At 32.0% G+C, this 72,089-nt stretch overlaps 5 protein-coding genes, 2 long non-coding RNA genes and 2 other non-coding genes across 9 annotated transcripts; 4 read left to right on the top strand and 5 right to left on the bottom strand.

Moving 5' to 3' along the window:
* Nucleotides 1-13,145: 13,145 nt before the first annotated feature.
* On the top strand, nucleotides 13,146-15,854 carry LOC107954522 (protein ABIL1). The gene is made up of 9 exons (XM_016890106.2): nucleotides 13,146-13,288; nucleotides 14,022-14,104; nucleotides 14,263-14,413; nucleotides 14,502-14,601; nucleotides 14,689-14,778; nucleotides 14,899-14,983; nucleotides 15,097-15,149; nucleotides 15,241-15,335; nucleotides 15,454-15,854. The coding sequence occupies exons 1-9, from the start codon at nucleotides 13,241-13,243 to the stop codon at nucleotides 15,601-15,603; spliced, it is 855 nt and encodes a 284-aa protein (XP_016745595.1). The 5' UTR covers nucleotides 13,146-13,240; the 3' UTR covers nucleotides 15,604-15,854.
* A 412-nt stretch (nucleotides 15,855-16,266) lies between these two features.
* On the bottom strand, nucleotides 16,267-16,338 carry TRNAG-UCC (transfer RNA glycine (anticodon UCC)). The gene has a single exon. It is a non-coding gene; the product is annotated as a tRNA-Gly (tRNA).
* Nucleotides 16,339-16,679: 341 nt separating this feature from the next.
* On the bottom strand, nucleotides 16,680-16,751 carry TRNAG-UCC (transfer RNA glycine (anticodon UCC)). The gene has a single exon. It is a non-coding gene; the product is annotated as a tRNA-Gly (tRNA).
* An 882-nt stretch (nucleotides 16,752-17,633) lies between these two features.
* Nucleotides 17,634-19,412, bottom strand: LOC107954521 (delta(8)-fatty-acid desaturase 2). Its single transcript, XM_016890105.2, has one exon. The coding sequence runs from the start codon at nucleotides 19,107-19,109 to the stop codon at nucleotides 17,766-17,768; it is 1,344 nt and encodes a 447-aa protein (XP_016745594.1). The 5' UTR covers nucleotides 19,110-19,412; the 3' UTR covers nucleotides 17,634-17,765.
* Nucleotides 19,413-50,444: 31,032 nt separating this feature from the next.
* On the top strand, nucleotides 50,445-53,761 carry LOC107954520 (U11/U12 small nuclear ribonucleoprotein 59 kDa protein). The gene is made up of 9 exons (XM_041096752.1): nucleotides 50,445-50,672; nucleotides 50,813-50,966; nucleotides 51,071-51,383; nucleotides 51,492-51,575; nucleotides 51,725-51,790; nucleotides 52,082-52,154; nucleotides 52,571-52,959; nucleotides 53,160-53,200; nucleotides 53,497-53,761. The coding sequence occupies exons 2-9, from the start codon at nucleotides 50,815-50,817 to the stop codon at nucleotides 53,573-53,575; spliced, it is 1,197 nt and encodes a 398-aa protein (XP_040952686.1). The 5' UTR covers nucleotides 50,445-50,672; nucleotides 50,813-50,814; the 3' UTR covers nucleotides 53,576-53,761.
* A 3,382-nt stretch (nucleotides 53,762-57,143) lies between these two features.
* Nucleotides 57,144-59,091, bottom strand: LOC121219107 (reticulon-like protein B5). Its single transcript, XM_041096751.1, has 5 exons — nucleotides 58,642-59,091; nucleotides 57,911-58,091; nucleotides 57,683-57,821; nucleotides 57,537-57,606; nucleotides 57,144-57,443 (listed from the first exon to the last, which is right to left on the bottom strand). Exons 1-5 carry the CDS (start codon nucleotides 58,847-58,849, stop codon nucleotides 57,277-57,279), a joined length of 765 nt encoding a protein of 254 aa, XP_040952685.1. The 5' UTR covers nucleotides 58,850-59,091; the 3' UTR covers nucleotides 57,144-57,276.
* A 981-nt stretch (nucleotides 59,092-60,072) lies between these two features.
* LOC121219106 (uncharacterized) lies at nucleotides 60,073-64,155 on the top strand. The gene is made up of 2 exons (XR_005915818.1): nucleotides 60,073-62,568; nucleotides 62,658-64,155. It is a non-coding gene; the product is annotated as an uncharacterized lncRNA (long non-coding RNA).
* LOC107954517 (uncharacterized) lies at nucleotides 63,648-65,018 on the bottom strand. Its single transcript, XR_001699580.2, has 2 exons — nucleotides 64,279-65,018; nucleotides 63,648-63,983 (listed from the first exon to the last, which is right to left on the bottom strand). It is a non-coding gene; the product is annotated as an uncharacterized lncRNA (long non-coding RNA).
* Nucleotides 65,019-66,315: 1,297 nt separating this feature from the next.
* On the top strand, nucleotides 66,316-67,772 carry LOC121219105 (putative nuclease HARBI1). Its single transcript, XM_041096750.1, has 3 exons — nucleotides 66,316-66,848; nucleotides 66,934-67,165; nucleotides 67,275-67,772. Exons 1-3 carry the CDS (start codon nucleotides 66,756-66,758, stop codon nucleotides 67,631-67,633), a joined length of 684 nt encoding a protein of 227 aa, XP_040952684.1. The 5' UTR covers nucleotides 66,316-66,755; the 3' UTR covers nucleotides 67,634-67,772.
* The last annotated feature ends 4,317 nt before the right edge of the window (nucleotides 67,773-72,089 follow it).

The raw sequence follows: 72,089 nt of genomic DNA, 5'->3' as shown, positions 1-72,089 counted from the left end.
AACAAATTTAACATGACCAGCATGCTCGTATACAGATATCATACATGCTTAAACAATACAATCAGACATACATATTAGTTTTTCTAAACTCATATTAGTCTATCAGAATAACAAATCTGATGCATTAGGGTTTGTTTTTCATTTACCGACCCTACGGAAGGCCTACGGTCGATCGGAACGACACGTGCGACCCAAACTTACCGAACCGCATGAAAAACTAGAAATTCGAAACACCGTAATTGAAAAGGAAAAATTATAGTAGAACTTCAGAGGAGCAGGAAGAGAGATTTTTGACAGAGAGGAAACAAAGAAATCGTCGGGAAGTGGAGAAGAACAAAACTAACATCAGAAAGAGTTTTGGGAAGAGATAGAAAAATTTTAAAAAAATCAAAAAATAAAAATTGATTAATATCCTAACTCCCCACTAACAACCACATCCCACTAACCCATACTTTGATCCTTATCTAACAACCTCAGAGTTTCACTTCCACTGAACCTCTATCACACAACCGAAGCAAAAATTAGCATCTACGCTTACACATGAATTCAAACACAATACCTCAGGGCAAGCTAACACTTTACCACTCGAACCAGTAGGCTCATTCTAATATGAGTTCACAGAAAAATATAACGTAAGCTTACCCCAAAAGAATAAGGTTAGGATAAAAAATAGTTTGTTTTCCAATAGTGAGACTTGAACCCAAGACCTCAAACACACACATCAATCACTAAACCACTGAAGCAGATACTCACTTATTATTTATTGTATCGGCTCAAAACCTCGCTAATTGATCTTTACGGCGCTTCCTCTATCAATTAGATCTTTATCCATAGAATAAAGTATCTAGGCATATATATTTCTTCATATTTTGACTTCTATGAAGTTTCTTTTTTTGTTACAGCTGATAAAAATCGTTTTTTGGACGATGCAATATGTAGAAAGCCTATTTTTTTCTAGTATTTTATTTACTCACGTGTTTATTTACTAGCGTATTTGCTCTTTCTTTCCTTTTTTTGTATTTCTATAGTGGAGATAGTCGGGGCTTTACATTATGTCAGTAGATAATCTAAATGATTCTGTAATCCCGTAAAAGAATCAAAGTGAGCATTTGGTTCAAATACTGAGAAGGATTATTATGTCGTATACAATTCCAATTAGGAAGATGGCTAGTCTTAGCTATTGGAGCAGCTGACTCTACGAGTAGAGACACAGATGTCTTCATTGGTAGAATGATACATTGGACTGGACCCAAGATGAATTAATTATGAATCCATTTGTGAATTAATTCACTTGCGACGTTCATGATGTAATTTACCTAAATTCTGAGCTAGTCACTGACCATGCATATGCAACTCATGTGCTTTGATATAAGTGAAGACTTATGCTCTAAAGATGATCGAGCCCATAACCGGTATGTTGGGTACATGACTTGTGTATGGCATGGCTTTACTTGAAATAATGGAATTCATGGCTCAATTAAAGAGTTAATGATATCCTTTTATTGGTATTGTGTGGATTAATAAATATGGAACGTGGCCACCAGTTGCTTGTTCTCAAACGAGCAATTTATCACAGTCATTTGTTGACAGTAATCATATTAATCATTAAGAAGACACAATGGTAACAATGAGATAAAATAGAATTGTACTTAGTGAACGGATTTAACTCAAAAGAATCAAGGATATCATATGAGGGTAACACACACATGACGAGGTCATTGGACAAAGTGTTGGATGAATTGCTTTCGTAAAGAGTATACAATAAGGAGTTTTCAACCATGGTACTTCTTGTGGACTGACTCCATGATTAAGTAATTACAAATTATTGAAACGGTGATTCTTGACATAATTGCAATCACTAGAGCCTAATTGTATATATTCGATTATTCCCTCCGCTAGCTCAACAAAAGCTCGATCGAACTGCATTTGAATCAGAAGAAAATTCTACAACTTTGGAAATAATTTAATTGAGTTGATTTATTCGATGTGGAATTAAATCAGGTGGCCATAAGAATTGTTTAACTAGAGAATTTGATTAAAGAATTTTCTTGAAAAATTAATTTGGAAAATATAAGTGATTTTTGGAAATTTTAATTTTAATCAAGTAAGATTAAATTAATCAAATTAATTAAATTTAATATAATATTTTTGGAAATTAATTTTCAAGTTAGACAATTGGCCCAATGGGTTTTCGAACTTGAAAATTGGATCTGAGATCGTAAATTGAACCCGAGAGTCCAAAATCGAGACTAATACCCCAAAACTAGTCGAATCAGGCCTGATATGTGAAATCGGACCGACAGTCCAGCCGGTGGCTAGACAAGATTGGTCGGGTCGTCATTGACTCGGACCGAACCGACAGCAGCCGAACCAACTCGGGGTACTGTAAAGGTGTCGCACTTGCATCACCGTACACGGCGGTGCTGATGACTGCGACGGCGGTGTCCCAATTACCAGCGGCGGTTAGTCGTCAATGGTTGAGGAGTGAAAGAATTACACTTTTACTGAGACTCTATCAGAGAATTTGATTTCAGATTAATTAAATTGAGTTTAATTGGGTTTTCATAAAGGATGTCAATAGAAATTAAATTGTGCAATATCACTAAATTTCCCAGCTCAAGAAGAAAGAGATTCGAGTGTAGGAAAATTGTAGCAAAAGAAATTTAGGAAAAAACTGGATATAAATTAATTATTAGGTCATGCATTTGTAATTTGGGAGTTTGGAAATGTTGTTTTATTCCCTTAAAAAGGACAAACTTATTAGTAAAGGGAGTTTGGGCAAGCTCTAGATTTGTTATATGACCTTTTTCTCTAAGGGTAGATTTGTTATGACTTAATGATTTTTTTGGTGAGTTGATGATTTATGAAATAGTGTTTTCAATCATGAATTAAAAAATTACATCTATTTAATCCCTGGCTTCAATCTATATATAAATTAAATTGATTTGTAGTTATATAAAAATGGGACTTTTATTTTAAATTTGAATTTGAAACAATTTTTTATTCATTAATTCAATTAATGGTTATAATGTTCTTTGTTTATTTTTTAAAGCTATAATTAACTATACCATTTGTAGAAACAAGCATATAATAATTTAAATAGTTTATAACTTAATAAGTAGTTTATTTAAATTAATTAATTCAACTCAACTAATTAACAATATCATAAATGATTATTTTTAGGCTTAAAGGTGTAAAAAGTCCTCAATCTTTTTTAAAAAAAGTAATTAAGCCCCTCCTCCTTTTTTTGCACTCGCTTAAGCTTTCAAAATGCATCAAAAAGGCCCTCAAACTTCTTCAAAAAAAGTAATTAAGCCCTTGTTTTTTTTACTCAATTGAGCACTTGAACTTTTAAAATGCATAAAAAAGACCCTAAAAAATTTTCAAAAACGCAATTAAGCCCCTACTCTTATTAAAAATTAGAAAAATAAATAAAAAATAAATTTTAGAAAATTTATTAAATTTTAATAAAAATATTAAATATTAAATTTATTAAAAATTAAAATTTTTTATAAAAATTGTAAAAAAAATAAAAAAGTGTAATATTTTATAAAAATCATAAAAAATTTAACGACCCCTAGCTTTTTTCAATTAAAGTCATACATGTCACAACAGATCATGACATGTGATGAAAAATAATAAAGAAATCAATAAAAGTTACATAAAAATTATAAAATGCTTTTTTTGATACGATAATTTTTATAAAAAAAATTTACGAAATTTAGATTTCTTTACATTTTGTATAATTTTCTTACGACTTTATAAAATTTTATATTTTTTATATTTCTATATATTTTATAATTTTTTTACAATTTTTTATATTTTTTACGGTTTTTATATTTTTCTATTTTTTAATAAATTTTTAATATTTGAATTTTTTTATTAAAATTTAATAATATTTATAGATTTTATAGATTTTTATTTTTTTATAATTTTTAGTAAAAGCAGAGGCTTAATTGTTTTTTTTTGAAAAAGTTTGAGTGTATTTTTGATGCATTTTGAAAGTTCAAGTACCCAAATAAGTTTTTAAAAAAAAACAGAGTCTTAATTGCTTTTTTTAAAAAGAAATTGAGGGTTTTTTACACCCTTAAGTCTTATTTTTATATGTGAGATTCAAATATGGATTATTTCTTTTGCGTTTCCTTTCTTCAGTCCAAAGCTTAAATGAATATCTAATAGCAGAGCCGGCAAGTTGTTTGGTTGCCGAGAAAAGAAAAAAGCATCATTAAAGAAAACAAAGACAACATCCTCATTAAAGGAGGAAAAAAAATACAAGAGATTTTTTCTCTGTATTCAAGTAACACATAAGAAGAACATTTTACCGCTTCCTCGGATCCGAGGATCAAAATTCAAACTTATTAAAAGTTTTATACGAGGACTACTTACTGAAATTCGATTAAAGAAAAAAAGAAGTTGTCCATCGACGTTTATCTCACCGAAAGGAACTTTTATCTCACCGGAATCCCCAACTTTCTTGTAGCCATCCGGCTCGGGAGGTGTAAAACAATCGACAAAGGCACCAACAATGGACCGGGCGACAAATGTGACTGGATTTCGGCCTGAACCGGATTTCCGAGAGGAAGATGGTAGAAAGTAAGAAGAGATTAGAGAGTAAGGAAATTGATCCAGCGTTGACCTTACGCCAAAGCTAGGGTTCCGACTTGTAAAGCTGCAGCTGGAGCTGGTCATCACGAGAGAGAAACTGATCAAATTAATTAAAATTAATATAATATATTTAAAAATTAATTTTTAAGTCAGACAATTGGCCCAATGGATAATTGAACTTGAAAATTAGATTTGAGATTGTAAATTGGGCTCGGGAGCCCAAAATCGAGACTAATACCCTAAAACTAGTTGAATCAGGCCCGATATGTGAAATCGGGCCGACAGTCCAACCGGTGGCTAGGCTGGATTGGTCAGGTCGTCATTGACTTCAACCGAACCGACAGCAACCGAACCAACTCGGGGTGCCGTAAAGGTGTCGCACTTGCATCACCGTATACGGCGGTGTCAACGACTACGACGATAGTATCCCAGTTGTCGGAGACAGTTGGTCATCGGTGGTTGAGGAGTGAAAGAGTTACACTCCTATTGAGACTCTATTAGAGAATTTGATTTCAGATTAATTATTCTAAAAATAATATTATTTTAATATTAAATTAAATTAAATATTTATCTTAATAGTATTTTATTAATTTAATATTTATCTTGTAGATAAATGTTCAATTATTTTAATAAGATTTCATATTAAATTTAATATAATATTGTCTTGATAAATATTATATTTATTATGAATATCTTATTAATTGGATGTCTACTTCTTTTATACTTCTCACGCCTATAAACAGAGACTCTAATAAAGCATCGTAATCATCCATTTGATTAATAAAGTACATTCTCTATTACTTTCATATTTTTTTTGTTCTTTATTCTCCCCATCTCTCTTTATTTTATAACACGTTATCAACACGATGATTCTCTATTTTTTTCAAAATCTTTCAAAGTCGTCCCCACAAATCAAATTCCTTTTCACCTTAAACTTTCTCCCTTACAACTTCATCTTCAGGATGTTGAAAGATTCAATCTCAGAATGGATTGTGGTTCTTATTCCCGATCTTTGATTTATAATTGTACAAGCATGGGTAAAGAATAAATTTGTCAAGGTGATGACGATGACGTTTAAGATATTCAGGTACATTTTACTATATTTTATTTATTATATCATGTTTATTATAATTGGAGACTAATCATGACAACATGAATAGATAGATTCTAATTTAAAATCCACGCATGTTTCCGATGGTGATTATAAAATAAAGAATCAATGGAGGTGTTTAGGAGTCTATCCTACTAGATTTATTATATTCCTTGAAGTGAATGCACACATAAATAAACTAAAAGATATAATCATGGACCATTAAAAGTGAGAATATAATAATAAATAAGAGAACAATGAGAGTTCTCAAGATAACTCTTCAAAGGGTAAAGATAACTTATGTTATCAATGTGGTATGAAATATTATTGGTCACATGTAGCATATGTCTAAATATTTTGTTTCTGTTAATATTCTGTGAGGAATGATATGAGAATGTAGTAATAAATTCTATCATTATAGATAGAAAGTATTTATCTTATTTGGTACTAAAACAAACAAATATTATTTCAATATTTGATAGTAAAAAATTAGTCGAAAGTTCTAGAAGAGATAATATATTAATATCTTGTAATGATTAATCCATTGGTTTTAAAAGATATATATAATGGATCTCATATTGTGATTGTGAATGAAGAAAATATTATATTTCATATGAATAAAAAAGGGGATTGGGTTATTAATTTAAATTTATTTTATAATCTTTATGATATTCTTTTGTCATCATCCCTATTAAAGGGTTGGAAGCAAAATATTTAACTGTGAAAGATCTACTTATGAGAAATAGAATATGATAATTCTATCTAAAGCTTAATATGGTTGGATGCACCTAAAGTTGCAAGTTTTTTAAAAAAACTGTGAGTATAACTATACAGTATTCAGAATAAGTTCTCAATTAAAATTACGTGGTAAAATATTACTGATGAGAACTTGCAAGAGAGAAAACTTATGTATGAAAAGTCATTGGTTATGTACCTGTTGTACACATGGAAAATAAGATCCGCTCTCAAAGTTTGCTATTAATAGATTTTTAGGCATTTGAAGATTTTGGCATATTCCCTTAAGCGAATACTGCATGTAATTATTTGGAAATTATATTTATTGACTTGGTGGCATTATAGAGTTCACATTGATTTAGACATTTCTAGTAGTAAATGTCACAATAGTACTTATATGTGGATACAAATTAAAAGGAATGATAATAAAATTATCAATTTGTTACAATTTAGTACAATTGAAACAAATGTTAAAGTAAACCAGAAGTTTACTAATACAAATGCGTTTACTACTTGGTGTGACCAGTTAGATCATCCTGGATCGTATATGATGCGAAAATTAATTAAGAATTCATATGGACATTCATTAAAGAACCAGAAGATTCTTTAATTTAAAAGAATTCTCACATGTTACTTGTTCTCAATGAAAATTGATTATTAGAAACTCACTAGTTAAAGTTGAGATTTAATGTCTTATATTTCTGAAACGAATATGGGTCCATTCATCCACATGTGGATGGTTTTTGATATTATATGATTTTGGTAGATGTATCTACAAAATAATCACATATGTGTTATCAGTTTGCAACTTGTCATTTGCAAGATTGCTTGTTTAAATAATTAATTTCATATCATGCAATTAAGACAATTCATCTTGCTAATACTAATAAGTTTATATCTCAGTCTTTTATTGATTAAGTTTGAAAAACTTTTGTAAAAGTTTGCGCATAATGGTTTAGAGAAATTATTGATTAAACACCTCTGATTAATGACTAAACCATTACTTATGAGAACTAAACTTTCTATTTCAACATGAGATTATGTTGATTTATGTGTTGTACGCATCAAGCCAATAAGTTATAATACTCCCTATTACAATTGGTTTTTGATCAAGAGCTAAATATTTCTCATCTTTGATTTTTTGTATGTGTGTATATGTTCCAATTGGTCCACCACAACGCACAAAGATAAGTGAATCCTCAAAGAAAGTTGGGAATATATATTAATTACAAATTTCTTTATATTATTAGATGTTTTGAATATATTCGAATTCAATTATGACATGAATTGTGATTACAATTTTGATTCGATAGTTTTCCCGACATTAGGGGGAAAGAAATAATAACTTGTAATGAGTTAGGGGGAGAGTAATTTGAACTAGAAGTTCAATAAGGATAACTCATTACAAGTTAACTGTTAGATGTATTTACAAACTTAATGAGAATAACCAATTGTTATATACCATCTAATATTTTAATTTGAATCAAAGTCTCATTAGGACAATCAATTAGAATAAATAATAGATTGATCTGTTCCAAAGATAAAAATTCTTCTAAATGGTTATATAGTCGAGGCAGGTGCTCCAGAAGAGACCCAAGACATAACTAATAAGTAAAAATTCAGAAGAGATACAGGTACCTGAAACTGAATTTTAAAATAATGAAAATAAGAGATCTCAATAAGTTATGTCAATTCGAGAAAATGTGGAACCGAATAATAAAAATGGTCGACAATGATTTTGCATGCAATATTATTATTGAAATAATGAAATAAAAGGAAGATCTTGAATAAATCTATTGAGAAATATAGATATGGAATAAATTGATCAAAATAGAAAGACACAACTCAAGTACAATTAAATTCGTGAAGTTTTTTTACTAGTAGTCAAAATATCTAAAGATATAAAGCCAGTGAGGGTGCAATTGAAGTAGTTTTGCAAAAGCAGAATACAAATATGAAGTTTTTCGCTAAGTCCTGGCATTAATTATGAAAAGATATAATATTCTTTCATGGTGGATGCAATAACCTTTAGATATATTATTAAATTGACAATTCATAAAGATTTAACATGCGTTTAATGGTTATTGTTACAACCTTTTATGAATCACTATATAGTAAAGTTTATATTAAAATACTTGAAGGATTTAGGATGCTAGAAGCATATTGAAATTCTTGAAAAATTGTTCATTTATATGAATTAAAATAATTTGACTTAGTGAATAGTAGTTGAAGGAGAATAATAAAATGATACAAAATATCTATTTGTGTTTTTATAAAAGAATCATGATTAATTATGATTATTGTTGAATCTCCTGAAGAGATCAAAATATATTTCCCCAAATTTCCCTCACTCATGACTTTTAAACGAATGATAATATAAATGCTTAGCAATACATTCAAATAGTCATTTCAAAAACTAGTACTCAAGATTGAATACATAGAATATGAGAAAGTATGTGACGTTTTCATGAGGAGGAGTAAATACGCGTTGTACTCTTTTTCCCTTAACTGAGGTTTTGTCCCATTGGGTTTTCCTGGTAAGGGTTTTAATGAGGCAGCATATTATGTGTATTATAGATTGTGTACTCTTTTTCCTTCATTAGGTTTTTATCCAACAGGGTTTTCCTAATAAGGTTTTAAAGAGGCATATTATCTACCAATGGAGATTTAAGGGGGAGTGTTATGAATATCTTATTAAGTGGATGTCCATCATGATGAAGATAAAGTTTTAATGTACTTTAAATTCTAGTAGTTATTAGAATTAGATCTTTACTTCTTTTATACTTATCATGCCTATAAATAGTGATGAAGATAAAGTTTTAATGTACTTTAAATTCTAGTAGTTATTAGAATTAGATCTTTACTTCTTTTATACTTCTCATGCCTATAAATAAAGACTCCGATGAAGCATTATAATCATCCCTTTGATTAATACAGTACATTCTCTATTACTTTCATATTTTCTTTGTTCTTTATTCTCCTCATCTCTCTTTATTTTATAACAATATTAATTCAATATTAAAGTGGTTAAGTTTAATCATAGTTGAACTTTCTAAACTCGCCCTATATAAAGAGAGTCTTGGGTCGTTATTTCACAAACACTTGATTACAAGAGAAAGTTGTAGAGAGAAAATTCTTTGAAGAGATTATTCCAGAAAATTTCTAGAGATATTTTCTTGATTTACAACTTGACCTAAAAATTTAGAGAAATTACAAAATTACCCCACTGGTAATTTTTGTGAAAATTTTTTTGATTCGAAGCAAACCCACACTAGGCAAATGTGAGCTTGAGGATAGCAGAAAAGACTACTCGATCGAAGCGCCCATCCTAGATGAATCAAAAAGGTACAATTTTGATTAAGAGTTTATTAATTTAGATATCACAACCAATATCTTATTTTAGAAAATTTTTTAAAACTCTAGTTTTTCCCTAAATATATTTTCCACTGTGTTTTTCAAACTCACTTTTTCCAACAGATATGGCATCCAATAAAGAATTGGAGGGTGCGGAGTTTAAATAATTTTTGTTTGGAATTACCAGGGGTGTGGTCACCCATGTTTCACTTGATTGTTAATGAATACTTGAGGGAGATTAATCTAGATATTATTGATTTGGTTGAGACAAGAATTAGTTATTTTAAAGTAGATTCAATAATTTAGAAATTGGGTTTTTGGAACTCGTATAGAAATAAGGCCTAAAGATTTTCTAATGATATTTAGGTTTGATGGAAAGACCCCATTTCTATGTATATCCTTCCTTTTAATCATGCCCAATTTATTTTCTTTAAGGTTTCTAACTTTTTGTCCCCCCCCAAATTCTGACTATTGTGTATAGAAGCCCATAACTCACTAAAGGGACAATATTCTTTTATAGTTTACATGTAATGCTTGATTCTATACAAGAGTCATGGGTTTTGGCAAGTTACTCCAACTGTTTCTTGGATAGTAATGAAATGAGGGGAGGGTTGACAAGGTATAAAGTGGGTGTGATCTATTTTGGGGTTTTATTTTTTTATAATGGATTGTAGGATATAGGTTCTATTTGGTCAAAATTCACATGGAAAAAGGTTAATGTATTGAAAGTCTTAACAAAGTATTTTATAATGATCATTAGGATAAGGAATCCCCTTAGGTAGGATGCAACATCTTCCCAAACTTAAGTCCGGTTACAGGTCAATTTTGATATCCTTGAGCAAAAAGGTGACATAAAGAGTTGAAAAACCTTTCAGGTTTATTACGAGTTGGTTGAATGATCTTACTTTCAACGACATGGTACAGGCTAATTGGAAGGAGCATGGGGATGTTATGAAAACTACTGATGAATTTATTAAAGCAAAATGATTTGGAATAAGGAGATTTTTGGCAATATCTATTTTTGAAAAAGGAAAGTAAGATCTATTTTCCCGCCACCAAACGCCGATGTTTTTTACCATCCATTGTTTGAAGAAGATCATTCTCCCATTCCAAAATCAGATCCATAGGCCTAGACTCATTCGTGGCCCAATTTTCAACCCCATTGACCATATTCTATTGATTAACAACTTCCGAGTTTAGCGCCTCAATTCTAGGAACTAATGGAATATAATTTGGATTGGGATATGATCTCTCCAAATCATCCCTCCAAATCTGCCGCATATCCCTATCATCCTTAGCATTACACCTATTATCTCCACTTTCCTTATTCAAAATTCTGCAAATTGATCCATCCGCCTTGCGCAACCAGCAACCTGTCAGTGTGATTCTCCTCCTCGTCGTAGCACAAAGTGAAATATCCCAATCGAAGGTTATTTTCGATAGATCAATTCTGACACTAATCGGACAAAAACTCTCCCCATGGCCAAGTTTACCACAACTGAAACAAAACAAACTCAATTTTTCATATTGAAATCGTGCATAGAAAACACGATTATTTCCCATTAGGATCTTCTTTTTCCACTTTAGAGACTGACTCACATCCAACTTTACTTTGATTCGCATGTATTTTTGAAAACCTAACATTAGGATCAACGTATCATATTCGAGAAAGGTCTCTAAGAATTCCCAAATTGTTGATCCATTGCCTCCGTCATTAACCCTGGAGGCATGTCATGTACCTGTACCCAAAATTCGGTCGATAGTAACGAAACTAACATTGGATCTTCCCCCGGTTGAATCTTATACAATAAGAATAAATGGTTGTTAAAGAACCATGGAGTACCAGCCATCACCCTATTCATATCCACAGCATGAAAAAATTGGAAAAGATACCTCTTCTCACCAAGGTTTGATATGAATATCCCCCCAAAGGGATGCTACAGGTTAGCCATGGTATTTCACAAAGAAGGGAAATGAACCACACTGTCAGTCAAACAACACCCCACCATACAGAGTTTATACTCATTGTCCACCATCGGTGCCTATTCTTGAAATGCCTCGTCCTCCTTATCTATGAAATTCAAATTAGCCAATTCTTCTTCCATAGCACGTAGAAACAAATCTCCAAAAAAAAAAAACAATCCCTAGCACACTCCTCTAAAACCGTATCAAAAGACAAACGAAAACCATGTCAAAAGATAGACCCTAACTACTAGACAAATTTTTATTTAGCATTTGTTCATTCTTAGCTGATGGGTTATTGAGTTATTCTAAAAGATTTTATTTTTGCACAAAAAAATTTACTTCCAATTATTGAATATAATGTATGATGTTAAAATAAATTAGATAATTGATATAATTATGTGTAAAAAGTGTCCAAAAGTTTAGAATTGAATCCCGATACTTGGCATAGAAATTATCTATATAACTATATATAAAAAGAGTGCCCAAAAGCTTAGAATTATGATACTTGGCATGAAGATTATACATTTATCATTTATGGCCAGTTGGGTTGTGGGTCGGCTATTGAAGAGAAGAAATTGGAGAAGGCTTGGGAAAGAAGGAAGAAAAAAAAAGCAGAAAGCTATAAAAGTCTCCATTATGATTTTTTTTTTTACATTATAGGAATTTTATCAAATCTCACTTTTGGTTGATATATTATTTTTAAATTTAAAATTTAAAATTTGAAATTTAATTTTATATTTTAATTTTTAACATAATTTGATTTTTATATTTTTATTATGTTATTAGGTAATCCAAATAATTAATATTGTTAATTATAAGATAATGGTAAAATTTAATTTCGATCCCTCTACTATGCTCAAATTTGAATTTAGTCTTTATATTTTAATTTGACATAATTTAATCATCTACTTTTACAATGGTATTAATTAGTCCAAATAGTTAGCATCGTTAACCATCGCGATTAAAATAATGTCAATTTCTCTTAAAAACGCCATTCTAACACACAAAAAGAATATATTTCAGCATAATAAGTTAGAGAAAATATTTTTAAGAAAAAAATTAAGCTCGCTATCTTAAAAGGAATAATTAAGGGTCAACTATTTTGACTAACTAAGAACTAAATTATGTCAAATTAAAATATAGATACTAAAATTTAAATTTAAACGAGATGTTAACCATAATTAATCCAAAGATGATTTGTGATTTGATTTAAAAAAATAAGTAAGTAAATAAAATGTGAATCAATTGTAATATTTAAATTAAAATGGTAATATTTGTATTCTTTTTAAATACGCCAAAGAAAATAAAAAATGGAAAATGACACAAATCAAGTATGTTTATATATATAGAATAGAATGTATGAAATTTTCATCAAACAAGTAAGATATTAATTTGGGTAAGTGTTGTATTTCCCAAAGCTCACACCATAATTGGCGTTTCTTTCTAAAATATTCACGATTATTACACCACTTCTCCGCATCCATCCTCGCCATGGCCTTCGATCAGGTTTCCAGCAACAGCTTCCTCAAAGCCTTGCAGGTTCATTCTTTCATTTTTATATGTTTCTTAAACTTTTTTCTGTTTTCTGAAGAAAGACGTTGCTGACGAATTAAACAACATTTGTTCTCTTCACTATTTTAATTTATATTTTGGTCAAATTTCATCACTTTCTTGAGATGATAGTTTGAGTTATGTGTCACAATAGTTAAAAAAAGTTTAGTCACTGCTTTATAATGCTTTATAAGTGTAGATAAAATAATTCATTGAAAAAAATAAAAGTCTTTTTTTTAACATGTTTGATAATCTAAAATAAAAAAAAATTGTAAATTACACAAATTTTTCAACATAAAAGTAGAGAAAATGATTAAGTAAATAAGGAGTTACTTATCCTTTAATGTGAAATTTTTTTAATATTATCTTATAAATATTGTACCTTTAAATTTTTAAAAATTACATTTATCAAACCGTCTAATAATATTCTGTAATTTATTTTTAAAAAATATTCCAAATAATTTTATAAATTAAATTCTTTAACATCTATAATTTGATATATTTTTAAAACAATATTTAATTCATAGAAGAAAAACGGTTGCTTCATTGTCATTCCCGAGTTTAGAAATAAGCGTTCAGGGTTCCATTTGGTTTGCTAACTTGTCCTCTTTGTTGAGTCCAAAGTTCATCTTTTTGGATTTTAAGCTTATGTCTGTTCAAACCTTTCTACCATTTCATTGTTATACTACTTGATAAGTTGGATCCGCGTGCCTTTCTGCAGGAGTTCAACAACTTAAAGCCTCAGCTATATTCAGCTGCAAAATACAGCGAAAAGTCTTTGCTGCACAGTGAACTGAAGCAGATGTGAGGCTGCACACTTTTCACTTTAAATTTTGTTGCTTTTAGTTCATTAATGCTTTGTGATAGCCTTTTTGATTATGCATTTGATTGAGCTTGAGCTAATTGCAGCCTTCTTTTTTCCTGATGCAACTCTTTTCTTTATGGATATATTTGTTACCTAGGGTACTGGACAACCTGAAAGATTATGCTGTACAGGCTCTTGTTAATGTTGCTGATCACCTTGGCACTGTGGCTTACAAGTTAACTGATCTTCTTGATCAGCAAACGTTGCAAGTGTCAACCATGGAGCTAAAAGTATCTTGTTTAAATCAGGTAATCTCTTTGCACTTCTGTTGTTTAATATGCTAGTTCAACAACAGTATTGAACGGATGGGCCCTGAACCTCGTTTGTTAAAATCAGCAGCTACTTATGTGCAAAACATACATGGATAGCGAAGGTCTCAGGCAGCAAAAGTCGATGGCACTTACCCCAAGACATCACAAGCACTACATTTTACCAAGTAAGACTAGTCAGAAGCCTTTCCTAGCAGCTAATTAGTGGGTTGAAGTTTTAGTATGTTTTTTCATTCCCTTTTCCATTAAACCAGATTCTGTCATTGAGAAGGTACATTTTAGTCGACATGTACAAACAAATCCTAGGCAAAACTATTTCCAGGCTAAATGGCTTCTTGCTTCAGGTATAATGTTTCTAAACAGGCACGAACTCTTCTAATTTTCAGTTTTTTTCTTCATTGTTAGCAATAAACTTTCTCATAGGAAGAAGGTGCATATCATGTTACTTACTAAATGTGGTATAGATACTCCTGCATCAAAAACACTTTCATGGCACTTAGCCTCAGAAACAAAGTCTACTTTGAAAGGGATTTCACAAACTTTGGGGAGGTTAGTTCGGCGTAAGAGTTCAATATTGGATCGATAATTCTATTTTTCTTCTACTGTAGTTCTTTTAATGTTTTGGTAAGAGCAATAAGTTATTTCCATTGCTTACCCCGCAGCAACGGAATCTCCCAACCTCCTAGCAATGCTTCTGGGAATTTCCAGTTATTGGGTATGCTTGTTACATCAGTAGCTCATATTACTGTTGTTACATAGTAAAGCTTTGGATGACAAGACTTGTATTTTGACTGTAATGCTTGCAGACAATGGAGAGGGTAGAAATACAAAGTCTCCAGCAATAGCTTTTCCTGCTTCTAATTCATTCATGTCAACTCTGGGTATCACACATAGACATAGGGTAATTTTTAAATCAACAATAATACATACATGCTTGACATCTCAGTGAGTACTCTTTTTTCTTTTTCATTTGTATAAACATGTTGCATGAAGCTTATGAAGGACTCCTGGTTTTGCAGGAGTTGGAGGGATCAAAACCTTTGAGGGCATCCAGATTCAGATCATATGGTAACCAAAAGCATGAGATTGCGGGTGCACCAGTTAGGAGCAAAAAGGCGCTAACAACTTCCTTTGTCAAGCAGAAAAGCAAAGCAAAAGGCTGGATATAGTGCATGAGCATGATGAAACTCCATTACAACAAGCCAATGACGACCAACGGCAGTAGTAATGTAATTCTGTCCTTTTCAATTTATGCTGCTGGAGTTGCGTATATGTGATAATATGTCCCTGGTTTTGTTATTCAGTAGTGGTTGATGAATTGCTTCAGATGATTTCTTTTGTAGGTGGTGCATCAGTCGTTTATGACCAATGAGTATAAAAAAAGCTAATAATGATGATGGGTGACACTATCCATTTTCCACTTAGATGCTAAAAACCCAGACCTGATGTTGACATCATGCAGCCAATTAAGCATTTGCACTTTATGTTTTGTCTCAGCTAACACAGACATACAAACAACAAGAAATCCTATATTTAATTATATTAGGCCGGTGCTAAAGTCCCTGAGTGCCCAAACCCCAAAACCGAAAACCGAAAATCAAATCAGAAAAAATTCAGAGCTGCGTTTGCCTGGAGTCGAGCCCGGGTGAATTGATTGGAAGGCAATTACCCCAACAGTTGGACTACATAGGCTTCGTTGGCGAATTATATCAGCTAATTATAGTACGAAAATATAAAATAAAAAAAACGTTACTTATATTAGGGCCTGTTGAAGTCCCTCAGTGCTCAAACTCCAAACCCAAAAAGGAAATTAAAAATAAAACTATTGCTATTGCGTTTGCCGAGAGTCGAACGCGGGTCTATTGCTTGGAAGGCAATTATCCTAACCGTTGGACTACAAACGCTTCGTTGACAATATATCTCAGTTAACAATTCTCAGCATATTAAAAAAAAAAGTAAATTATATTAACTATATTAGGGCCTGTTAAGTCCCTAAGTGCTCAAAAACTACGAACCCAACAAAATCAGAACAGATAATTAAGCTATTGCGTTTGCCGGGAGTCGAATTTGCTTGGAAGGCAATTATCCTAACCGTTTGACTACAAACGCTTCATTAAATATACCTCGGCTAATTATAGTCACAAAATGTATAAAAAAAAAATGTAACTTACAAACATAGGGCCTGTTGAAGTCCCCGAGTGCCCAAACTCCGAAGCCCAACAAAAAAAATTGAAGATAATGCTATTGCGTTTGCCGGGAGTCGAACCCGGGTCTATTGCTTGGAAGGCAATTATCCTAACCGTTGGACTACTAACGCCTTGGCGGTAACTACATCAATTAATGGATATTAATAAAGAAAAAACATTTTCAAATGTTGAGTGGTAAAAAGAGGCAAGAGGAATCCATCCACAAGTTTAGTTGGACAAATTTGCAGGCTTTGTGGAGTGTCCAATATGTTGTGGTTAAATATCTCTTTATTCTGGAATTGGGTTCGGTAAATTAGACAAGGGGAGACCACGTGAGTCAGTATTTTTGTTTTATTCCCCGATGGATGTTACAGTCCACTATGGATGGCCCTTCATAATGGAATTGGGTTCGGTGGATTTACTCAAAGGAGACCATATGCTCACCACCTAACGTGAAAGGAATATATACCATACCATTACATCAATTTTGTTTTACACAAAAATGGATCTCGTGCTTAAACCATTTTGGCCATGATATGATTCTGTTGTAATCGACACATTTTATTGTTAATTCTACTAAATCTCTATCTTTAGAAAAGCATCAACAGTACAATCTTGGACTTGGCCATCGTGGTTAAATGGGGGATTCTCACCGCGGCAACGCGTTTTGAACGACACATAATCAAAATTTGAAATTAAAACCAAAAAGGACAGTCGTACAAATCTGAAAGCCTTACTGGAAAACTTGGACAATTTCAAGATGAGACTCCTTTTTGCACACAGCTCAGCTGAGACTCCTTCCAAGAAATGCTAAACGTACAAGGTTTCGAAGCATGAAAACAATTTGGAGGTTCTATTTTCTTCATTAAAGCTTTGACGAAAAGCTTAAAGGTAGAAACAAAATTTAGAATTATTTATATACACGCACGCGTTTGGTTCAAGGCCTGTCATATGTATCAAACAAATTTCGGAATATTAACCAAAAACAAAATGCCCCTTTGCTCATTCAGAGATCAACAAAAACAAAACTCATAAAATTAAGATAGAATAACTGAACACCGTATTGAAATGCAGAGCAATTTAAAATCTGACGGTCTAAAAAGCAGTAAATCTAGGCCGGGACCAAGCCAAAAAAAAATTTTAACTCAGCCGTGGGTATTAAAAGCTTCCCACAACAAATTCTTTGGGGCAGGGTTAGTTAAGTCTCGAGCTTGCAAGGCGGCAGTCCTCAGAGTCCTAATCGTCGATTTATTCGCCTCCCAGAAAGACAGACTCCGGTAAGGCAATTTGTGCTTCTTGCAGAGTTCCCTCACCAGAGGGGAAACCTTCCTCAAATGGCACCGTGGCAACCTGGGGAACAAATGGTGCTCTAACTGGAACTGTAAACCACCGAAGAACCAGTCCATCATGGAAGGACACGAGATATCTATTGTCCCACTTGTTTGCTTCTCGAACCAGTCGTTGCCTGTTGGGAGTCCAACGTACACATTTGCTGAGAAATGGTTCAATGTGAACTGAACGTGTTGAATCGATGTGACGGCGAAGCTGGCAAGAACAAACATGATCCTCTCTGGCCAATTGGGAAGACATGAAACCAGGAGGGGGAACCATGTCCAAAACACAAGGATTCCCATTATGTTAAAACCTCTATCTGGGACACTACGGTTTGAAAACAAGAGCAAGAATGTTTGGACAAATAGGTTGACCCTTGCCACAATCATGACAGGGTAATATGTCCAGTGCTGGTAACTGACGAGAAACCTTGCTAAAGGATCGAAATTTAATGTCCTTCCATAAAAGCTAGAGGTTAAGGAAGTGAAAAAGTGTGAGGAGACGGCAAAAACAGGAATGTGCTGGAGATCGGGATCGTGGTCGAGGCTGTTGCAGGCAATGTGGTGAGCATTGTGAGTCCATTTCCACCAGGCAATGCTGATCCCGGTTAAACAATTCCCAGATAAAATCTGAGCGAGCTTGTTGTAACCGCGGCTAGTCATTACCTGGTAATGACCTGAATCGTGACCAACGTATGCGCTTTGCATCCAAAGCAAGCCCAACAAGATGGCCGACCCAAGATGTGCCCACACGCTATCACATCTCAAAACACCATAAAGAACAACAAGAAACAATAGAGCTACAGCTGTAAGTGAAAAAAGGGCTACATGTCCTTTCTTTTCAAACATACCGGCTTTGGCAAACTCCGAGACCAGCCTCCTATAATCCTTGGATACCTCCGACACCTCGAAATTTTTGAGATGATACCCAGTGAACAACTTGTCAAGATACTGCCAAGCCGTTCCAGGGTGATACGCCAGAAACGCATCGGTAACATCTTGGCCGGCCAGATTCAAAAGCGGGATTTCCCCGCCGGGATGCTCCTTTGCCCACTCTGAAACATCGTAAACCTTGCCCTGGATTGAGATCCACAAATCCCCAGATTTGTTATGCTCTTTCAGCTCTTCCGCACTAATGTATCTTTTCTCACCCTCCATTGAACCTCAACCAAAAATCTTTTCCTTGCAAATCCAAGTATACAAATCAAAACCAAGAAAACCCCACTCGGTGTTTTCTTGATTCTTTTTTTTCTGGAAATGGGTTTCGGACTGTTCAACCAAAAGAATCCATTAACAAGAAATCATATCTGGTTTTGATCCTTAAAACTTTCTCCTTCAATATCTCTCTCTCCCCCTCTTTATCTCGATCTTTTATATATGCTCTGCACTGCCCCTCTGCTTTTACGGAGGTTTTAACGAAGGTTACTTGCGCTAGACTTTTGCGTGACTAGATATTTTGTCAATTTAATTACTATCTTTAATTAACTTTTTCATATCTCATCTAAATAAGGTCTAACTTTGCTTCCACTACTCAATATTTTTTTACACTTACAATTTAGTCTTTTTATTTAACAATTAAAGAAAATATGTTAAATTGGGTGATGTGATTTTTAATTAAAAATTTAGAAGTAAAGACTTTTTTATTTTGCTTCTTTAAAATGATGCTAAAAACCGATAACACTTATTTTACTTATTTAACTTTTCATACGTGCAATCTTGATCACCTAAGCAACTTTTTTTTTATTTTTAAAAAATTATCAACTGATTACATCACTAAAATTAAAATATGCAAAGAGTTTAGACACTAACAACATAATTAAACCTCTTTAAATCTAATCTAAATAAACATCTTACAAAAAGATTATTAAACTAATTTTTCTTTTCAAACTTTTAATTTAGTACTATAAAAATTATAGCCAATAAGGAGACGTTTTAAGTTTGACGAAGAGCCAAGGCCCCACGCGCAAGGGCAACAGCCACTAGGTAGCTCATAATTGTATTATATTTTATGTAGCTGGGCAGTAACATGTGAATCAGATCCTTATACATTTGAATCCCCCTCATTTACAAAACAATTGCATTCATCTATTTATTTCATTAGTCATGCCAGTTTTTAACTGTACAATTGGATACAATTTTTAATATAAATGACCAATTTGCTCTTTGATCTAACGTATATGAATTAATTCGTTCACTTTTTGAGTAAAGGGAGCAAATTGCAATCTAGTTTCTAATATAAGAGCCTCCATGATACCTTTACCCATATTTTATCAACTTGACCGTTCTAATTAGGTTAAGATTTGCTTCAAGTTCTTGTATTTTTCATAGATTTAGGATTTAGTCTTCTTAAATTTATTTTCAGGAATTTAGTCCTTCTACATTTTTAATTTAAAAATATAAGTTTGATTGTTAATATTATTAACTTCATGCCTATTTTAATGTTATTTTATTTGTTATATGGTTACCAAATGAGTATTTTTTTTATTTCAAAATGTCACCCCCAATGAATTTAACAAAATAATCTCAACAATCAGACCTAAATTTTTAAATTCGAAAAGATGAAGGACTAAATTAGTAAAAATAAAATAAATAGATTAAATTTTAAATATTTGGAAAGTGTAAGGACTTGTACCGATTTTAACGGGTATATTAACAAGTGGTCTAATTTCCGACCCCAAAAAATAAAAAATAAAAAGTAGTCTGATTTGATTATTAGGAAAAAGATTTGTGGGCCATGTAACAGGTAAGGGGGTTTGATGAGGTAGGGTACATGGATTTAATGTGGACCGCCGTAGCAGAATATTTATTTTCATTTTATTTATTTGTTAGAAATTGGAGATATTTTGGGAAAGGGTGAAGATGGTGGAGCTTTTGCACCTCGCAGCGCATGTGAGTTATGAACAAAGACACTGCCCTGCCCTTCACCTTGTTACTGTTATGCATTTGACCCATTTCTTTTTCCCCTTTTTTTTTCTTTTAATTTTAATATCCATTAAAATGAAAATTGTATGCCTTTTGAAGGTTTAATTTTTTTGCCAAATTAATTTTTTAAAAGGAGTTGGATTGTTTTTTAATTATTGATTAAAATCTTAATTAAGCAGGATAATACCTGTACAATTAATAATGTTGATATCTTAGGCGTAGAAGTTAGAGCAAGGAAAGTCTGAAATAAAAATAATTAGTTTCAATAAATATCTAAAAATAAAATATCAGCAAAACTGAATGAAATGATTGACCAAAAAACCAAAGCTGGATCACCGACACCTAGTGAGAATATGAATTTCTTGGAGGAACGAAAGGAAAGTATGTCTCCAATCTCCATCATCAATTTTGTTGTTAAATTAAAATGCAGGAATAAGGGTAAATATTAAACACAGGCCAGATGAGAAAAGGGCAAATGGCGACGTATGAGAAGGTGGTTTAGATTTTAGAGTAGAATAATGATTGGTCTGTCAACAAGTATGATTACTTTAATTGGAAAATAACAGCTGTTTATATAATTTATTTCCTCAAACAAGCAGATCAATTTTAATAAATTATCCATTAAAGTATAAACAACGAGGAATTAGATTTATGGAAACACCAATTGAGAAAATGCCTCCCCAACTTAAGCGTGTTGGTTAGGCGGAAATAAAGGGTTGAGTTTTTCGCTTAATGTCCAAGATAGATATTTTGCTTTTCTTTTAGGAGAAGTCTTCAAAAAAAAAAATAAACCCCAATATTTCTGGGTTTTCTTTTTTATTTCTTTTGACTTTATAAGGAAATATAACAACTGATGACTAATTCTGCACTCCCACGTTTAATGAGTATATATATATTACAAGGTTAAGTTTAACGACTTTAAAAACGAGTGGCAAAAAATAGAGTGGGGCTCACATGGTACTATTTTGAGCTAAGATTAGCGTTCTTCAAAAAATGTTTTACAATAAAAGAATTGAGTTGAAAAATGTATAGAATTGTACCAAGTTGGACCTCACATCGTTCTATATTTTTTTATCAACACATCTTTTTTTTAATGTATAGAATTGGATTATCTATCTTAAATCTTGAATTTAGAGTCTAATATTTAAGGTTCAAGATTCAGGATAAAAAAATTACCAAAAAAATGAGTTAATGACATGAAAAAAGATGTTGAAATGACATTAAATAATTGGTAATAGATACATGATGATGTGGCGTCTTTATTCATAAATTCATTTTCTCATTAAAATTATATAAGCTTAAAAGCTTTTAATTACTTATTTTGTTGTAAAAGGTATCATAAATAAATTTATTTGGTAGAACTTGAGTGAAAATTTTATGCTTTGTTGAGTTTTTTTGTTTTTTGAAAAATAAAAATAGTTAAAAGAAAATGTGTTTTTGTTAAAAATATTTAATTTTTAAAATATATATATATGAAAATATAAAATTATAAAACTAAAAAAAATTGAAAATAATATTTTTTAAATTTTATATTTAATTAATGCATTTACTTCGATTCAAATTCACATATTTTTTCCAACCATTTTTTAATACAAAATCTCTAACCATGATTTGAGTTAGGGATATCTTATTATATTTTTCATGTTTCTATTTATAAAAAGGTATCAAATGTATTTCTTATATTTTTTATTATTGAAAATTAAATTTTATTTTTATTTACAAGGCATTTTTTATTTTCAAATAACCAAAAAAAAACAATTTTTCACTTTGTGAATTTGGCCCTTAAACAATAGGTTTATCATATTAATTAATAATAGATTACAGCACATTCATAATATGGGTAAAAAATTATATAAAAATTTTATCTAAAAATCAAATGAGCCTTTGGTTAAAACGACAAAATTGAGATTTTGAGATCTTGATGTCTTAGCATAGGCGAATCTAGGGGGACTGGCATGGCCCCAACCCCTTTAAAATGAAAAATTATCATTTAGGCTCTTTAAAATTTTTTAAAATTTTAAATTAGTAAAGAAAAAATTATACTTTGCCCCCCTAAAATTACAAAAATTTAATTTAATCCTTTAAAAATTATAAAGATATAGACTATAAAAAATTAAAATTTTATTAGGCCCCCTAAAAAATTGTTCTGCCTTTGCCCCTATTCTTAAGTCAGATTTCTAAGATTTTTAATTGAATTATATGAACCCAAATAAATCTTATCAGAGTATCAGTTCATCCGGCGATTTAATAGACATACTAAATTAAAAGTTGAACATTATAAATTGATCCCTTCTACCTATTAGGGTTACGCATAAAAATTTATAGTCTCGCCCACGTAGGGTTTGTCTAATTAAGGGAAAAAGGTGAAGAGAAAGAAATCAAATTATTAAGTGTTGTTCATTATCACGTAGAGTTTTGGTTTGAAAAATCTTAAAGATCAAAAGATTTTGAACCTCGTTGGCTTGATATCTTTGAAAAGTAGTAAAAATATCTAGAAATTATTTGTATCTAAGATGTAAACTCCACCAATAACTACTTGACACCGGCATAGTTACAAGGAGAGGACGACTTATTACTTAATCCTGCCACTATTTTATTTTCCATGCCATGCTTTAGGGGTTTCAGTTGATTGTAGGTGTCAATGAATTTCCATCTTGTGTGCAATTTGTAAAGTGGGAATCTCTCTATACGCCTTAATGACGGAGTATCTTAAAACAATATATTTTTAGTGTTTCACAACATAAAAACGTTTGGAAAGGGGTCTGTCATTTACATCCACAACCAAATTCATATGTTTGTTGCGTTTCGCATTCCACCTCAAATGAAATATAATACCATCAAAAACATACATCTTCTACTTTATTTATACATTAAATTCAAAATTTTGGTTCGAACATGATATGTTTTTTTCTCAAACCTCCGCTGCCAAGGGTTTTATATATTAAAATATGTCATAGGTTTTTATACCCCTCATAAATTTAAATTTAATTTTTTATATTTTTTCGAAATTTAGGTCAAATTATTAACATTGTTAATATTTTTGGGTTAAAATTTATTGGCGTGATAATACTGACTGTTGAGCCCGAATTTTGAACTATTAAAAATAGATGGACTAAATTTTTAAAAATAAAAGTACGGAAATTAAATCTCAAATTCATGAAAAAGTATAAAGATTTACGACATATTTTAATCAATAAAAATATTTTGCGAAAGAGTTAGATATTTACATGTGTCCAAAATAATTTTGGTTTATGGTTTGATTTGATTCGATATTGGGTTTTGCTCATAAACAACTTTTTTAAAAAGAATTTTATGAAAAATTTAAATTTCTTTTATATTTTTTGGGATTTTTTTTATAATTTTAAGGATTTTTGAATTTTTGAATTTTATAGTTTTAAAAAATAATAATTAAAAATAATTCTTATAGATATTTTAAAAAAAGTGTAAAAGGCATATTAAGTACTAAGGTACAAAAACTACATATTATAAGTGTATATTTTAAGGTTTGATATAATATTATAACTTGAAAGGATGGCATTAAAAATAGCTTAGTAAAAGCCGAATGATAAAAAAGAGGGTAGGCAGAGAAAGTGGTGTTGTGTGTCATTTACCTTATAAAAGAATAAAGCTTTAATCTCGGAATAGACCATGGAGTCAGCACCTCAAGTTTGATGATATTGGTGGTTGGACCCTATAAATGAAAAAAGTTGGAGATTAACCCTTTTTTTTATGCTTAAACATGTGTAGATTTTTCAACATTGTTTATTGCTTCATCTAACCCTTATTAAGGATTCCTTAGCCTTACAACTTTACCACCTACACCCATCCACCAATGCTTTAAAGCTAAGTCAGTAGAATGCTACTTTTCGGGACTAATATTTGATAGGTACATCATAAAAAGTAAAATTAAAGTTTGTATAATTACGTGTAGACATTACTAAACTGTTGGACAAAAACGGAAAAAATTAAAGTTGGAAGGGACTAATTAGTTAAGAAAGATTTAAACCATATTTATTATTATTATTATTACTATTATTACATGGTCTTAGTAAGAAGGAAAAAACAAACAAACATTTAGCATACATTGCAATTCGATTTATGGTGTTATATACACCAATTATCACTAACTCGAAACTCAAATAAGATCCGGGTTGCCTATTCACGACTCGAACAGGCCTCATGAAAGCTAGATGAAGCAAACTGAAAATGTCAAGAGGGGGATGAATTGGCCTTTAAAAATTTTGGTGAAAGCAAAGGCAAAAATGAAACAAAAAACACAAAGAATCTAGAGTGGCTCGGCCCCAATTGCCTACTCCACTACCTTAGCTTTCCACCACTAAGGATTTTTTCCAAATTCACTAATTTGTTCAACCTTTGAGGACAATGTTTAACCTTACAACTCCTTAAGATTTCTACCCTAAATTTTAAGTTTCAAAACCTCTCAAAGAGATACAAATGAGCAAATAAAGAAACAATCCTTACAAGATAAAATTATTTGCAAATTGAAGCACAAATACAATGAGATAAGTGACTTGAGCAAAATAAAAGAGATAAGGCTCACAAGTGTATGTAAGAAGAATATGAAAATTTAAGCTTTAAGATTGTTTGATTAATGATTTTTGCTTGAAAGTACTTTCTTAGATGTTGTAGGACTTTAAAAGATGGTATTTATACCCCCTAATAGATTTTCAGCCGTTGATGTTGTTGGTGAAGTTAATATGGCCATTGGGAATGTAAAGCCAGAACCTTTATTTCACCTGCAACTGTGAGTATCGATACCCCCAAAAAGGGTATCAATATTTTTTTTCATAAATGCTAATTCAGTGACCGTTGGAATGAAATAATCGATACTTCAAAAATATTTTATAGGGTTTATGAATAAGTATCAATACCGGATCGATACTTTGTAGGGTTTATGAGAAACAAAATACAATTCTAGTATCGTTTTTTAGAAAGGTATCGATTATTTTCAAAAAGTCTCGATACCAAAAACATGGTATCAATAATTTTTAGGGTTTTGACAGAATACTTTTTTGGTCTTGATTTTTCTAAGGGCATCGATTATTTTCAAAAATTACAGATACTTGGCCAAATGGTACCAGTACTTTTTGGCCTGGAGCAATTCTAACTTGTTTAAAAATCATTTTGATGTGTTAAAATGATTTTAACTTAATTGAGATCATTTTGACTTGGTTAAAAATATTTTCACTTGATTTTAAAATTGTTTCAAAATTTTCTAAGAGTTTATTGTAAGTATTCAAAGTTTTATTTCTTAGAATTCAAATTTAAAATTTATTTTTTCAAATTTAGCTTATATTCAAAAACACTTTTAATTTGTTATATCAAAATCTTTTATCAAATAAATCTTAGTTTAACACCCCACTAGATGGGTGTGTGCGAGACGTACAGCGAGAGGACAGTCAGGAGAGCTCGCGGTATCAGCTCGCACGAGTCGAGGGGAGTTCGTGGTCTAATAATTCTAGTGTTGTAACTTAGGTAGGGTTTGAAAACTCATCTAATTTGAGTGTAATTGTTTGGGCAACCATTGTAATTGATGAGTCCCACTAAATTGGTTGTAATTAAAGCACTCCAAATAAATTTTCTATTCTTAGAAGAGAGGGTGAGAATTGGAGTAATTGCACAGGTAATTACTTTCAAATTCAATTACTTTATGACTTTTCAAATACTCATACATGATTTAATTTCTTTTTTAATTATACAAGTTTAAGTTATGAAAATTGCATTATAAGCATGAACAAATGAGTAGTTGGGATGGATATAGCCAAAAATTTCTAAAATTATATTATATATTGTAAAAATAATGTGCATGTTATAACATACTTATTTATTAAAAATTATGGCCAAAAATTATGAAAGTAACTTATTTACATGTCCATGCTATATATTATAAAAAAAAACAATATACTTATTTAAAAAAATGTTCTAATTTTTTGCCATAATATGATAAAAAATTATATTATTTATAAAAAATGTTATAAAAATTATTAAACACTTTATAAAACATGTTTTATAAAGGTTACATGTTATAAATTTTATATTATTTTTAACCTAGTTTACAACTTATAAAAATGGTTATAATCTAGCATAAGGCTTTTCCCAATTAAGTTTATTTAAGTTTTTATAATTAAAACTACATACTGTTTGTTTACACGCGAACCCAAATATTACGTGGTAGATGCTCGTTATTCAAATACAAAAGTTTTTCTTACATCATATTGTGGGATACGTTACCATTTCAGAGAAAGGAGCTAGATACAAACACTACAATCGGCTCGCGAGCTCTTGAATTTGAGACATCCAAATGTTCGAAATTAGTATGATCCATACTTTGAAGAGTACATAGAAGAAGGATGGATCATATCAATTCCACCTATGATTGAAGTTATGGAATATGCAACATGTTAGTACGATACAATATTGTTTTTTTGTGATATACTAAGGTGATGTTGTTAATATGAAAAATATGTTTTAGAACAAATGTTTTCTCAACCACATTTTGAAGCCTTCAATGTTTTCAAATTAAAGAGTTTGTGAGTTGTATATGATGTTTGTGTCTAGCACCATTCTCTCAAATGGTATCATTTCCCACGATATGGTGCAAGAAAACTTTTTCTATATGCGCAATTATAAATGTTACAAATATGTTAGTGAAATAAACAGTAATATAAAATATTGATTTAAATCACAAGGTTGAACCAAATTAATATAGATATATATAAAATCTAAAAAATAGAAATTGGAAATAAAACTGGATCGAAATTGTGTACTTGTAGGTAGGCAGAAATTCAACTGGTAGTTGAGACATATTTTCATAGTTTCCTTAAGACAGATTTGGCCACTCCTTTGGTGCTGGAGACACGTTAGTCGATTGTCTCCTAGGATACAACAACGAGATGAGCACAACAATAGCACGACTGCACTTGAATTTGCACCCCCCGCGTATGAGGGAGAGCATTAGCTTAGTCATTCAATAACCACCAAGTTAGTTCATATATATAAACATATTCCACACTTAATATCTAACCAATGTGGAACTAAGCTTTCCATTTTCCTCAACATAATTCCCAAGTGGCTTACTTTGAACCTCAATTTCTCATTCATCACTGAACCATTTTGAGCATATGATATATCGTTTTAAAGATCTCATGGGGTAGAATATAAAACCATAATTTTATAATTCAAATCTCCACCTTTACCAATCGATAATATGCCTCAAAACTTCTAAAAACTTATTTTTTTTCCAACGATCCCCCACATGAATGAAATTGATAGTTTTAACGAAAAACATTGGCTCGATGTGGTGATACAATCTACGATCAACAGTTGCATAGGATAGGTAGGCATCAACCATTGAACCTTCCCTTGTGATAGTATATTTACTTTACTAGCTGACAAGTAGACGTGATGTCCTTAAATTGTTCTACCGTTTGTGTAAACAATGATATACCTCACACAACTACCTCTCTAGCTAGGTTTTAGTTCTCATGGGTATGTTCATATGGTCGTGAACATCTCCTAATTCTGCAAGAGTTTGAGAGAACTATACCCTAGTAGTCTCCTCGAAGCGGCCCCACTTCACTCTCACATAGGTGACTTATGTTGCTTGGCTCACCGAAACACACAACGGTCATTAAAATAATTGCTTAACCTATCCCACTTTTAATCATTGTTTATATCATAGAAACAGACTTGGGATAGGAACCCCCATAGTGACTTCACAAGGTTTATGCAAGTAGGTTGTCCCTTTGAACCTAGATCTTGAGATATCCAGTCAACTTGGTTGGGTTTTCCTTCATATAGCCTTTTTAATTTTCATGGGCTTTAGTCCCATTCCTTTCGATGTTTTATCAACCTGATCTCGATTTAAGCCTTTAGTTAGCAAATTCGTAATGTTGTCTTTTGATTTTACAAAATCAATAGAGATAACTCCATTTAAGATCAATTGTCTAACGGTATTGTGTCGACAATGCATGTCTCGACTTACCATTATACATTACGTTCTATGCTCTACCAATTTTTGCTTGGTTATCACAATATATGCATATTGTGGGCACAGGCTTTGGCCAGTTAGGAATATCCTCCAAGAAGTTTCGAAGCCATTCAATCTCTTCTCCAGATTTGTCTAGAGCTACAAACTCAAATTCCATTGTGGATCTGGTTATAATCATTTGTCTTGAGGATTTCCATGACATAGATCCTCCTCCCAATGTAAAAATACATCCACTTGTGCCTTTGGCATTTTGAATATCAAATGTCCAACTGGCATCGGAGAATCCTTCTAAAACAGTAGGATCTCTGGAATAATGCAGTCTGTAGTCCCGAGCATATTTGAGATATCTCAATACCCTCACAATTGCTTTTCAGTGGTTTTCCCTTAGATTGCTTGTGAATCTACTTAAACTGCTCATAGTAAAAGTAATATCTGATCTAGTACAGCTCATAAGGTGCATTAGACTGCCTATGAGTTTTACATATTCCACTTGGTTAACACTTTCACCTTTGTTTTTAGACAGATGTTGGCTCATATTCATTGGATTTCTGGCTATATAAGAATCATCCTTGCTAAATTTCCCAAGAATCTTGTCCACATAGTGTAGCTAAGTCAATATGAGACCTTCAGATGACCTCTTTCTTTGGATGCCCAAAATCACATCAGCTAGTCTCATATCTTTCATGTCAAATCTTGAATTTAACATGTCTTTGGTACATTTTACCATTTCATTGTTGCTTCTAACAATGAGTATGTCATCAACATATAAACATAGGATTATATATCCAATGTTGGTAGTTTAGACATACACACATTTTTCACACTCATTAATCTTAAATCCATTTGTCATCATGACATTATCGAACTTGTCGTGTCATTGCTTGGTGCTTGCTTAAGCCCATACAAAGACTTCGTCAATTTACAAACTTTCCTTTATTGTCTTGGAACTACATAAGCCTCAGGTTGTTTCATGTAAAACGCTTCATCAAGATCTCTATTTAGGAAAACTGTTTTAACATTTATTTGATATACTTCTAGATTCCGCAAGGCGACAATTGCAAGTATCATCCTTATAAAAGTTGTCTTGGATACTAGAGAAAAAGTATTAAAGTAGTCAAGGCCTTCATTTTGCCTATAACCTTTTATACTTATCAATTGTTCCATCTGCTTTCATTTTTCGTTTCAAAATCCACTTAGAATTTAATGGTTTAATTCCCAGAGGAACATCCACTAATTCCCTCGTATGATTTTGCATGATGGAATTAATTTCACTTTTAATAGCATTTTTCCATAAGGTGCTTTTGGATGACCGTATAACATTATTATACATTTGAGGTTTGGCTTCTAGCATAAATGTTAGATAATCTAATCCAAAATATTTTTCCACTCTTGCTCGTTTACTCATTCTTAGCTCTATCTCAGTTTCAACCTCTTATTGAACGTCTTGAGTATTTTCAACTTTCTTAGTTTTACAAGGTAAGATATTTTCAAAGAATGAGACATTTTTTTATTTCAATATAGTATTCTTGTGAATGTCAAGATTCTTTGATTAATACACAATAAACTAATATGCATTGCTATGATCTGCATAGCCAATGAAAATACAATCTATTGTTTTAGGACTTATTTTCATTTGCTTTGGTAACACAGTCATTACCTTCGTAAGAAATCAATTGAACAATTCTATTTCAGAAACAAAACCAGAATTGGTAATAATAAATAGAAATTTTAATTTCTAGTTTATACTACCATTCGATTCTGTTAAACGGCAGAATTTAGTTAGGAACTAAAAATTCTGAAATAAAATCAATAACCAATTTCTGGTAACAGAATTGTTACTCTCAAATGATTACTGTTAACAACAGAAATCGAATAAATTTTATTGAACAATAGGAATAGAATCCTGAAATAGAATTGTTCAATTGATTTCTGTTGGGAAACAGAAAATCAAACAAATTCTATTGAACGGTAGGAATAAAATCCTAAAACAGAATTATTTAATTGATTCATGTTTACAAATACAATTTCACCTCAGTGTCCTATTCGTCTCGGATTAGAAAACGGTAAAGATCTTATCTTAAGATTATTACAAATATGTTAGTGAAATAAACAATAATGTAAAATATTGATTTAAATCACAAGATCAAACCATAACAATATAGATATATATAATCTAAAAAATAGAAATTGGGAATAAAATTATATCGAAATTGTGTACTCATAAGTAGGCAGAAATCCGATTGGTAGTTGAGGCATGTTTTCACAATTTTCTTAAGATAGATTCAGTCGCTTCTTTGGTGCTAGAGAAACGTTGGTCGGCTGCCTCTTAAGATACAACAACGAGATGAGTATGGTAGTAGCACGACTGCAGTGATCAACAAACTGTAGCCTAGCTTTCTTCTATCATCGAAAACAAGTTCAAAATACGCAGGGAAAAGATCTCGAAATTTTTGCAGGAAAAATAGAGAAAAATCTAGTGTATATATTCTCCTGCAGATTATTTCGGTTTAAATAAAATATTCAAAATGGAAGAACTTCTGAAAATTTTGACTAATGGAGTCATTAACGTCTGTGAATTAAGGAGCCATTAAAAAAACCCCAAATTAGCATATGAACTAAAGGAGCTAGTAAACTCAATTTAACATTTTTCTTTTTAATTCTAAACAGAATTTGAAGAGATAAGCTTTGAGGAAAAATAAATTTACGCATTGGGTTAAAATATCAGCAGGCCTAGAAGGGACCGACCGGTTCGAACATTTTGTGTTGTGCGGGTGTGCCCCCAACCCCGACGGGTTTGGATTTGCACCCCTACGCGCGAGGGAGAGTATTAGTTTAGTCATTTAATAACCACCAAGTTGGTTCATATATATATATAAACATATTACACACTTGATATCTAACCAATGTGGAACTAAACTTTCCATTTTCCTCAACATAATTCACAAGTGGCTTACTTTGAGTATCAATTTCTCATTCATCACTCAACCATTTTGAGCACATAATATACCATTGTAAAGGTCTCATGGGGTAGAATATAAAATCATAGTTTTATGATTCAAATCTCCACCTTTGCCAATCGAGAATATGCCTCAAAGCTTCCAAAAATATATATTTCCAACAATAAAAACTTAATTTAGAGAAAGATTTATACTAAGTTATATCACTTTATTATAATACGTAAATTAAGTAAAAATAATATAAAATGTAAAATATATCACCTTTATTAAAAAGGTTTTATAAATTATCCAAAACTTTCATAACATTTCTTATAAATAATATAACTTTTTGCCATAAGTTTAGAAAGTTATTTTTTTATAAATAAGTTATGATAAAACTATAACATTCTTTTATGAGTAAGTATATTATTAAGTATATTATTTTTATAATATATAACATGGATATAAATAAGTTATGTCCATACTTCTTGGACATAGCTTTTTATAAATAAATATATTATAACACTTCTGTAACATGTAAATTATTTTTTATAATAAACTTTTTGACCATAACTTTGGAAATTTTTTAAGATTTAAATAATATAATTTTTGTTATAACTTTATAAAATACAAAAATTATTTTTATAATATAATTTTTTAAGATTTAGAATATAATTTTTTTTATCTTAACTATCCCAAGCATTCATACGTGTTCATGCTTATAATATATATCTTTTATAATTGTTATAAAAATATTTTTAAAAAATTGGATTTAAGTGTAATTACATATGTAATTACTTCAATTCTCACCGTCTAAAAATCAGAAAGTGTAATTGGGATGCTCAATTACACCCAATTTAGTTACAATGGTTACTCAAACTTGCCACTCTTACGGAATTACAATCAGATGTACCCAAATCTAATTACTAGAAGCCTTTCCAAATACTACCTTAATGTTACATGAAAGTTAATATTAAATTAACCTAAAATGAATTACTCTTAGGCTCCGTTTGTTTCACTGAAAATGGCTTCCGGAAAATAATTTCTGGAAAATGACTTACTTTTCTGGAAAAGCTAATATTTTCTGGTGTTTGAATGAATTTGTGTAAAATATTTTCTTTTGTTTGGCAGGTTCTTTAAAAATATTTCATAAAGGTCGTTTTCAATTAAACAAACATACATTTGAGATTTTTTTTTATTTTTTCATTGTTTAATTGAGTTTATTTTATATCTATAATTTTATATTTTACATTGTTTTTACATATATTAAAAATATTTTGTTAAATTTAGGTTCATTGCAACAATCATTTTTTAGTTACATGACTACCAACTAAGTATTTTTTTTATTTAAAAATGTGACATTAACAAAATTGACAAAAAAAATCAACAATGTCAGCAGTTAGACTTGATTTTCAAATCTGGAAAGTAAAAGGACTAAATTCTTGAAAATAAAAGTACAGAAACTAAATTGTAAATTTGTGAAGAGTATATAGTCTTATGACATATTTTAACATTTATACTACAAAACATTTATTATTAATATATTTATAATTGTAATAAATATTTAGTATTAAAAAATTAATATTGATATTTTCTATAATATGTGAATAATATTATTTTTAAAATTTACTATTAAAATAAAATTTAAATATTAAATAATTTATTAAAAATAATTAATTATATTAATTATATTAATAATTTATTATATAATAATATTAAACTTGATTTAAGTTAATTTTTATATAAAAGTAAAATTATCTATTAAGGAGCTCTTTTTTGGAAAATAACTTACGCTTTTCAAAAGGGTAAGTCATTTTACAAGGAAAAATGCTTATTTTCCGTTGACCTGTAAGTCATTTTCTGTTGACCAAACTGTTTTCTGTGAAACAAACATAAGAAAATGCAGAAAACATTTTCCGTAAAACCTTTTACATGTAAACAAACGGACCCTTAGTTTAATTTCCCCAACATCACGCATGTTCCTATATTTGGTTGAGCTAGCTTACATCCCTACTTATTTGAGTACTTACGGATTTGGATCAACTAATAAGCCTTGGCTTTTGAAAATAAAAATGTATTTGCGCATCTTTACATCTTCGATCACACGTTAAATGAATCATTTTCGAACATTGTCCACTCTTTTGATAACGCTCCAAAATTTTGCATCAATCTTAATGTATTTTGGTAATACTTCTACTCGTATCGTACGATAGAATAGGTAAGGTGTGTTATGAAAATTATTTAGTTGGTACTTTAACTTGTATTCCGTCATTTAGGTTGGTACTTTTGTAGGGGCGAAGCCAGAAATTTTGTTAGGGGGCAAAATTAAATTGTAATTTTTACTATAGTAAAAATGTAATTTTTAAAGGATTAAATCAAGATTTTATTATTTTAAGGGGGTCAAAGTGTAATTTACCTTTACTAATTTAAAATTCTAAAAATTTTAAATAGTCAAAATGAAAAATTTTAGGTGAAGCCGGGGCCCCTGCCAACCCTCTAAATTCGCCCATTGTACTTTTGCACTAACACCATTACTTTGAGTTGATGTGGCACTAATAGCCAATCTAATGGTAACATGTGGTAGCTTCTCAACATGCCACGTGAAAAACCTAAATAAAAATTCTTTAAAGATATATAAATTAATAAAAAAATGTAATTTTTTGACATCAATAATGAACTTGGACAAATGTCCATTTGAATATGGACACTAATTTGTCTAGATTCATTCTAGATGTGTTTTTTAGTAAGTTGATATAATTTATTTTTGTCATAAAATATTAGTTTTTTAGGTTATTATTGTTATAAAATATATATAAATGATATATTTATAAAAATATAAATATACACAATTACAAATATATAAAAAGTCTATAATATTTCAGAAAATGTATAAAAATTTATAATATGTAACATATAAATTTATAAAAGACCTAAATTTAAAAATAATTTAAAATTGATAAATTTAAAATTATTAAAATATATAGATATATAAAAGTACTAAAAAGACTATCTAGAATGAATGTAGATAAATAGTGTACAGCCCAAATTTACCCAGGGCCGAACAAACCCAAACTTAAACCCAAATAACCCAATAACCAACCTAAAACCCAAATATAACCCAACAAAATTAAACCTAACACCCTAGCCCAATTATCAAAACCCAATCAGCCCAAATCAGAAAACAACAAAAAAGTAACCCTAAGGCGCACCTAGGGTCGTCCACTTGCTCTGCCGCCGCCCTAGCCCACAGCCACCGTCCCATCCGCACCTGCTCTCTGCCTCTGCCACCGCCAATCTCCTGCGAACACACAACAAAAATCAACAAGAAGTAGCAAAAAGTGATTTCTTTTTCTTTTCTTTCGGCTATAAAGCCGAATATTGTAAAGGAAATGAGGGATTTTTTTAAAAATAAAAAATAGAGAAAGAAATTTGCTTTTGAAAGGTGTTTATTCGCTCTATTTATTTTTATTTTACAAAGAGATCTGAACAAAATAAAAAAAAAGAAAGAGGAGAGGTTTTACCTATTTTCGGCGGTGGTGGAGAGAAAGAACCGAAAGGTTTCTCTCACTTTCGGCCCGATTTGTTGAGATCTCGGCGTTTCTAGTATCAAAACGGGACTCATCGTGAAAGGGTGCTTAGAAAAGGCGCTTTTAGTTTCGCCCGCCGCTGTGTACGACGCCACCGGCAACGGCGACAGGCAGCCGCCATAGTGGTCCGGCGCCGAAGCCTTCGCCGGATTCTGGGCTAAGAAAGAAGGGGGAGAGCATTTTTTTGTTTTTTTTTTTGAGAAGGAAAAGAATGAAGTTCTTTGTCAAAAAAATTGAATTTTGTAGGCCCCAAAACGACGTCGTTTTGGGACAGGCCTCAAACGCCCAAAACGACGTCATTTAGCCCCTCAACCCGCGCATGCGACCCGACCCGCTAGAGGATCCGCGCGTTTTCTACTTTTGGGCTATTTTCGTGCGCGGTCCTTCCACTTTTACAACATGTTGCGATTTGGTCCTTTTTCTTTCTTTTCTTTTATTTTAATTTAGCCGCTTAGTTTTAATTCTGTTTCATTTTAGTCCCACGCAAAGTAATGCGTTTTGGAGGGTGGGATATTTACTATTTTGGTCCCTCTATTTCATTTGCGCACTCAATATAGTCCTTTCTTTTAATTATTTTCGAATCCGCCCCATATTTTTCATTTTTAATTCAATTTAGCCCTTTTTTGTTATTTTCGTTATTTTATTATTAAAATCAATAAATTTGATATTATTATTATTATGTATATCTTTTAATTCCAAATTTCATTATATATATACATACATATATTCTTCGTATTTTTACAATTTTATGTATATACACATACTTATATATTTTTATATTTTATAATTTATATACATATCTATATATCTATATGCATATTTTTTTCATTTTCATAAATGTATATATATTCTTACATATATTTTTTATATTTTATAATTTGTATATACGTATATATCTTTTTATATTTTTATAATTTTATTCATTTTCTCTATTTTTTTATTTTTTTATTTATTTACGTTTTCATTATTATTTTGAAAGAATGTTTTTATTTTATTTGCTTATACCTATTATTCTGCATGTTATTAATTTGTCCTTTTTTATTCATTCATTTTATTGTTGTTGCTCGTATTATTTTTATACTATCGTATTCTATATTGCTTTGTACGAGTATTAATATCGAGTTTCGTTTTTACTATTTCATTCAATGCATAAATTATGATTTTTGAATAAGCAAAATCTCGTGTTTAGATTTGAGAAGGTCGTACCCTAACTTACTGGGTTTCGATTTTTACAATAAATCTAAATACACGAATCTTTTCAAACTTAAGTTTTAAATGATCTCCGGAATTAAGAAAAGATCGTGTCCTAACTCACTGGGCATGATCTCCTTTTTTAAAATCCGAGATAACCAAATATTTTCTTAAATAAGTAAACTTTTCAGCATGTATTCTCATATCGGGAATTCGATACGTTGTGTCCTAACGCATTGGATATGACATGTCATTTTCTCGAGATGAGGATTTTTTTTAAAAATAATAAAGGCAATATTTTGCGTTTGGAAATATGAGAAAACGTGCCCTAATGTGTTGGGTTTTGATTTCTCGTTTAGCCAAATAGCCTGATATCCTTTTAAAATTTCAAAGTATGGGTTTTGGAACCATAAGACGATCTTGGTTTTGAAGGTTTTAAGTATTGTATCCTAACGTGTTGGATGTGATATTTTTTCAGAACAAGAGAATCCTAAATTCCAACCCATGTTATTCAAGTATTTTTAGGATCATATTTTTAAAACTCTTCAAAGTTTTCAATCTCCGACATTAAGACATTAATTAATCAACTAGGTACCAATTTTGGGCGTTACGAGTGTGCTAATCCTGCCTCGTACGTAACCGACTCCCGAACCTATTTTTTTGAATTTTGTGGACCAAAATCGTTGTTTTAATTAAATTGTTTATTAAAAACAACCACTTTTCAAGGTGACCCGCTCACACCTCATCAAAAAAGATTGGTGGTGACTCCCATGTTTGTTTTTATTTTTAAAATCTAAGTCGACCCCGTTTTATCAAAAAATGGTGTCACCAGCTTGGCGACTCCACTAGGGACTTAAAAAAAGAGTTAAGCTACGTGTTGATTACTTTTTGTCTTTTTGTCGAAAATCGAGAATTTGATTTAAATTTACGATCCTTTCATTGTATTTCATTCGTCTTTATTACAATCTTCATCATTGTGGTTTTATAATTGTAATGTTGGTTTAAGTTTTGATGTATTTCTGCACACTGCATTGCATGACCGTTGGTCACACCTTTTTAAGTGGGAGTGAGAAGCTACTCCTTCGTAAGGTTTTCACCTCCGTGCAAGATAGCGGATTACTTTCGGGATATATCTGTACCTATGTCTTCATGAGATTTTCATCTCCGTGCAGCCATAGGGAAATGTATTCCCCTGAACTGGACTTGGTCCATATGAGCCTATAAAGGGTGAGGATCAAGGAATTTGCTGGTTCAGGTACCTTTACTTTAGAACCGAACCGCATATAATAAGCCCTAGGAGCCTACCCTAGGTAGAACCACGTCAAAACCCTAGTGCTCACCCGAATAGGTGCTTTATTTATTTATTTCTTGCTTGTTTTTCTTTTGTACTAACCTATTTTCTTTTATTTTGGGTTATAATTGCTTTGCATTCTCATCATAGAAAAGAAGTGTTGATTCAAATGATTGCTAAATAGAAAATCTTGTAATGGAAAACGAATTTCTTGATAAAATAGAATATAATGCGACTGCCCGAATATGGTCTGATTAAACACAACAAGAGAAGGCTGAAAGTTCGTAGAGGAATATACGACTATGCTTCGCTGCCTGAGGATTCAAATCGATAAAGATTATTCGAGAGCTATCACGTTTCAAAGAAACTAAATAGCATTGCGGGGTGATCAATGGGTTATGGTTCGGATCAAACAAAAAAGAGATAGTAGAGACAGATTTTGGAAAATTCACAAGATTTGATACTAGCATCCGTATATGAAGAAAAAGATTGATGTTTTCGCCTGGAATATGAGGGCAAAGCCGCATATGTAATTCGTTTTATGTAAAGAAATTTGTTTTTGAGAAAAGTTGTTCTGATGGAATTGAATTCAGAATCAATGTCTCTCTTTCTTTTTGCATTTATTACATGCATTTGCATTACATTGCATCATATGCATTAGATTTTCACAAAATGACCCTAATTAGGTAAAATTATTTCAGTTAACCTAGAAACCAACAAGAGTCAACCAATCAAACATCGCTACGGTACCCGTCTCAAGACAAAAGTAATGGATCAGAGGTTAGAAAGATTGAAACAATTGCAAAAGGAGATTCAGGATCAGATGCAGGAACGATTGGATAAAATCCAACAAGACATGCTAGAATCTCAAAAAAACTATGATGAGTCAATTGGCGTAGTTATTGGCTGGAGGGAGTGATAAAGGAAAAAGCCCTGTAGTTTATTCTGGGGTTGGTCATGAAGACCCTGTTTATCCTCCAGGTTTCACCCCGACAAGCACCCAGGCATAACCAGATATGTGCCCGCAAAGAATACCTGTCAATATTAGACCTCAATATCAGGCTAGTGCCTCGATACCAATGCACTTTCAAACGGGCTCGGGTTCTAATCCCGGCTATAACCCTACCAATCCTGTGGTTCATGATCTCGATGACGTGGCAGAAATAGAAAAAGTAAGAATGGACCTACCAAAACAACTTGAGGACCGGTGTAGATCGATAGAGGAAAAATTTAAAGTCATGGAGAACACCAACTACCATTGTAGAGTTGACACCAAGGATCTAAGTTTGGTCACTGATTTAGTGTTCCCGCCTAAGTTCAAGATGCCGGAGTTTGAAAAGTATAAGGAGACTAGTTGTCCTGAAGCTCATATCACTATGTTCTGTCGAAGGATGACAGGATATGTCAATAATGATCAACTGTTAATCCACTACTTCCAGGACAGTTTGATTGGGTCGGCTGCCAAATGGTACAACCAGTTAAGTCGTGCCAATATTCACTCATGGAAGAACTTGGCACAGGTTTTCATAAAGCAATATGGCCACGAAACAGACATGGCACCTGACAGAATTACACTGCAGAACATGGAAAAGAAGTAAAGTGAGAGCTTCAGACAATATGCCCAAAGATGGAGAGAGGTAGCGACACAAGTCTGACCACCTCTTCTGGAAAAAGAAATAATGATGCTTTTCATTAACACTTTAAATGCCCCATTCATTACCCACATGTTGGGAAGCGCTACTATAAGCTTCTCAGATATGGTAATGTCTGGCGAGATGATTGAGAACACCATAAGAAGTGGGAAGATAGACGCGGGAGAAAGCGCCAAAAGATCAACCCCAAAGCACAAAGAAAATGAAGTGAGCAACTTGAGCTTGTATAATAAAGGATATTCAAAATCAGTCACTGTAGGCTAGCCAAGGACGATAGCTGCTAGCTATCAATGCCCCTCAAGGCAAGAATCCAACTCGAGGTCAAATACAGAAAGACTCCAGTTCACACCTATCCCAATGACGTATAAAGAACTGTATTAGAATCTGTTTGATGCACATGTAGTAGCTCCGTTCTACTCAAAACCCATGCAACCTCTATACCCCAAATGGCACGACGTGAATATCCAATGCGAGTATCACGCAGGAACTATGGGGCACTCGATTGAAAACTGCACTACATTTAAAAATTTAGTCGAAAGGTACATTAATATGGGCATAGTGAAGTTTGATGATCCATCTGGACCTAATGTGTCAGAAAATTTGTTACCCAATCATCCAGACCCAGGAGTAAACGCGATAACTGAGAATGGAGGAAAAAGAACCAAAACTAATGTTGCAAAAATAAAAACCTCACTAAAATGGGTTTTGAAACAAATGATGAACATGAGATTAACCATTCAGAATTTGGAGAAGAGACCAAAAGGGATGAGGAGCTACTGTGAGTTCTACGCTGAAGAAGGCCATGAAATCCAAGAGTGTGCTGAATTCAAAACCTTGGTGCAAAGTCTAATGGATAATAAAGAGTTAGAATTATTTGAAAAAGTCAAAGGCCCGGAAGGAATGTTGGGGAATTTGAACATTAATACTGTATCCGAAGAGGGAGCCGGGAAAGAAAATTTATGAGGCATCTGCCCTTAGCACACTTGGAAGTGTTTTGAACAATGGGACTGTGGAAGAGATCCCTGTATTTTTTTAGACCTAATTCGGAGTAATGTCCAAAACACGCTTATTGCTCTAAGCCTAGGAGCAATAAGAATCCTTTTGTGAGATTGGCTTATGTTCAATATCTTAATTTCAATAAAATACATCTTTGTTTCTCACTTCGAGCAAATATTCTTCTATTGTTTTCATTTCATTCATAGTCATACTATACAGATAAATATCCTTAGATTTATTTATTCTTTGGATTTGGCTTCCTCCCTATAATAGGTCTCCAGATATCAATGATATGAGCGACACTGCTAGACTGAAAATCTCATTTTGAGCAAGATATGTGTCTAGATGAGCCTCAGGACTTTGAAGATTACTGAGATTGTAGCTTATCCTCTGATTTGTTAAGGATGGTAGAACAAGATCCTACCTTACAAAGAACCAATGGAAGTCATGGCTTTTCTCTATGTGGGGCACGAATGTCATTGAGCCAATCTCGCCTAAGGTTTTTGGTGATCATCAATTCATCTCTATGGTCATCGACTATCTCACTAAGTGGGCAGAAGCTACTTCATATGCCGATGTCACAAAGACGACGATCAGTAAATTCCTGAAAAAGAAATCATATGTCGGTATGGAATGCCAAAAGGCTCATATCAGACAATGGATTGAATTTGAACAACAGCACGATATTGAAAGTTTGCAGTCTGTTCAATATTAACACCATATCGCCCCAAAATAAATAGTACAGTGGAGGCAAAAAAATAAAAAAACAAAAAACAAAAAATAAAAAACAAAAAACTCTACCGGGGCAACTCATTTCTTATTGTTATATGGAATAGAGGCAGTTCTACCCATCGAAGTTGATATTTCTACCCTTCGAGTCTTGTCAGAGTTGAAGTTGGAAGAAACAGAATGGATCCAAGCCCGATATGATCAGTTAAAGTTGATTGAGGAGAAAAAGTTGAAAGCTATCCGTCATGGTCAAATGTACCAAAAGTAAATGATGCAAGCTCACCAAAAAAAAGGTTCGCCCCAGAGAATTCTATGAGGGGGACCTAATATCAAAGAAAATCCTCCCCATACAAAAAGGGCTTTAGAATAAAGAGGATATCAAACTGAAAAGGACCTTATGTGGAAGGTTTTATCTAGAGAAGCGTTGATTTTGACCAGAAAGGATAGCAAGGACTTACCTGATCCTACGAGTTCGAATTCAATCAAAGAATGTTAAAAAAAATAAAACAAAAAGAAAAGAAAAATGAAAAGAATAAAGAATAAAGAATAAAAAGAAAAGAAAAAGAAAAAAGGAGAGGTCAAGGTGAAAACCCACAAAGGGCGCCTTGAGACCAAAAGGGTTTTGAATTGAAAACTCAGGAATGGGCAATTCAAATTTTGTTCAAATGTGGGGCATGCGGTAGCCTTATCCTCTCTGAATTAATAAGAAGGTGAGACGCTACATTTCGGGGCATCAACAAAGTCTTCTAGGACTTCTAGACACATATCAAGTTCAAAAGGGTCCTCAAGAAGTTTATGCAGAGAAGTTCATATTACGATATCTGGGGCACCTGCTTTCATCTTATTCATTTCGTATCTTAGCAAAATTTGCTATCCTGATTAATTTATTTGTTTAGAGCTTTGCTCTTAATAAAATTTCATCTTGTCAATTGTGATAATCTTTTTCAAGCATTTTCCCATTGAAATAAAGATTAAGGGGTCATTAATATTCAAGCAAAAGGAGTTTTGTATATTACTCTGAAAGTTTCTAAATAGTATAGGAACCTGAAGCATGACTATTGTTTAGAACACACCAAGTTTAAAGGGTGAAATGTCTAAGAAGGAAAAGTCTAAATTAAGACTATCATTTCGGATTTTGGTTGTCCAAGCATGGATTGAACAAAATGATGAAATGTCGTGTTGGTGACAAAGCTTCAATGAACAAACGAGCAATGATCACCGAGTGATAAAAAAAGGTTTCTTGGAAAAGAAAGTTCTACAATTGTGCATAAATATTTGGTATGACACCCTGGGAATGGTGTAAGAGACCAAAGAGATTCAGATCCTGTATCCCTGAATTGCGGTGAGAGAGGATTGAGAAAAAGCCAGATCTTATACTCAATGGGAGAAAGATGGTTCGAATTTTATGTCCCAAAATTACAGTGGACTTAACCCTGAAGACTACAGCGGATTGAACTTTGAAGATTACAGTGAGGGCAATCCGGTTAAGTAAGAAATGAATGTTACTAGCCGAGCAAGATATCATTTTGACGTGTTGGCAATAAAGCCTTATTGAGCAATGAGCAATAACAACTCAAACATTGAGGGATCATGTCTCATGACATTTCATTTTCATTTTACATTCATTCATACACACCTAGTTAGGAGCATTTGATTCGTTCTGATCATAGCATCCTAATCATTAGGCATAAATAGGTTCATAAAATAGACTTTACAGGTCATGTTCCCCAGAGAACAAATCAATGAAGTTACCCATACCCCTGAAGTTACGGTGAGATGGATTGTAGTCATCATATCAAGTCCTATCTCTCTGAGCAGCAGTGGAGTAGGTTGAAGATTCTAGATCTTATCTTCATAAGTAGTAGTGGAGCAGATCGAAGACGGCGAATCTTATCTTCCCGAGATAGTAGGAAGCAGATTTATCGCATCCAGTCTTATCTCCCTAAGCAATAGTGGAGCAGACAGAAGAAATCAATCCTATCTCCCTGAAGTTGCAATGGAGTGGATTAAAATCACAGATCTTATCTCTCTGAAGTTGCAGTAGAGCAGATCGCATCCAGTCTTATCTCCTTAAGCAGTAGTAGAGCAGACAGAAGAAATCAATCCTATCTCCCTGAAGTTGCAGTGGAGCAAACTAAAATCACAAATCTTATACCTCTGAAGTTGCAGTAGAGCAGATTACATCCAGTCTTATCTCCCTAAGCAGTAGTAGAGCAGACAGAAGAAATCAATCTTATCTTCCTAAAGTTGTAGTGGAGCGGATTAAATTTACAGATCCTATACCTCTGAAGTTGCAGTAGAGCAGATCGCATCCAGTCTTATCTCCCTAAGCAGTAGTGGAGTAGACAGAAGAAATCAATCCTATTTCCCTGAAGTTGCAGTGGAGCGGATTAAAATCACAGATCTTATCTCTCTGAAGTTACAGTAGAGCAGATCGCATCCAGTCTTATCTCCCTAAGCAGAAGTGGAGTAGACAGAAGAAATCAATCCTATCTTCCTGAAGTTGCAGTAGAGTGGATTAAAATCATAGATCTTATCTCTCTGAAGTTGCAGTAGAGCAGATCGCATCCAGTCTTATCTCCCTAAGCAGTAGTGGAGCAGACAGAAGAAATCAATCCTATCTCCTTGAAGTTACAGTGGAGCGGATTAAAAACACAGATCTTATCTCTCTGAACTTGCAGTAGAGTAGATCGCAACCAATATTATCTCCCAGGCGGTGTGGTGGAACAGATTGAAGCTACAACAGTGAATCTCGCTTCCCTGGCATTGTAATTAAAAGATTGAGGCCACAACGGTAAATCTTACTTCTCAGGCGGTGCAGTGGAACAGATTGAAGCTACAACGGCGAATCTCGCTTCCCCGACATTGCAATTAAAAAGATTGAGGCCACAACGGTGAATCTTACTTCCCAGGCGGTGCAGTGGAACAGATTGAAGCTACAATGGTGAATCTTACTTCGCCGACATTGCAATTGAAAAGATTGAAGCCATAACGACAAATCTTACTTCCCTGGCGGTGTAGTGGAACAGATTGAAGCTACAACGACGAATCTTGCTTCCCCGACATTGTAAAGATTGAAGTCGCAACGGCGAATCTTACTTCCCAGGCGGTGCAGCAGAATAGATTGAAGCTACAATGGCGAATCTTGCTTCCCCAACATTGCAGTTAAATAGATTGAAGCTACAACAACAAATCTTACTTCCCTGGTGAACAGATTGAAGGCAAGCTACTAATCTTATCTCCTTGAAGTTGCAGTGGAGCGGATTAAAATGATGAATCCTACACCTTTGAAGTTGAAGTAGGTCGGATTAAATCTACCATGACACGTCTTACCTCATTGACGTTACAGTGGAACAGACTAAAACCATAAATCTTTTCCCCTTGAAGTTCAGCAGAGTGGATTGAAGCTATAAGTCATGTCTCTCTGAAGTGCAGTGAAGCAGATCGAAGCAACAAGACCCAGCGGACTTGAATAAGGCTACTTGAAGAAGAAAGACACCGAAAAGTCAAGACTTGGCGAGACCGGACAAATTTGGTCTTTCTTAGTCTTTGTTTCATTCCCGTTACACGAAAATGAAGCAAAGAGGGGCAGCTGTACGGCCCAAATTTACCCGGGGCCCAACAAAACCAAACTTAAACCCAAATAACCCAATAACCAACCTAAAACCCAAATATAACCCAACAAAATTAAACCTAACACCCTAGCCCAATTATCAAAACCCAATCAGCCCAAATCAGAAAACAACAAAAAAGTAACCCTAACCCTAGGTGCGCCGCACCTAGGGTCTTCCACTTGCTCTATCGCCGCCCTAGCCCACAGCCACCGTCCCATCCGCACCTGCTCTCTGCCTCTGCCACCGCCAGTCTCCTGCGAACACACAACAAAAATCAATAAGATAGTAGCAAAAAGAGATTTCTTTTTCTTTTCTTTTGGCTATAAAGTCGAATATTGTACAGAAAATTAGGGATTTTTTTTGAAATAAAAAATAGAGAAAGAAATTTGTTTTTGAAATGTGTTTGTTCGCTCTATTTATTTTTATTTTATAAAGAGATCTGAACAAAATAAAAAAAAGAAAGAGGAGAGGTTTTACCTATTTTCGGCGGTGGTGGAGAGAAAGAACCGAAAGGTCTCTCTCACTTTCGGCCCGGTTTGTCGAGAACTCGGCGTTTCTAGTCTCAAAACGGGACTCCTCGTGAAAGGGCGCTTAGAAAATGCGCTTTTAGTTTCTCCCGTCGCTGTGTACGGCAGCGCCGGTGACGGCGACAGGCGGCCGCCACGGTGGTCCAGCGCCGAAGCTTTCGCTGGATTCTGGGCTAAGAAAGAAGGGGGAAGAGCATTTTTTTTTGTTTTTTTATTTGAGAAGAAAAAGAATGAAGTTCTTTGTCAAAAAACTTGAATTTTATAGGCCCCCAAAACGACGTCGTTTTGGGACTGGCCTCAAACGTCTAAAACGACGTCGTTTAGCCCCTCAACCCGCACATGCTACCCGATCCGCCAGAGGATCTGCGCGTTTTCGACTTTTGGGCTATTTTCGTACGCGGTCTTTCCACTTTTGCAACGTGTTGCGATTTGGTCCTTTTTCTTTCTTTTCTTTTATTTTAATTTAGCCGCATAGTTTTAATTCTGTTTCATTTTAGTCCCACGCAAAGTGATGCATTTTGGAGGGCGGGATATTTACTATTTTGGTCCCTTTATTTCATTTGCGCATTCAATATAGTCCTTTCTTTTAATTATTTTTGAATCCGCCCCATATTTTTCGTTTTTAATTCAATTTAGCCCTTTTTTGTTATTTTCGTTATTTTATTATTAAAATTAATAAATTTGATATTATTATTATTACTATTACCATTATTATTATGTATATCTTTTAATTCTAAATTTCATTATATATATACATACATATATTCTTTGTATTTTTACAATTTTATGTATATACACATACTTATATATTTTTATATTTTATAATTTATATACATATCTATATATCTATATGCATATTTTTTTCATTTTCATAAATGTATATATATATTCTTATATATATTTTTTATATTTTATAATTTATATATACATATATATCTTTTTATATTTTTATAAATTTATTCATTTTCTCTATTTATTTATTTATTTACGTTTTCATTATTATTTTGAAAGAATGTTTTTATTTTATTTGCTTATACCTGTTATTCTGCATGTTATTAATTTGTCCTTTTTTATTCATTCATTTTATTGTTGTTGCTCGTATTATTTTTATACTATCGTATTCAATATTGCTTTGTACGCGTATTAATATCAAGTTTCGTTTTTACTATTTCATGTTAGATTAATTTTATTCAATGCATAAATTATGATTTTTGAGTAAGCAAAATCTCGTGTTTAGATTTGAGAAGGTCGTACCCTAACTTACTGGGTTTCGATTTTCACAATAAATCTAAATACACGAATCTTTTCAAACTCAAGTTTTAAACGATCTCCGGAATTAAGAAAAGATCGTGCCCTAACTCACTGGGCATGATCTCATTTTTTAAAATCCGAGATAGCAAAATATTTTCTTAAACAAGTAAATTTTTCAGCATGTATTCTCGTATCGGGAATTCTATACGTTGTGTCCTAACACATTGGATATGACATGTCGTTTTCTCGAGATGAGGATTTTTCTAAAAAATAATAAAGGCAATATTTTACGTTTAGAAATTCGAGAAAATGTGCCCTAATGTGTTGGGTTTTGATTTCTCGTTTAGCCAAATAGCCTGATATCCTTTTAAAATTTCAAAGTATGGGTTTTGGAACCATAAGACGATCTTGGTTTTGAGGGTTTTAAGTATTGTATCCTAACGTGCTGGATGTGATATTTTTTTTAGAACAAGAGAATCCTAAATTCCAACCCATGTTATTCAAGTTTTTTTAGGATCGTATTTTTAAAACTCTTCAAAGTTTTCAATCTCTGACATTAAGACATTAATTAATCAACTAGGTACCAATTTTGGGCGTTACGAAGGTGCTAATCCTTCCTCGTACGTAACCGACTCCCGAACCCGTTTTTCTGAATTTTGTGGACCAAAATGGTTGTTTTAATTAAATTGTTTATTAAAAACAACCACTTTTCAAGGTGACCCGATCACATCTCATCAAAAAAGATTGGTGGCGACTCCCATGTTTGTTTTCATTTTCAAAATCCAAGTCAACCCCGTTTTATCAAAAAATGGTGTCAACAAATAGTTTTTCAATGTATTTGACTCTAGTCAACTCTTTGTTTAAGTTTTTTTTTATATGAGTTTTTTTAATAATTTATATATTTTAAATTTTTTATATATTTTAAATTTCAAAACAATAATAGTAATAATAAATTGATATTTTATGAAAAATAAAAACATATAAATTTACTAAAAAACACATATGGAATGAATCTGTGTACTATATGTATTTGGACAATCATTTATCTATATACATTTTTATGTTAAAAAATTATATTTTTTATTAATTTATATAATTTTAAAGAGTTTTTCATTATTTATATTTTTCAAGTAGCATGTTAAGAGCCTTTCACATATCACTTCCAAATTGATTATTAATGCCACAACAACTTAAGCTATCGGTGTTAGTCTAGAAAAAAAAGAGTACTAATTAAGTAGTTTTTGATAAGTTGAGGGTTAATATATATAACCCAATAAAGTTTTCTAGTCGATGCTTAGGCAGGCTTCACTTCGGTATGCAAGGCCCATTTTTATCTTGAATTGGACCTGCCCACAACCTGTTCACTTTTCTTATGTGTTTTGTTTCCTTTTGAAGAATTTCTTTTCCTAATTAAAAATCATATCTATTTTAGGGTCGAGTTATTTACAAAAAAAATTAAAACTGATTAGACAAAAATAATAAGTTTGAAAAATAGGCATGGCCAAAGAAGTAGACTTGTTTAAAATGCAGGTCTGACTCAAATTTAAACATTTAATGTCGGAACCTGACTTGACCTATTTTCTAAGTTTGTAATAAATTATATTATATAATTCATTACACATAAAAATTAATCTTAGAGGAACATATAATACTACAATATAAATATTTGAGAAAGTTTTAAATTATTTATATATAAAATTTTAATAAAATAAAGTTATTAAATATTAAATTAGAAAATAAAAATAAAAATATATATGCTGTTCTAAAAGTAAACTTGAACTAATTATTTTAAAAATTAAGGGCCTTGAATAAAAATTTATAGGGTAAATCATCTTAGTTGTTCACTCAAATTTTAGGGTTTTTTATTTTGGTCATTCAAAATGAATTTTTGCAATTTTATCACTTAACTTTTAGGGCACTTTCATTATAGCCACCCAAGTATTAAATCTTTAACAACGGTTAACTATAAAGGCCACATCATGTTTACACGTTCATTTTGGTCACCCAAAATATATCCCTTTTAAAGATTGATTAGGGTAAAAAAGAATAAATGATTAAAGTGGAAAAGTAGTAAAAACTAGAATAATGCAAAAAAAAAAAATTATCAATTTTTACTTGTTTATTCCATTGCCAAAAATTCTAATTCTTTTAATATTGAAAATTTGAATTTCAAAACATCAAAATAAATTGTTTGATTTTTTTTTCCATAATGTCAACCGATTTGTTACGATAATATTAAAATTAATTAATTTAATCTCCTTTTAATTTTTTAAAAAAATTCGAAATTAACTAAATCAACTCAAATAACTCATATTTAATAATTGTTTACAAAACTTAAATTTATTTTGATTATATAATCTCGAATCTTCCTAAAAGTAAATGAAAATATCCTTTATTAATTGTTTGTTATTCATTTGGGTAAATAAGTGATGAAAAAAAATTATGAATTTTGTTTGGCGTGATAAAATTAATCAATTAAACTAATTGCAATGATTTTTCTTTACTTTTAATTTAGTACGGAAGGTTCAAGATCATATAGTGAAAAAAATTTGGATTTTGTAGACAACTATTAAAGGCAATAATTTTCATTGATAAATTTTTAATATAAATTCAAAACATCAAAATAAATTAAATAAATTGTTAAAAAATTATCCATGAATAGTGACAACTGATTTGTTACAATAATTTTGAATCTTAATAATTAAAGTTTTATATTCCAAAGCCAAATTTAGAATTTTTGACAATGAGATAAACAAATACAATTTGAAAATTTTTGTATATTATTTTAATTTCTATCATTTTTCACTTTAATCCTTAATTTTTCTTACCCTGATCAATACTTATACAAGATATTTTTTGAGTGACCAAAATAAAAGCAACCTACAAGTTGGGTGACCAAAATGAAAGTACAAATATGATGTTGAGTGTACAGCTAACCATTGTTAGAGATTTAACGCTTGAGTGATTAAAATGAAAGTGCCCTGAAAGTTGGGTGACCAATTTGCAAGGAGTTCATTTTGAGACCAAAATGAAAGCAGTCTAAAAGTTGGGTGACCGACTAGATAGTTTACCCAATTTTATATTTATATTTGGGGCCAAATTATGTTATGAACCTGAGACGATAGATCCCCTCTAAGGCTGTGTTTAGTAGTATTTTTTAAAAGTACTTTTGACATGAAAAATACATTTGAACCAAAAATAATGCTAAATAAGTAATTTTTGAAGAAAATTTTTGGTTGTTTAAAAGCACTTTTTCAAAATAGGGAAGTTAAAATTTTTAGCTTTTTTCTCCCAAAAGCATTATTGATAGTTTAATTACGTTTTCATCCCTTCAACACCTCTCTGGTTAATTAATTAAAAAATATTTTAATAAAAATATTATTTAAATACTTATTTATTGCTATAAAATAGACATGTCCATGGGCCGGGTCGGGTTCAGGCCGGGCCCGGAAAAAATTTTGGCCCGACTCTTAGGCATGGGCCCAGCCCGGCCCGAAATATGGGCCTAAAATTTTGCCCAGGCCGGCCCGAGAAAAAATAATAAGCCCGGCCCGATTGTTAATAAACACAAAAAAAATATTTTAAAAATAAAAAAATAAAAAAATATTTTTAAAGTATTTTAAAATTAAAAAATAAAAATAAACGGGACTCGTTTTTTTGCCAAAGCCCATATTTCGGGCCTATATTTTTACCCGAACCCTCCCATATTTCGGGCGGTCCATCGGGCCGGGCCGGGCCACCCGGCCATGGACATGTCTACTACAAAACACTATTCTTTTTTAGAGTATACATTTAAAAAATATTCCCGAAATCACTTTACCAGAGAAGTTTTAAACTCAGTTTTCAAAAACAATCCTAACGAGTCTGATTTTTAATTCATCCCACTTAAATCCCGTAAATGTTTGGTGTTTCCTCCAGATCCTTACTTTTAGCGCCATCTTTCGTCTCAAAATCTCGTGTGTTTGTGCTAGGGTTTGAAGTTCACAATTCTTCAGAAAGAAAAATATAAAGCAGGTACGAGTTTTGATATTCTTTCTGTTTTATTGTTTTCCTTATACGAACCCATCTCTAATTTGAATAAAACCTCTAGCTATCCTGTTATTAATTCACAATGTTTATCTAATCATTGAATCCAATTTTTTAATCATATTTAGCAATGAATCCGGTTCACTTCCAACCCGCGCCGCCTCCACCTTGGTTCCCAATGTTACCGCCGGAACCACCGAATTCGAGTACATTTTGGGAGACCAGAAATGTGCGTGATCGCCTTAGAGAATTGCAAGATACCCTCAATCTTGCCAACGCCGTGTACGCTAGTTTTGTTTTCTTATATAGTTCGCTAATATCAACTGTAAGTGCCGTATGCCTTTGAATTTCCTTTTAACTGTGAGTAAAATCGATTGGTTCCTTAGGCAAAAGGAGTTGGAAATACTGACGATGATAAAAGATGGGTCGATGGACCCTTCAGTTTCTGAGTTCTTGAAGTATCTAGAAGATAGGAGGATTGATTTGGAAACTCAAGAGCTACTGTCTGTGGAAGCGGCGAATGCATTGATGTCAAAGCTAAGAGCTCAGTTAGAGCCCTTTAGATATGTTGCAGATGAAGGGATCCCGTGGGAGGAGAAATCAGCAGTAGCTAGACTGACCAATAAAATTAAGAAGTCTAAAAGGAATAACCTTTGGAGGAAAAGAAAGCGGAAACGAATTGCAGAATTGCTTGCAAAGGTTGTTTTTCTTGGTTTCTCATTGTAAGCTTTCTCCTTATCTTTCTTTTTTTCCCCTATTGGCCTGTGTGGGAAATAGCTAATATTTTCAGCTTGTTATGCATGTTAGGAGCATGAACAATTTGATCAAGCTGACCGAGAAGCTGATGAGTGGAGAGCTAGGGAGATTGCCAAGGACATTGCGAGCCGCAAGGTACTTGTTGTGTTCTAGGAGGGTTTTCTTGCTATGAACATACTGACAGATTTTCGTTGATTCTTCCTTTAGATGCCAAGAACTCAAAAGTCCTTCTTTGTCTTGTTTTTGTAAGCTCACTTGGTAATGACTACTAAGTTGATTTGCAGGTCGAAAAGATGAAGGAAATAGCAAAGCTTAAAGCCAAGGAAGAAAAAAAGAGACTGGAATCTGAGGTAAAGGATTTGAAAAACGACAAGTTTCTTTCATCTATGCTGTTAGTTTATACTTATATTGTCTGACTTTACAATTTGGTGGAAACATAACAGTTTGATTGTAAAAACCTCCTTGATGCTTCTCCCATGTACTTCTCATACAATACCATTTTTTGTATTATCTCTTAAACTGTCTTTTCTAGGAAGATTAACATTAGAAAAGTGCTAATTTTAGGGGTTTCTTTTATTTTGATTTTTAGTTATTTCTTTCATTTCTTTTTGTTTATTAATATTGTACGTCTTATGTGTCAGCTTGAACTAGTTTTGATGGTGGAGAAGTTGCAAGAGTTGCGCTCAATGAGGATCCAGAAATTGAAGAAACAAGGTACTGTAAGAAAATTATACTCACTTTAATTTGTCAGACTGAATTAGCTACTGTCACTTGTGATAAGATTTTTTGATTCTTTTCTATCTAATTATTCAAGTAGTTTCTAAGTGCAAACAATTAAGATTGATTTTAACTGCTAAATCCAGCAACTAATATGCAGGTTATCATAGATGCTTTCCTTTTATATTTCTCTAGGTTATCATAGATGCACTTTATGGTTGATTGGAAACATCCATCACAAGTATATTAGCAAATAGTCAAGACTTTCACATGCCAAAAAGGAAGGGGGGGGGGTTGGTTGGCATTACCTTAATTTTCCTGCTGTGTGCAGAATGATTATGTATATGTGACCTCAACAGGTTAAACTGTCCTAGATTCTACTGAAAATTTAAGGTTGCTTTCGACTTGTGCAGGCCATTTTCTTCCAGAGGAGGATGACAAGTTTCTGGAGAAAGTTCGAGCTGCAGTTGAGGAAGAGGAGAGACAAGCTTTGGCTGCGGCGGATACAGATGCTGCTAAAGATGCCATTGCAACTGCTGAGGAAACTAGGAAGGCCACTCAGAATCAGAGACCCCTCTCAAATGATCCTATGACTGATCAACATGAAAACAAGGAGAGAAAAGACCAAATAACACCAAATGAGGACAAAAAGGGCTCTGGTACAGTCACTGATATGGAATCTGGCAAAAATAAATTGGAAGGACATGGTTACACTCGGGCATATGATCCTTTGACTAATTTACCGATTGAGTTCTATCACTATTACCATGGAAGCAATTCTGACATGGGCACACTTATTGAGGTATTTTCAGCTATTTTTCTTCAAATTCTAGATGCTCTGTGCATGGTGCTATGTTTTCCTTTCTAGCGGCATATGTAGTAGCTAGTATTTGCATTGCTTTCTCCACTTGCATGAATGATGCATGTTGGATGGTGATTAATTTACCAGCATCCGTGTTCAGGTGCATTTACTCAAATCTCCTATTAAATCTTCACGTGCAGGTTAGAAGGACATGGGATGCTTATATCAGACCAGGAGGAAGGTAAGTACAGCAAGCCCTTTCTCCAATTGCAATTCATTAACCATGAGCAATTGTATACATATGCAATGCCCCTATCTTTTTTATTTTTGGTGTTATTATCACTGTCAACTGTTGCAACTTTCAGTACCACCACTCTACTAGGTGTCTTTTTCATCAATATGCGCTTATGGTAAACTGCTATTTGACACTGCATTACAAGACAAATTTGCATGATCATTGGCTGCTAGCTGTTTTAGGATGCATCATAAAGCATAAGAACATTTGAGTAGCTGACTTATTATACAACTTGAGTGCAGCCGCATTCCAGGCCACTGGGTCCAGCCACCTCCTCCTGCTGATGACATATGGGCATCCTACCTGGTGAGGCCTAAATGACATCTTACTCTGTAAAGTTCTATTAGCACTTTAGATCATACGGTTAGAGCAGTAGCTATTTTAAACTTCAAAACATCGAATGATGTTTGTTTTCTTTATAGTCTTCCTATTTCCCAACCTTTAGTTCTTTGTCATGGATACTTTTATGGAACATTGCAGATAAATTAAGTTTAAAGATTCCCGAAAGTCTTGTTTTAGGCTGTCTGTCTATTGAAATTTAACGGTTTAGACTGTGAGGTAAGAATATTTATTTCTAGCATGCATTTTTAGATGTATGGCCATTCCAAATAAATTCTTATTTTTCATAAAAAAGAAAAAGAAAGAAGAAAGGACCTTGTTAGTTCCAGCATATATATTCTCCAATGTTTAGGGGATGACTTTTGTAGGAGTACTCAGCAAGGAAGCCAACAATCTTCCTGGGAAATTAAATCCTCCAACTTCGTATCTGAAGTATGGCACTAGGAACTGTTGTATGTCCTTTTTTAAGTACAATAGAAACCGAGGCTCCCAATGACATCAATTTCTGGTGGATCCCCCCGACTGATCCACGAAAATTCAGTTTAGTTTAAAGTCCTTTTGTTCAAGTAAAAAGAAAATTGTAGTTTTTAGGTTTAAATCAATGTAGTCGGTCAGTTTCACACTGGTCCGGATCGCACTGATTGGTGCAGACCGTTCTAGTAGAAAATTGGAATAACCAACTCGTTCCGCATTGATGAAAATTTCAATTGTACTGGTTGCATCAACTTATTCCCGGTTGGAACATTGTTCAAGTGGTGTATGAATGATGTTAAAATAATATACTAAAAACCATAAAAATTAGAATTTTTTTATAAGAATTGTTAGAAAATAATTAAAATAATAAAATTTTATAAGAATTATTTTCTCATTTTTATTAAAGTATAGCCATTGATTATTAATTCAAAAAGAAAAAAAAAAAGCCATTCATCATTACTAAGGCTTAACATTTTAGAACTTTCAATAGTTTTGAGTGAGAAACACGAATTTCAATGTTTGGTATCTTCATAAAAATAATTTATTTTTTTATAAAATTTTATGGTTTTTAATTAATTTATAACAATTTTTATTAATGATCTTTTCCTATTTTTTTTTCTGGTTTTAAATAAATTATTTTAATTAAAATTTATGGTTTTAATTAATTTATAATAATTATTATAAATTATTATAATATTTAATGCCTTTTTTATAATTATAATTATTTTTATTTTTATAAATCTAGAATGAATCTAGGCAAATGCTTGTCCTGATTTAAATGAACATGGACAACCATGTGTTCAAATTCATTATGTATTATTTAAAAAATAATTTTTCTATTTTTAAAATTTTTATATTTTACTAATATAGCAGTCGATGATGATGTCATACTACCACGTTAGCCTTTGGTGATGATGTGGAAGAACTACATCAATGATTAGTGATGACATGGTACTGTCACATAAATAAATAGTGTTGATGTGGTGTTTGTTAATAGTCATGTCAGTGTTACCATTAATTACTAAAGATCAACATTAGTCAAGAACCTATTTGACTTTGTTAGTTCAAGAGTTCAAAAATTTTGTAGGGATTTAGTTGATTTTTTTGGAAGAAGTTAGATGGCGAAAATACCATTAAGTCTAAAAAATAGTAAAAATTTCAACCATCCAATACAAACTTTAAAATTGAAAGTAAAAAATTAATAAATAATAAAACAAGTTAAGAATTTACCTTTTTCTTTTTCTCTTTTGTTTGTTATATAAATTCCATATAAACACACACGAAGCTGTTTAATTAAGAAACTAATAAATTTATACATTAAACAAGTGTTTTTTTGAAGAACATTAAACAAGTTTCAGCTTCATCTGTATGTTTATATGGAATTTCCATTTTATATTAATAATATGAGATAATTTTGTTGTGAATAACCTTTGTTTAATGTATGTAATGATTTATTTATTTGTTTATTTTGAATTTGTTATTAATTTTTTTTTATGAAATTTATTGATGTATATTTTATATAATTGATGAATATTTTATGCAGTTCATTTAATTTTATTCATTTTTTTATGTATATGTATATTATTTAATATTTTATATGGTGCGAGGGAAGTTGATGAGAATGAACTGAAGCATATGTAGAGAAATGTATGATAAAAAACAAAATAAAAAGAGTAGTAATTCTTTAAATTTTATAATATTTTAATAATTTCTAGTAATTTTATTAACTATAATTTTCTATAATTTTTATAATGTTAAGGTAATAAAATAATTTTTTTATAATTTTAATAAATCTTAAAAAACTTAAGATTTAAAAAAAATTAAAATTAGCAATTAAGCCGATCATATTATATTTTTTACATTAGCTGCCATGTTAGTATTTAATTGCTTGTTAAGAACTTTAGCTGAAAATTATATCTTAATGAGAGCCAACCAAAAGGTTTAATTATGTGTTTTCTAAATTAAGGATTGAATTGATTTTTCATTATTCTATGAGAGTTTTTATATTATTTGTTTTCCTATTATTTTATGATAATTTTTTGGTATTCTACTTGGTAAGTAAGGAAAAAATATATGAGAAATGAGTAGTTTCTATTCTAATGCATAAAAATTAATCATTTCAAATTGAAATGATGAGTGAAGAGAAAATAAGAGATGTATATGAGTTTAAAATTATACATTTTTTCATACATTTTATTTTTTTCTCTTATTTTTCAATTTCTACCAAAAAGGTAATTTTCTATCTCTACTACCAGCCACACACCTATGCAAAATTTTTTACTCCCTTCAATCTTTCATCATTTTAATTTTCTTTCCACCGCAAAACCTTAAGTTTAGGTTTTAAGAGAATAAACTTCTAAAAACAACCATACTAGAGGTGACAACTGTATCTATATTTAAACCTTTGACCGAGTTAGTGTCACGTGTCAACTAGGCATCAACTTAGTTAAGGGAATTAAGAAAATATTTTTCTGTATTTAAAATAAATTATATGATTTTAAGGTATTTTATTTTTTATATTTTAAAAAACAACAAATAATTTGCCCATGGTGAAATTTAAACCCATATCGTTTGGGTTGATAAAAATTTTACTTTGTCACTCAATCAAAGCTTTATTTTAAAATGTTTTGTATATCTTAATTTTATCATGCACACTTTATTACTTTCATCAATTGTATATATTGATAATGTTATTAATTGGATTAGTGTCACAAGTTAACTCGACAACATCAAGATTGATAACAACACCATGATAAACAATAGTAGTACGTACATTTAATATTCTTAAGCTAACGAATTTAGATGTTTAAATTTCAATTTACTCACTATTTAATCTAATTTTTTTATTTTAATATCATACATGTGTTATTATTAATTAGTTTCAAGCCATATGTTTCATATGTTGTTTTTTAAACACACCTAAATACGTAGTTTCCACACTTAAATTTTTAGTATAATAAAAAAGCTGATTGTTATTCAAATAAAACAAGTTTTACGAAAAAAAAAAAAATCACCTTCTGGTGCAACCTGCAAGCTTGGCCTATTGCTGACAACTGATTTGCATTTAGAGATGTAATTTGAAATCAAAACTTTTGTAAACAATTGATTGAGGAGGAAGTGTCTCCAGCTAATGTGAACAGACAACACTACAACAACCAGGACACCCAGAACTACCGAAGAATTTTTAAGGGTTTAAACACCTGAGCCTTCTAAACCTTTTCGCTCTTCAAGGGTCCTGTAGGAATTTTACTCAGAACATTGGCATCAAAAACTGCATATTGCTTTTTTATCTCAATCACTGCCTTCTCTGCAAATGGGTCAACCTTGTCCTCATACTTCTCATACAAAACAGGTACCGTATGCAGCAACACGAAAGCTGATTTTCATAGAGAAGATGGATCAAAATTCAGTATGAAATTTGTATAGATAAATGAACTTGGCACTAAAAGCAAGAGACCAGTGTCATTACATGTGTAGAACAAGGTCAAGAAATTGCACCAACTCCCCACAACCGAGAGGACCCAAAAAGCTGCTACAACCTGAAATCAAAGAGAAGGATATAGTGACTCCCCAATCAAAATGCAGTTCAGATTAAGACTTCAACCCTAAACACACCACAAGAAACTTCGGATTCCTTCCAGATGCAATATCTCGCAGCAGTTCCAATGCCTGGTTAAGTTCAATTGTCAGAGCAGAGGCGATCTGAAGGAATGGCTCCTCTGGCAAATGAACTTGTGGGATGCGAGGTGGAGTCCTGTGAAGAAAAAGGTCATATTATATTCTTTAAGAAACCATCAATATGTTAAATAGATTAAAGCTCCTGCAAAGACCCCCAGAACTTACTTGTGGATAAAGGTATGGACATTGGACCAGAGGAACAATACTGCAAGAGAGAGTATCGAAATGTGACAGAGCAGAGTAAGTAGGTGGTATTCGATCAACTCAAAAAGGACCCAGATTGCAGTTGCTCCACCAAGAACCCCAGCTGATATCTTCTTGTTCCTCCACAAGAACACATCAGCAGCTGCACCAAATCATTACCCAACAAATGAAATGGAAAGAGAACACCATTATCTAATTCTGACACAAACGAGAATCATTAATCTAAGACTTGTAAATAGCAAGACTTTTCTTAAACTCCTTATGTGCTTAAATGATTAGATAATCTTGCTTTTAAAGGACTGGTCTAGAAGATGTTATACTTTGCTCCGTTCCCAGAATGCAAACAATAAAAGGCAAAAGCAAACCCCAAATATTAGTCTGAAGTAGTTTGGTCCTTAAGCAAATTTCAAATTCCACTAACAAATACAAGAACCAATCAAATCGAAAAATGAAATTCATTTTCGTAACTACCAAACAGATCGTGAAGTGGCAAATACTAAAACACAGATGAATTGATCTTCCATCAAATTAACATTTCATTTTTAAATTCACTCTAACAACTGCATTTTTGTATTTTTTTACTCGCATTTCCATCAACTTCGTTAAAAACAAACCAAACAATAAAATCCTGATCACACTAACGAAACTTGCAAAAAGAAAAGAAAAGTGAAATGAGAGCTTAGAGGTCGTACGCTTTCCACCACCGAGAACGTGATGAAGAGGTCTCTCCCTACCAAACAACCGATAAATCTTAGCCTTAACGGAGCTAGGGGAAGCTGGTTTCTCATGATCTGAATCCGAATCCGAAGAAGACGATGAATCATGGCCGTGGATCTTCTCGCTGATCTTCTCCATCACCGACTCCACCGCCGATTGCTTACTCTCCGTTTCCTCCGCCATTGGTTAAAAAAAGTCCGGACCAGTGCCCTAAAAAGACGGATTCTTTATTGACTGTCAGGGTGTCCGAACAGTATACAAGTGAGTGCGAATGCCAGTAGAACTGTAGGGTTTTAATAAAGAAGGGAATGTATAAACCTTAGGCTTAAATTTATCAAAATGGTTATATTTTTGATTTTTTTTTTCTATTAACTTTTTTTTTCAATTTATTTTTAACATATTTAATGAAAAAATTCAAATGTTTAAAATTTTGTTTTTTCAAAAATTTCAATCTTCTATATTATTATTTTTAGATCTTTAAATTAAGAGTTATTTTTTATTTAATGTATTATTTATTTATTTTATTATTTTTTAGTGTAATTATCTTATTAGATTATCTTAATAATAAATTATATCTCATTAAAAAGTTTTATATATGAAATTCTAAATCAAGCCCATTAATTTTTTTAATGATATTTTTATTAAATTTATTAGGAAAAATAGATTAAAACAAATAAAAATTGATGGATAAAAAAACTTAAAAATACAATTAAAATAATTTTGATAAAACAGTGGCTAAAAACCGGTTTGGAGCCAAAGCTGATGGTTGGGGGAGAATTTGAAATGTTGAATGAGGTATGGTACAGTGGGGTCTAGAATAAATTGGATTCTTTCAACTGATTTACTGAGGAGTGATGACGCAGAGAGAGAGAAGGGTGCATTTTTTTCTCTGAAGAGTTCATCTTAATAGGACACGTGGCGATAATTTAATGGAGCAATGGGGTGGCATGGACAGCAATCACTTTTCAGTGGTCGTTTTGGAATTTTTACTTTTTTGCATCAGTGGGGCTCCACGTTAGCTTCATATTTGTTTGTTCCGCTAGTGTTTCTTTTTTTGGAAATAAGTGTTTACCATCATGTGCTTTATTTTTATGAGTGAAGATAAAAATTCAAACTTTATGATTAAAATATGAAATAAATAATTATTACATTGTATTAATAAATTTTATTTTATTATTTATTTTTTAAAAATATTTAAATTTAGGCCTCATTCTCCTATGCTTTCCAGACTTTTGCAATAAAAAATTACTTTTTTCTTAAAAGCATTAAAGAACCTATATTATTTCAGAAAAATTTTCAACTTAAAAAAATATTTTTTGGCAGATAAAAAAGTTAAAAATTTTAACTTTTTCTTCAGCCAAAAGTGCTTTTGACTTCTATTTATCTTTTTAACCTTTGTCTTTAAAAAAAAAAGCGTTCTTTCCTCTAGTTCTTTGGAGCTAAATCTATACCCATTTTTTCACATTTTCTCTTTCAAAGTTCTTTCCTCTTGTTCTTTGTTCCTCTTTTAATTCCTATGGTTCTGGTTCTTTGTTCCCTTACTCGGTTGTTCTTCCCACATACAGGTATGAATCTAGCTATTTGTACAGTTATCACAAAAGTGAAGAAACTTTGATTTGTAATAAAATAGTCTATGGGATGGATTTATTGGGTAGCTATAGTAGACCAAACTTTGGCAGTCTGCTGCTATTATGTAGTTAACTGAGATGAATAGATGATGAGAGAATTGAAAGGGGGGGAATCATAGTGGAAGAAAGTGATACTGAAACAGAGATCTTGGTTGAGAAATTTGGAAATAATATTGAGGTAGAACAGCAGTGGGGTATGTTTTGTTGGAGGCTTTGGGGATGGTTAATATTGTTTTGTGAGTTTAAAGTATGCAACAGTTTTGGTGTGAATTTGGTTGCTTAGCTGGTCAAGAAAAATTACTTACGGAAACTGTCGATGATAGGGTTGTGAAAAGTATCTTATTTAATGCAATTGGGATTTTGTGGTTAAAATACTATTGTTAGGTAATGCTGGCTTGGTGATGGATTGAAAAAGGGTTGATCTAAGATTTAAAGAAATAAATGAGAGCCTTTTGCCAAGTGTGGAATCAACAAGAACTGGTTACTGAACTGGATTGCAAAGCAAGAGAAAGAAAATAAGAATTGAATCCCATGTAGTTTTCATGGATGCGATTCCTATGGTTATTTCATTATGAAATTATAATGGCAATCACAGCCCACTGAAAAAGCCTTCGGAGATGTGGAGCTCTAAAATATTTTATCCGAATGGAATCTTATCACTCCTACAACACAAAGATCTATCTTATTAACACCTAACACTAAACACGCCTTGAATGCAGGGCCTAAAAGTATGGCAAGGCTTGATATATAAATAAAAGAACGGTATACTGATTTTTCTCAGCAAACTGCCAATAAATCATTGACTTTTCAAAGACAAAAGCAATACAACTAACACTGCTAAATTTTATTGTAAGTTAGATTATGTATAGATAGGACTCATTTGTGTACTATCAACTATTGAAACTCTTTAACCACTTTTTATTTTAGAAATGTACTTAATTAAATCCTGGTGCTAAGAACAAGCTTTGGCAAACCTTTGAAAGGCCCTTCAAAACCTGCTTTTGAATGCCACTCCAGATTTTATTTACAGAGTAAGGAGCAGTAGATGCCCAAAAGTGGCGTGTATATCTGTTGTCACGATCAAAAATGAAAAATCTACAATGGTGTTGTTTTTGCATTTCTGGACATTGTTTCGGCTGTGAGAATGCTTCTTTTCTAATATATTAATGCCAATTGTTGAAATTGGTGCATGCCAACTTGGTGTCATTTATGGTAAAAACCTGTGACTTTCTTAATCCTGACTTCATAACAACCAAAGGTGCAATGCTTCCATACTTTTGTTTCATGTCTTTTTATAGGACATTTCAAAAATTACATCTATCCTATTTTAATTTTCAAGATTGTTTTCATCTATATTTTAGACAAGTTTTATTGGGTTTATTTTTCAGTCAAGTGGCTGTGTAGGGGTTTAAGTTTATTTATACTTGCATTTCATTTGTGCAGCTCAAGAGATACAATTGTGCTCACCTTGAGAATATTCATCTTACGAGTATTACTCTCCTCTTTCTATACTTTTTTTTTCTCTTTGTACTCTGAGAAGTGTGCGACTTTGTTATGCTCACATGCACACATCTACATAGAAACGTAAAACTGATGAAGAGGTTAACTAGTTTCAGAACATGCTGAGTACAGATGGCGACAAAGATTAATCACGGCGACCAAAATTGAAGTAAAAAAAGTTTATGTATTTGTGGAGTTGGCAACCATTGATATAAAACAATGCATTTTCAGTTTTAGAAGTTGACAACTAGTGTCAATCTTATAGTTGTGTTTGGCTATAAATCCACTAAAATAATAAACAATGAAAAATTCACAATATTCATGATTATGATACCACATATTTTAATTGCTTTTGGTTGAAAAAATCAATTTGAAAATTGTTTAATTTTTTTGATTGCTTTATTGGCTGAAACGAATCTGTTCGTATACACAATAGATGAGTACTTCGGCGGTTGAAGTTGGTAGTGAAAAAGTGAAAGCAATGTTGGATAAGAGATTGATAGAAATATTTTGTGATATTTGTATTAAAAAGATATTGAAAGGCAATAGGCCTGATACTCATTTCACAAAAGATGGATGGTTGAAAATAATGACCAACTTTGAGAAAGAAACGAGCAAGGGTTTTTCACAAGACAACTTAAAAATAGGTGGGTTGCCCTAAAAAAAGAATGGAAAGCTTGGAAGAAACTTAAAGGCGAAGATACTAGTCTAGGGTGGAATCCTATAAAAAGAACCATTTATGCATCGAATGAATGGTGGGAGAGTAGGCTACAGGTACATTAATAATTTTGAATATTTTTGTTTTTTTCTTATTTATGAGGTTACTGATAATTACTGTTATTAAACTATTATTTTATATGTAGGTTGTGCCTGAAGCTTAAAAATTTAGAACATCGGGCATTGATCCTGAATTCGAAGGGAAGTTGGACCAAATGTTCATGGGGATAGTTGCAACAGGTGATAAAGCATAGGCACCTTCTTCTGGTACACTCCGTAGTGATTTTTTTGAGGATGTTAACAACGAAATACCTGAAGAGAATGAAGAAGAAAATGTGAGAAATGATGTTCACATTTCAAATGATGTTCAAATTGATGGAAACGGTCAAAAAAGAAAAAATCCTAAGATATCAAGTTCACATTTTAAAACTGGAAGAAAGAAATCCTCAAAGAAAATTGGAGGGGCTGCAAGATTGTCCAGTCAAATAGAAAAATTATGCAATGCAGCTGACAATATGAGTCAAGCCACATCTAGTTTGACTCCTGTTATGAATCCATATGGTGTTCCACAAGCAGTCAAAGTGCTTGACAGCATGTTGGAAGAAGTTCCAAAAGCTAGTCCGCTATACTTTTCGCACTTAAATTATTTCTCAATAAGGACAAGCGAATTATGTTTTTATCAACTAATCCCAAGATTAGAGCTTTGTGGCTTAAGATGGAAACAGAGGATAGTTGAAAATTTTTTGATCTTCTAGGGTTCAGAGATATCTATTATGTGTCTAAACAACAATGCTAAACTAGTTTTATCAATAGTTATTTATGTTTGGTTTTTGGATATTGAATTTACTTATTTATGTGTAATCTAGTTTTATCAATGGCTTTTTATGTTTGGTCTTTAGATATTGAATTTATGTTCAACTTATTTATACTAAATTAGTTTTATCAATAGTTGTTTATATATGATTTTGGATATAAAATTTATTCACAGGTGATAAGTATAGTTGAGAATTACAGCGGTGATGAAAGTGATGATGAAAGGGAAGATAAAGAGATTTTACAAAGCATGAAATGTTTTAACCGATTATTTGTTGTTGCATCTTCTTCTGTGCAATTACAATTATATTACGAGAAGTATATATTGAAACAATCATGCATGGATTCAAAACAGTCAGGTGAGACATGGATCCGAGAGATCCTTGACGGTCACGAATCACATTGTATGATTAATTTTAGGATGTCTAAAATGGTATTTGTACAAACCAATTTTTGACCCGGGCCTAGTACCCAAACTAAAGCCCACTAACCTAAAACCAAACTTAAACCCAAACCTACCCCAGCCCACAAACTGAAACATTTTCAGTAAGAAAACCCTAAGGCCACCGCTCCTATCTCTGCCCAGATCCAGCACCTCCAAACGCCACCGTCGCAACTCACCAATGGCCGATTTCGTGTCTGTTACGTCTTGTCAGCACCTGCAAAGATGTAATAGACAATATGCAAGCAAACAAGGCACAAAACGACAACAATAGAGGACAAATATAAAAAAAAAGAAAAGATTATGAATCGTTTTTTTTTGAAGTCGGCTATAAAGGCCAAAGTCTTGAACATGTATTTCTTCGGCTTGGACATTTTCACGAGCATTCAGAAAAAAAAAACAGAATAGAAGTTTTAAAGGTTGAATTTTTACTGTTTATTTTTATATTTATTTATTTATTTATTTTACAATTTCATTTTAACGAAAATAGCAAAAAAAAGGAAGGAGCGCACCTGAATCGTTCTGTGGCTCCGTCGACGGAGGTCCTCTTGCCGTCGTCGGAATCGGGTCTAAATGGGGTGCAAGGCTCTTCGTTCCCTCCGTCGAAGCCCGACCCCATAGCCCGCCTAGAACCGGGCTTTAAAAGCCCTTCATCACGCTTCGTCGACCGTCGGTTTAGTGGCGGTGCGGTGGACAGATGAACGGCGGTGTGAAGCCCAACCGTCGGAAGGCATGGGGGAGGCTTTGAAAGGGTTGGTGTAGTTCTTTTAGTGTGAAGGGTGGGAAAATAAAAAAAATAAAAAAAAGGGTTGTTTAAATAAAGACATTAAAACGGCGCCGTTTGGAGGAGGAATACCTGTGCATGCTTGCCTTGATGGGTAATTTATGCCTTTGGTCCCTCCGATCCTGCGGCACATTCAATGCTGCCTTTTGTTTCATTTTAATTTTGGCCACATAATTTCTCGCTTGTTCCAATCTAGTCCTGCGCAAGGTGATGCGCATAAGGGACGGGGAATTCTCACAGCCAGTCCCTCGTGTCCTCAGCACGTTTCATTTCGGTCCCTCGCTCCATTTTTTTTAAATTTTCAATTATGCCTCTCAATTTTATTCTGATTCCAATCGTGCCCTTGACCTTTTAGCCCTATCTTTTTTTTATTATATATATTCTTAACTGTTTCTTTTGTTATTTAGGATTTTTTTATATACATTATTTTATTTCAAATTGTTTAGATCAATTAGTATTTATCTCAAGTTTTATATTTTATTTATTTCAAATATATGTGTATGCACTACCCATTTTAAATTTATATGTACTATGTAATTTAAATTGTTTCTTATGCTATTTATTTTGATATTCTTTATATTGTTCATTTCCAAACTGCTTGATTTTTTATTTATTTCAAGTTTTTATAAATTAAGTACTTTATACATTATTTTTCCTCATGATGAAATATGTTATATATTATATATATGTTAATTATTTTGAAATTGTTTTATACTTTTTTTACTCTATTTTTTCCTTTAAATGTTTTATTTATTATCCATTTTAAGATTATTTGTCCTTATTTCACGATTTTTGCATGTACATATGCATTATTCATTTTAAAATTTTTCATATATAATATTTTTGAATTATTTTGTATATAGTTGATTCTCAAATTTTCCCTTTTTTACAATATTTATTTAAAACTCGTTTATTATTATTTTAAAATTGTTCTACATTTTATTTATTTTAATATGTTCTATACCACTCATTTTGAAATTGTTATATATGTTATTTAATTCATTCGTCTTTAATTATTAATACTAGTATTCAAATAATGTATGTTGAGTGTGTATTGTGCTTGTGTGTACCATAATTAGTTTACTCGTATTTTCATATTATTGTCATACATTTGTGTAATTATCCATGTATCATTATTCCATGTTTATTATTATATTGTTATTTCACGTCATCATATTGTAAATTACACTCCGACATAGTTATCCAACTTAGGTTACTTTATTTTATTCGAAACAAAACAAATGCTTACCTTCAAATAGATTACCCGCTATTATTCGAAATGGAATTTTGCTAAATAAGGCAATATTTTGCATTTTGGAAATTTGAGAAATTGTACCCTAACTTACTGGGTCTTGATTTTCTTGTAAACCTAAATAGAAAAATATCCTTTTAAATTTCCAAACACATAAAATTTCAAAAATAAAGGTAATATTCTATATTTCGAAAATTCGAGAAATCTTGCCCTAACTTACTGGGCTTCGATTTTTCTCGTTGATTATAAGTAACCGAATTTCCTTTTAAAATTAAAATAAATGAGGTTTAAACAAAAAAAAATAAAGGCAAGGTTACTCTAAAAAATACGAGGTGTTGTGTCCTAACTTACTGGATGTGACATCTTGTTACTTCGAGATAAGGAGGCACTTTCCATTTTGATTTATTCGAGTAATTTTAAAATAACACAATATAAAGAGGGATCGTATTTTTAAATTCTTTTCAAGTTTTTAATTTTTGACACCAAGACATTAATTAATCAACTAGGTACCAATTTTGGGCGTTACGAGGGTGCTAATCCTTCCTCGTACGTAATCGACTCCCGAACCCCGTTTTTCTGAATTTCGTAGACCAAAAGCATTGTTTTAGTAAATCTAAACCGTGTATTAAAAACAACTGTTTTACGAGGTGACCCGATCACACCTTATAAAAAAGGATTGGTGGTGACTCCCATTTTAGTTTTCATTTTTAAAATCCAAGTCGACCCCGTTTCACAAAAAAATGGTGTCAACAGTATTCACAAGTTTGTTGAGAGTTTTGGAGACAAGATACAACTTGCAAACTTCAAGAAACATATCTTCTAGTGAAATGTTGAGAATTTTTTTATACATCTTGGGCACCGGTGCAAAAGTGTCCCAATGTCGAGAAAGATTTCAAAGGTCTGGATCAACAATAAGTTGACACTTTGCAATTGTGCTTGAGAAAGTTTCAAGGATGGCCACTGATCTAATTGCACCCAAAGATCCTTTTTTTAGCTCAATACCCGAACAAATACGTAATGATTCTAGATATATGCCGCATTTTAAGGTGAAAATTTAATTTTATATTATTATATTTTAATATATTTGGTCGACTAAAAATATGCACAAGACTAATATGATTATTTGTTCAGGATTGCATAGGTGCACTTGATGGTACTCACATTGCCGTTATTCTTCCACTAAATGAACAAATTCCCTATATTGGAAGAAAACGTATCTCGACTCAAAATGTTATGGCAGTATGTGATTTTAATATGTGTTTCACCTTTGTCATGGCTGGATGGGAAGGATCGGCACATGACACTAGAATATTTCTTGATGCAATTCGAGATCCAAAATACAAATTTTCGCACCCACCAAATGGTTAGATATTTTATTTATATGTGATTTTTTAAATAATAAAGTATCTTTAATTGATAATTTTTATAAAAAAAATTCTTGAATTAATTGTTTGTTATATTATGACTTGTAGGAAAATATTATCTTGTTGATTCTGGATATCCTCAAATGAAAGGTTATCTTGGACCATATAGAGGTCAGGGATATCATTTACCTGACTTTCATAGAGGTAGACCGGTATCTAGTGAAGAAGAGATATTCAATCATTCACATTCATCATTACGTAGTGTGATTGAACGAACTTTTGGTGTTTTGAAAAAAAAATGGGCCATTTTACGGGATATGCCAAGTTATAGTTTTGAAAAGCAAACGATGATCGTTGTTGCTACAATGACGATACACAATTTTATCCGAAAACATGTCGGTCGAAATGATGCAGATTTTATGGAATACGAAGATATTAACTGGGCATATGAGAATATTATTGATTAAGAAAATGCGCATGGTCGAGAAAGTGATGATGACGACGACGAAGATGATGATGGTGATGATGACGGTGAATCAAACAATTCAAGTGGTTTTGAAATGAAATTAACAAGAGATGCTATAGCTTCTAGTTTAATGAATTCACTTTAAATTGTAAACGCTATTGTAAAATTTTTAGTATTTATATTTGGTGTATAAATATTATCCCTTTTTAAAACTTTAATCCAAATATATGTAATATTTTAATTTGTTAGGTTTATGTTTTCTATGTTATGTTAATATCTAATATGAGTTATATATTTAAATACATTTTAAAATAAAATAATACAAATGTGTTAAAAGCAATAATTTTTAAAATAATACAATTGTGTCAATATCTAATTACAAATATTTAATTATTATATTTAAATATTTAAATATAGTTTATATATTCTAATTAAATTTAATAAATAATTAATATTAATTACTTAGAAATATTTAAAATTAATATTATATATTAAAATATTAACGATAAGGTATAATAAATTATTTTTTATATTTTTGCTAAAATATCATAATATTAACTAATTTGAACATTATTTAAATACATATTTGTTACTTTATAATATCATGTCTAAAATGGACATTTTATTTCTCAAAATCACTTTTTGACAGCAATACCAAACACTCAAATTTTTCAAAAACACTTTTCAAAAGAATGAAGAACTGGCCCTTAGATTTTGAGCTGGCTGAATGTGATAATATTATTTTTTTAAATTTTATTATTGTGTATTTTTTAGTATACTTATCATTAACATCGTAAAATACTAGTAAAATATTTCTTTTTAATTGTTAGTTACATTGTATTGTAATTAAATCTAGTCAAGTCAGGTGAAATGCTTAAATATAATATCTTGTAAAAATTAAATTTGTAGTTAAATCAACTAATTTGGTTAAATAATTATAAAAAATATATATATAAAAAAATCATAAATGGTTGATGCTAAAAGTGTTGGAGATGACTAGTAATTGATGAACTACAAAGCTAGACTAGTATTGAATTTGAATGAAAATATATTGCAACACACTTAAATTACAATAGCAAAGTGTTTTTATAGATTGTGTTCAACTAACTGCTAACTACTAACTAATCTAACTACTACTAAAAACTTTCTTTTATTTAGCCAACTACCAGTATCTTTAACACTCTCCCTCAAGTTAGAGGGTGATAAGATCTTTGACCCCCAACTTGGACAACAAATACTCATGCTAATGCACCCCCAGGGCTTTTGTCATCAAGTCTACTATTTGCTCACTGGATATGTGCTGTGTTTTAACCAACCCCTTTTTTATTTTCTCCCAAACAAAATGACAATAAATTTCTATGTGCTTAATTCATTCATGGAATACTGGATTGGTTGCAATTTGAAGGGTTGCTTGACTATCACAAAACAATATTGTTGGTTTCAGTTTGTCGAGACTAACTTCTCCCAACAGACCACTTAGCCAGATTATCTCTGTAACTGTCAAGGCTATGTTTCGATATTCTGCTTCCGCAGATGATTGAGAGACTGTGTTTTGTTTTTTTTTTACTTCCACAAAATGAGTGAATCTCCAAGTTTGATGCAGTATCCTGTAATCGACTTCCTAGTCATTGGTCATGTTCCCCAATTTGAGTCACAATAAGCAACAATCTGAAGCTTGGTTGAAGCTGCCAACCAAACACCTTGTCCAGGGTCCTTTTTAATATATCTAACAATCTTGATCGCGGCATCAAAGTGTGATTTTTTCGGCTTGTGCATGAATTGACTCAAGTGTTGCACTGTATATGATATAACTAACCACGTATTTGTCAAGTAAAGCAACCGCTCCATAAGTCGTTGATATTTTGACACACCCAAATACAACTCATCATCATTACACCCACTCGATATGAACTCATCATATTCTACAAAAGTAAGCCTCTAATTTTTCTCCAATAGCATACTCACTGGCCTTGCATCCTCTAGAACAATGTCTTAAAGTAATTCCAACACATATTTTCTTTGATTTAGCACAAACCCTTCGCTTGAACACATGACCTCAATCCCCAAAAATTATTTCAACTCACCTAAGTTTTTCATTTTGAAATTTTGATGAATAACCTTTTTTAACTCTGTTATCATCTCTAAGTTATTACCCGTAATCAACAAATCATCCACGTAGACTAGTAAGACAACAATATGACCATCATGTCATTTGGTAAACAAGGAGTAATCATACCGACTTTGCTCATAACCTCCTTGAAGAAGAGCCTCGGTAAGTTTCAAGTTCCATTGGCAAGAAGCATGTTTTAACCTATAAAGAGATTTGAGTAAATGACACACCCGGTTCTCCCCCTTTTTACAAAACCCATCTGGAAGGTCCATGTAGACTTTTTCATACAAGTCACCCTATAGAAAAGTGTTATAAACATCCATCTAGAAGAGTGGCCAATCAAGCATAACAACCACACTGATGACAGTCCGTAATATGAGGTAGAGGAAACAGAAGAAGGATTGAATTCAAGTTGTTCGACTCAAGAAGAAAAGATTTGGATGTGACTTGAAAGGAAGAAACCAAATAAATTTAGAAAATAACAAAGGAAATAAGAAGAATAAGAAAATAAAAAAAACTAAAAGGATAAATATTCAAAATAATAACTAAATAGCAAAAAAATAGATTAAATCAAAGTGGAAGGTGAAACGATAAACCGATGGATATGATGGATAAAAGGATAAATATCCAATTGAACCTTTTAAGATATAAATCCCAACAAACTCAACTAATGGCTTTAATCAACACTCCAAGAAATAATCCTTGGCAAATTGAAGGGTGAAGAATGAATTCCTACAACTCTTTGAAGAAAATTGAGAAGAAAACTACTTCTAAAAAATCGCAAGAAAGAAATTTTGCACAAGAAACAAACTCTCAGAGTTGAAAACTTTATTAATGAAAAAAATTGTTTGATTTGTGTACAATGCAAATGCCTATATATAGGCTAGCTAAATAAATCTAAATAAAACTCTTAAGTATACTAGAACTCTAATTAATCTCAACAAGAAGTAGTTTTAAACTAATCTTTCTTGTTGACATAAAACTCCTAAATAACTTAAACTACTTAATAATTATTAAAAATTCAGAATAATAAAATAATAAGAGCTAATAAATACAATACTAGGCTCATATATAATAGAAATTAAGCTTCAAACCCAAACCCAATATGATTTAAAATCGAGTTAAAAGCACAGAACTCGTAATTCCAGACATAATCCCATCCAAAAATTCTACTCAAGCAATCTTCACTAAAACGATTATAACTTGAGCCCTCGAACTCAAAATCGAGTGATTTAAAGTAAATTTCAAAGCTAAGAGATAAATATTCGAACGCCATGAAGATATCTCAACCCAGAAATACCAAGATCCCATCTAAAAAGTCGTTGCAAGTTTGCTGATTTCCCAAGCTTAAAAATTGGCAGCTTTGGTGAATGAAATTTAATAAATTTCACACAATCCATGCCCGTATCAGTTTGAACTATAACTTTCTTTGCAACCGGGGAAAATGTCTCCTGAAAATCCACCCCAGCTTGTTGCTTGTACCCCTTGCCCACTACTCTGGCCTTAAAACATTCAACAAACCCATCCAAGTTGTATTTGATTTTATAGACCCATTTGCAACCAATGGGAACCTTATCACGGGGCAACACAACCGCCTCCCACGTGCCATTATCCTCCAACATATGAATTTCCAATTGCATGGCTTCAACCCACTTAGAATCCAACCAAGTCTCCTCATAGGTTTGAGGTTTAGAAAGAGCAAAAATGCTAGCAGTAAAATCTTGAGAATGTAAAGGTAAATGGGAAATAGGATAAAGATTCATATCAAGTGGCACAAGTGAAGCGGAAGGTTGATGGGAACATACATAATCATGAAGCCAAGCTGGTTGTTTAGTGGCCCGAGAGGTTCGACGAACAAGGAAAACATCACGAGTGGTAGGAATAACATCGCAAAAGGGTGATGTGGTGGATGGGGCAAGGGTGAGTGATCAAGGTTAAGAGAACCGGTGTTATCATGAATGAGAAAGAAGGGGGAAGAGGTTGCAAGAAATATAAAAGGAAAAATTATCTCATGAAAAACAACATCTCAATTAACAAAGAATGTTTTGGACACAAGGTTGAATAAGATGTACCCCTTTTGGACACCCTAATAGCCCATAAAAATAGTAGGAATAACCTTAGGCAAGAACTTATCAGTGTAATGTGGTTTATTAGCATAGCATAAACACTCAAAAATACGAAGGATAGATAAATAAGGGGATTTGTTATACAGAAGTTCAAACAGACTTTTCCACTATAACAAGGAAGTAGGTAAACGATTAACAAAAAAACACAAGGTTAACATACACTTTCCCAGAATTTGCTTGGGACATGGGACTGGAATTTCAAAGACCGAGCAACTTCAAGC

Source organism: Gossypium hirsutum, chromosome D07, assembly GCF_007990345.1.
Source record: "Gossypium hirsutum isolate 1008001.06 chromosome D07, Gossypium_hirsutum_v2.1, whole genome shotgun sequence".
Taxonomy (NCBI): Eukaryota; Viridiplantae; Streptophyta; class Magnoliopsida; order Malvales; family Malvaceae; genus Gossypium; species Gossypium hirsutum.
This window is presented reverse-complemented; position numbering and strand designations above follow the sequence as displayed.

Coding starts and splice junctions, on each gene's coding strand:
- LOC107954522 (XM_016890106.2), top strand. CDS start 13,241: ATGGCCTTCGATCAGGTTTCCAGCAACAGCTTCCTCAAAGCCTTGCAG. Junction 14,105..14,262: donor CACAGTGAACTGAAGCAGAT/GTGAGGCTGCAC, acceptor TTTGTTACCTAG/GGTACTGGACAACCTGAAAG. Junction 14,984..15,096: donor ATTTCACAAACTTTGGGGAG/GTTAGTTCGGCG, acceptor CTTACCCCGCAG/CAACGGAATCTCCCAACCTC.
- LOC107954521 (XM_016890105.2), bottom strand. CDS start 19,109: ATGGAGGGTGAGAAAAGATACATTAGTGCGGAAGAGCTGAAAGAGCAT.
- LOC107954520 (XM_041096752.1), top strand. CDS start 50,815: ATGAATCCGGTTCACTTCCAACCCGCGCCGCCTCCACCTTGGTTCCCA. Junction 51,384..51,491: donor TTGCAGAATTGCTTGCAAAG/GTTGTTTTTCTT, acceptor TATGCATGTTAG/GAGCATGAACAATTTGATCA. Junction 53,201..53,496: donor TATATCAGACCAGGAGGAAG/GTAAGTACAGCA, acceptor ACTTGAGTGCAG/CCGCATTCCAGGCCACTGGG.
- LOC121219107 (XM_041096751.1), bottom strand. CDS start 58,849: ATGGCGGAGGAAACGGAGAGTAAGCAATCGGCGGTGGAGTCGGTGATG. Junction 57,607..57,682: donor GGAATCCGAAGTTTCTTGTG/GTGTGTTTAGGG, acceptor CTTTGATTTCAG/GTTGTAGCAGCTTTTTGGGT. Junction 57,444..57,536: donor CTTGACCTTGTTCTACACAT/GTAATGACACTG, acceptor TATGAAAATCAG/CTTTCGTGTTGCTGCATACG.
- LOC121219105 (XM_041096750.1), top strand. CDS start 66,756: ATGGCCACTGATCTAATTGCACCCAAAGATCCTTTTTTTAGCTCAATA. Junction 66,849..66,933: donor GATATATGCCGCATTTTAAG/GTGAAAATTTAA, acceptor TTATTTGTTCAG/GATTGCATAGGTGCACTTGA. Junction 67,166..67,274: donor ATTTTCGCACCCACCAAATG/GTTAGATATTTT, acceptor TATGACTTGTAG/GAAAATATTATCTTGTTGAT.